This window comes from Chaetodon auriga, chromosome 12 (assembly GCF_051107435.1).
Source record: "Chaetodon auriga isolate fChaAug3 chromosome 12, fChaAug3.hap1, whole genome shotgun sequence".
Taxonomy (NCBI): Eukaryota; Metazoa; Chordata; class Actinopteri; order Chaetodontiformes; family Chaetodontidae; genus Chaetodon; species Chaetodon auriga.
In genome coordinates this window covers 8740362-8792680 of record NC_135085.1, presented here as the reverse complement: position 1 = coordinate 8792680, position 52319 = coordinate 8740362, and the positions used below count along the sequence as shown (strand labels likewise).

The following is a 52319-nucleotide window of genomic DNA, read 5'->3' as shown; positions in this document are numbered from 1 at the left end:
TTTTCTAGCCACTGGTAGAAGTTCTTGATATCAGCTACCTCCTCTATCTGCCGGTGCCACATGCTGTGAAGGGGCTCGTCCTTCCATGATGGTCCTCCTCTTCTGCATTATTGGGCTTCTGTTGCCTGAGGTATTCGCTTAGCAGCTCATCGTCAGGGGGCATCTTCAGGTGAAAACATGCAATTAAAATACATAAAAGTAGAATGTGTGGTGTTTTACATGTTTCATGCAATACCAGGATCAAGGGCAAACCTATACAGTCGTAGTCAGGAGGCCTCCTTCCTCCTCCCTTTGCTGGTGTTCCCTGTGTTTCCCATACCACTCCGTGTCATGTCAGTCTCTCCCTGTGTCTGTCCTTGTGTGTGTATGTGTGTCTGGACTGGGCGTTTCCCTGCATTCTCGGTTCACCTACACCTGCGGTCAGTGCCAATCAGCCACCACAGCTGTAGTGAATCCACAATCAACTACAACAGGATAAAGACCCAGTTCTCCTCACTAGCTGTTGCACTTATCAGCCTGGTAACAAGTCTCGGCTGCTTTGCTAGCTCTTGTGCTCTTTGTTGCTTCAAAGTTCACCTTGTCTGTGTGACTCAAACTATTTCCTCTGTGCCTCAGGATCACCTCCTTGTGTCTCTGACCTGTCACGTCTGCCCAGCTCCAGTCCACGACCCAGAGAACCTGCTGACTCACTTCACCTACCTGCCTGCTCCTTGCCTGGATCAATGTGGATCATCTCCTTTTGAACATTATCCAGATTTTGTGACAATAACTTCCTGTTACCATTCCCTTATTCATTTGTCTGCGTTCTGCATTTGGAGTTCAGCCATTAATCTCAGACTGTTACAAGTGAAATGTGTTAATATCATGTATATAAGATAAGATAGACTTTATCCCAGACTTTATTTATATATAACACAGGAGGCTGTGCCATGTCAACCTCTGAAAATAAATCTGATTTATCTGCTTGAAATTCAGATGCTTTCAGTTAAAAGTGCAGGTGCTAAGGGAATCCCTTGAATATTTAGCTCCTTAAAAACACATAATCAAGAGTTCTGACACAATAAATAAGTATGATTCCTGAAATGACCTGGGACCCTCTTTAGCTGCAAGGCCCCTGACTCATCTAGGGCCTCATTTTAGTGGCATCCCTGCTGTAGGTAGATAGGCCATGTCTAAAAACAGGCTCACCTATATCTGTAAACCTTAACTACTGACCTGGAGACCAACTCTCCTGACGGCCTAGATACCCCAGGACACCGGATCTTTGGCAGGAGATGAAAGGGAGAGGTGTTGGATTGATGTTGATGTTACTGGATACCTCTACACATCCTTTCTCCGTCAGGGAAGGTCACAGGGGTTGATCTTGGGATGAACCACAGCAGTTCAGTCAGTTTTTCTGTCAGTATAACTCATAAGTCATAATAACTGAACGACACATTCAGTTACTCCTCACCAGAAATATTAAGACCATCAGATATTTCGAGGCCTACTTGATCTTTTCCTCATGATTGCGGCTGTATTTCCATCTGAAATGATTATATTCTATTTATGCTACTTAATATTTTGAAAGGATTCAGCTCTGGTTGGATATACTTTCTAAAATAGATTTTTTTCTAGAACAATAGCAAATACCAACTGGGCCAGGACACAGAGTGTTTGGGCCCATTGGTTAGGTCGTTACTGCCACCTAGTGATATTCCAGCTAACTGCAACATGGTGTGCTGACTAGAGCCCTCTCCAGAGGCCTGACCATAATGAAAAGGCCAAATACTCACTAAATCGATGAGATTTTACTGTCACAGTCAAATGGGGGATGGCACACAGAGCTTCACCTGTTATCTCCTTGATGCATATCACATCTCTTTTCAACCTCTTTGCAGAGGGGCCTGAAGAGTGAATTAGATCTGTCCTCTTAGATTATCTCCCGTTAGGCGGATGCTCACATCCAGCGGCAGAGACACACTTGTCATCTGACACAGAGGTTGTCCTGGGAGAGGTTAAGGCACAATGGCAGCGTCCTTTCCGCATGAAAGCCTCCACCAGCCTGGGCCTGCTGTGACAATCTGGGACCGAGCGTCACACTTTTTTTTTTTTTTTGTCCAGTTACAGCAAACCCTTCTGGGCTTTATGCGCTCAACGTGGGCCTAGAATGTCAGTGTCATAAAGGAAGCGGCTTGTCACATCTCTGTTTAATATGCACAAAGCACAGCGCATAAAATGACTGCCACGGCCTGTAACATGTATGAAATGGTAGCCTATGTAATTTACGACAGCTGGTTTCTGCTCCTACTGCAGGGATCTGAAGGAGCGCAGCCGCCTCTTCTGTTGCAGCGATGCGCAGCCGTGCCGCATGACTCACAACGGCTGAAATGGCACGGATGTAAACAGGGGGCGGGCTCAGGTAGGCCTAACCTGTACCTGTCCAGCCAATGGGATGCCGCGCTTCTCTGCTGTCGTCGCCAATCCCGCTCTTTCCATTGGTCCTCCGCCGCGTCGATACGGTGCCGGAGCGAGGCGCAGCTTCGCAATTACACCGCGGAACGGAGGAGAGGGCGAAAAAATGATTAATCTGTCAAAGGCGAATTTGTGTTCGGGATGAGACCGCTCTGACATTCAGCCGACCGGAACGAAGCCCACAGGCGACCACAATTGATGCACAGGAATCTGAGATCGAGCCGATGCACCGCCGTGGCAGGTGGTGCTTGTATAATCGTCCAGGGTCTTGTCACTCGTCTTTGCTGGCTGATCTGCGCGTCGTTTCAGCACTGGACAGCGACCGGGACCATCGGACACTGAAAACACCGAGGGAATCCTGAGGCGGGGTAGGCTCACGACAACTCAGTGCCACAATGTGTGATTATGATATGTTTTCGCTGGACTCCATTTTCTATTCTATATCTGCGCGCAGCGAGCGGTGCTTTGTTTTGCCTTTATTTCAAGATGAGATTGGTGTGATTTGTGGAGACTGGAGCGCACGGGTTTTTCAGTGTTACTCCATGGAGCCTATGGAGCCCGGCTCACCAGATGTCCTTGAAACTATGGGGTTCGTGCGGCTCTCTCTGTGTGTGCGTGCGTGTTTGTGCCAGAGAGGGGGAGAAGAGAGAGAGAGGGGGGTTATGGTGGTAAGCAACTGCGCAATTGTCTGTCCCTGTCTGTTCATATCCCTCCTTTCTGCACCTCTCTCTCTCTCTCTCTCTCTCTCTCTCTCTCTCTCTCTCTCTCTCTCTCCTCTGCTTCCACAGTCGGTCCGACCCTCGCTTGGCTCGGGGCAATGCGCGGCTAGATGACTTCACTACATCAACAAGCACCGCGGTATCCTGGACTAATATAGCAGCGCCACATTCCCCCTCCCTCTCTCTCTCTCTCTCTCTCTCTCTCTCTCTCTCTCTCTCTCTCCATTCGCTGATCCCGAGTCCCTCCGTCTAAAGGCACCATGGGAAACCGTGGCATGGAGGACCTGATCCCGCTGGTCAACAGGCTGCAGGATGCCTTCAGCGCCATCGGTCAGGCCTGCAACCTGGACCTGCCGCAGATCGCGGTGGTCGGCGGCCAGAGCGCTGGAAAAAGCTCCGTGCTGGAGAACTTTGTAGGCAGGTAAAATTGACCACCAGAAATAGGATAATCCCTTCTCCCGTTAACCTTGAGGATGACATAAGAGGCCTATCTCTCTGTGCAGAGCTCAAACCATCTCTCCCCAGTGCTGAGGCACCGCTGTTGCACCTTGTGATGAGCAGAAACATTCACTTGTGCTCTGTGTAGTATATATTTTTAAACACACAACACACTCTTGGCCACTAACAGAGGAGGGAGCAGTATTTGGGTTACAGCAGCACCTGAGGGATTTCAGCCCAATCAGCACCAACTGCAGTCAGACTCGTTCACAGTCCTAGAAATATGCATTGCTTTTTCTCTTTCCAGGCAGCCCTTCACGAGCATTGATATGCTACCGAGTATAAAAGTGACACTGTCATGTTCCTTGCGTCCCAGAGACTGCTAGTAACTGTTTAAGTCTTCATCCTAACTGCACATGCAGCAGTGTCAGCTCCCACTCCTGAAAACACACATGAATATTCATCATCTTGCCCTGGATTTTTGGTCACAACAAATAAATTATGAGCAGCTGCATTTGAATGCATTCAAAAAATAAATAAATTAAGGCTGAGGCCATTCCCCAAGTAAGAGTGGGGTTCTGTTGGCGACTTCAAGTGTTGAAGTTAGAAAATGTATCAGAGCTGAAGTGCATCCACGTCCCGCAACAACTGCCCGATGGCTGCTATGATGTGCTTTAGTCTGCTCCGAGAGCCCTATTTTCTGCTACCATTCTGTGTTACGGCCCTGCATTTCAATGTCAGGATGTTTCATGTCACTCAATGTCAGGATTTGCTGTAACATTAGTACTTGAAATTGATGAATTTATTGTCACATTTCTTTTGCTGTGCTGTGACTGTGCTAGTGGATATAATACCATATGTAACAAATCCAAGGGTCACCTGCACCGATTGTACACATGAAGGTCGCTTTGTTCGTCACTGAGAGCACTGCTCAGCCTGTGGGAGAAGTATATGCTTTCTGTGGCTCTGGAGGGAGATTTCCAGCCTCTGATGCTAACTGATGATGTCATCAGGGTTATTTACTAAGATGTCATCTGGATTGAGTTTGTCTTGAGACTAAATGTTTAACACAAAATGTTTTTAGAAACTGAAATTTCAGACTTTGAAAATGAGAGCAGGAAAGGTCCAATGAATGTTGCTGTTGAGCTGTTTTATGGGAACTGTAGTGTTTTTGGAGCTTCAGCCATGGGGACTAAAAGTCAAAATACCTCTGCTGCTTCAGTTTTGATCACTCCTTTTTCGGTCTCTCTCAAATGTCCTCCAGCTTTGTGGAAGTGCCACATTAAATGACAGCAGCACCTCTTCAGTCACAGTCACATTCCATTAACTAGATTGTCTCCAGTTTGACCAAAGAGTTAATTTCTTGTGCAGTCTCAACATGCACGTGTGCAGTTCCAGATGGATGCATTGATTTTGTCTTGTTCCAGCTTCATTGAGAGTCGTGATGCTGAGTAATGGTCCATCTGTCCAGAACTGGCTCTGCACAGCGCTGAATGGACAAGTAGTGGGCTCTTCTTTTTTTAACTCATCCCACTTGAGGGAGTTCCGAGGGTCGATATGTGTTAATAAGTTTTCTTGGAGCAGACCTTTTGGGGCAGGGGGTTGTCATGATGGCTGTCAGGTTTGTGTCATGCTCATGCTCACGCATGCATGCGTGCACACACAAGTGGACACGCATTCTCACACGCACAAAACGAGTTGGTGTGGAAGCCCTGAGGCAATGGTGAAATCATCGGTTTTAAATGAGAGAGCTCCTTGTCAGCAATGCGGCTCTTCATTTTGACCTGTTGTTTATCAGGTCAGATTGTTCTGTTCTGTTGGAGCACTTTGTCAGAGCAGCAGCAGCAGCAGCTGAAAGCTACAGGAGCTGCTGTGTTTTGAAATGGCCCTTACTCCACTCAGGCTGTATTCAGCTGGCTTATATCATACCAGATGAGTGACACTGAAGGCTATACAGTGGCTGGTATTTCGTTATATAGGGTGCAGTCATAAGAAATGTGCTGTTGAAGAGTTCAAATGGGAAAAGCCTCAAGATGAAGATATCATAATAGCATGCCTACACTCTTTGCTAAATGTTTACACTGGATATGGTTTATATAATGAGTTTTGTCTTTCCTCAGGGACTTTCTGCCCCGTGGATCTGGTATTGTCACCCGTAGACCCCTGGTGCTGCAGCTTATCAGTGCCACTGCAGGTGGGCGCACACACATTTTCACACCCACACATACCACCTCCCCTTTTAAAATGCTATGTGTGTTTTTCCCCTCTCAGATTTGCATTATTTTCCTCTCATACAAATGCAGCTCAGCCACCTCTAATCTCAGTGATGTATTCTCCATTTTCCTCCTCTCAGAGTGGGCTGAATTCCTCCACTGCAAAGGGAAGAAGTTCACAGACTTCGATGAGGTTCGCCAAGAGATCGAGGCAGAGACAGACCGTGTCACGGGGGCCAACAAAGGCATATCTCCCGTCCCCATCAACCTGCGGGTTTACTCCCCTCATGGTGCGACGCCATAACTCAGCTCCCCTCCTTTCACTGTCAAGTAACATCACGCAATAACACTTCTGAAACAAAGTAGATAGTGACGTGCTGTGAGTCATCACACTCTAGCTCTTTGTACTTTTACCTAGCAGAAAATGGTTTTAAAACTGGCTCATTAGAAACAAAGAACATGCTAAATGCTAAATGCTAAGAGAGTGAATGAATTTCTGTACTGTTGAAGAGTTAAAAGGAGGCAGCTAAACAGAATCTTAAAAGGCTTGCTGTTAATATGGCTGAATACAGCCTGTTCAAATAGACCATACTGAAGCTGAAGTATACTGATGCTACATCGATGTCCTTAGATTGTTTACACTGTATAACCAGAGCCTTGAAATGAAGTGAATTTGAATGGATTCATGTATGCAGCTCTCTGCCATGTGATCTGCTGACACATGAGCTCCACTTAAACTGACGGTGTGAATTGTTTGGCATTAGCTCACAGGTATTAGCTTTTATTTTATATATCATATATTTTTTTCTGGTTTAAAAGGATAGCATTTACAGTAAACATCCAAGAACACTGGAATTACATCTTGAAATGCAGACATACAGATGAATAGGTGTAAAGGCCAAAAGTTCTTTCACAAGGACAGTCTCATCATCGTTAAGTTCAGGTTTGAAGTTTTGTGGTGGAGTTGTTGCTCATCGTGAAACACTCAGGAAGCAGATTTTTGCATGATTAAAAATGAGTTCGGTAGGTTTCTAGTGATTGCTATCATAGTATTTCTTGTTTGTTTGTTTGTTTTTTTGCTGTAGAGGGTGATGTTACAGCCTAAAGGAAATAAAGTTCCCCTTTGACTCACAAAATGTCACATAAGTATGTCCAGTTTTTGCCATAATGCATGTCTCTGACTGTGCAGTGCTGAATCTGACTCTCATCGACCTGCCGGGGATCACCAAGGTGCCGGTCGGAGACCAGCCTGCCGACATCGAGCAACAGATCAGGGATATGATCATGCAGTTCATCACCAGAGAGAGCTGCTTGATCCTGGCCGTCACTCCGGCCAACACTGACCTGGCCAACTCTGACGCTCTCAAACTGGCAAAGGACGTCGATCCACAGGGTAAGAAAAGGGCATGAGGCCGTGGAAAGGATACTGAGAGTAAAAGAGGCGGTAGGAGCCATGTAGAAAGAGGAATGGAAGTAAATGAAGCACAGAAAAGGTGGAGTTGTGGTCAGTGAGACAGACCTGAACAACACATCAAATCTCTACCAGCTGCATGCATGGCGTTCAGTGTCTGACCTTGTCCTCTGACCTCTCTGAATGTGGAAACAGAATATCCCCACAGGGACCGATCAGATGACACATCATTATTAGAAGCAAGGGGCTGAGAGGAGCAGAAAATGGAGGATAAGGAGGGCATCAACAGATAAATGAGAAGTAAGGAGGGAAAGGAAGAAGTAAATCTGAAAGAGGCGAGCCTAAGGAAGGAGTGACTCTCAAAGTGGGATAAATAGGAAGGGTAAGAAAGGAGAAAGGAAAGAAATTAATTTAATGCCCAAAGAGTTTGACCTTCAGACAGGAGAGGAGGACACGGGAGAGGAGAGGAGGATAGAATTAGCTCGGAAGAGGAGGACTTGGATGAAATAACCTTGTGGGATGGATGAATGATATCAGACAAGGAGAGTGAGGGTGAAGAGTACAGGAGGGAACAGGGAGGGATGCTAACAACCAAACATGTGTGAAAAGGATGAGGTGACAGAAATGGATTCAAATAAGAATAAAGAAGACGAAACGATAGTCCAAAATCCAAATATATTCAATTCACAATTCTAAAAAACAGAAAAAAAAGCAGAAAATACTCTGCTTAACAAGCTGGTATGCACAAATGCTGGTTTTTGCTTAAAAGAGTGACCCAAATGAATCCTTCCTCACTCTTTCTGACCCCCTTTTCTAGGTCTGAGGACTATTGGAGTGATCACCAAGCTGGACTTGATGGACGAGGGCACAGATGCCCGAGATGTGCTGGAGAACAAGCTGCTGCCTCTGCGGCGAGGTGTGTGTTATGACGTCAGCCACGGTCACTTTGGCTGTTGCACTTGCTCTTTCTCCTGTAATCTTTCTCCTTCCCTGTGTTCTTAAGCACAGTGTCAAATCACTCTGTCCTTGCTCTGCCTTCTTTCACCTCCACTGCTTGTTTTTGTTTATGTTTGTCTTGCTGCCTTCATCTCCTGGGATTGCCATTCATTATTTTTCTCTCCATTTGTGCCCTTGTTCATTCACTCCAAGGTTACATTGGAGTGGTGAATCGCAGTCAGAAGGACATTGATGGGAAGAAAGACATCAAGGCAGCTTTGGACGCCGAGAGGAAGTTCTTCATGTCCCACCCATCCTACCGGCACATGGCTGAAAAAATGGGCACCCCACGTCTGCAGAGAGTGCTCAACGAGGTGATCATAGATTCACTCCTGGTGCTTTCCCACAGTGCACTTTCAATAATGAACACGAGGGCGGACTTTTCTTTTTTTCTCTTCCATTGTACGGCACACCAGTGTGGGTGATGCAAGATTGTCAGTAGGTGGAAAACGCACTCGCTCTTTCTAGTTCAGCTCCTTATGATTTATGATTCCACTCAGGCATGTTGTTATTGACTGTTGCATCGTCTTAGATTACACTGAAATATACAGTCTTGATGGTAAATCACTCCAGCCAGTACAGGCAAAATGCCAGCAACATAATCTATTTATCGATGCTAAATGTGATTGTAATTTGCTTCATTTTTCCGCCTTTGTGTCCCCATAGCAACTGACCAACCACATCCGGGACACTCTGCCAGCTTTCCGCAGTAAGCTGCAGTCCCAGCTGTTGGCTCTGGACAAGGAGGCTGAGGAATACCGGGGATACCGACCGGATGACCCATCCCGCAAAACCAAGCAGCTGTTGCAGTCAGTACCCCCATTTTCTCACAACAAGAGCATTTATGTTCATAAAGCTATGCATCCTGCAAAATATCTTACCTCTGAAGAAATGATTATTCTTCCCTGGCGCCCATTGCTTATCAGCATGTATGCTGGTGGTCAGAAGTCACCGTTGTGCTTGTATTTATTCTGTTCTTTCCATTGTTTCAGGATGGTGCAGCAGTTCTCTGTGGACTTTGAGAAAAGGATTGAGGGCTCAGGGGATCAGGTTGACACCGTGGAGCTGTCTGGTGGAGCAAAAATCAACCGCATCTTTCATGAGCGTTTCCCCTTTGAGCTGGTCAAGGTGATATATTGCATAAACGAAGGTGACACTGCAAAGAAAGAGAGAATGAAAAATGGAAAAAACCTGCTGGGGGTGCAATTATCTGACCTGTTTGAAATGATACAAATGGTGTTTTTCCTTACATCAGGTGTAGTCCCCCAAACAGAACCTCAGAAAATGTTGACCAGATGTGAAAAATCTTTAACTGTTTGGATATTTTCACGTTTTATTTTTTCAACTTTGAATATATGTTGTCTGTAAATTTCCCAACATGAAGATTTCTTGGCTTAAATGAGTCACTTTTAAATACAAATGTTCAATCTCTGCTGGAATCCTTGTATATGTAACTTGTTAATTGTGCAATTTAAACTCCCTCCACATTGCTAAAACTCCCAAATCCCCAGAGTTCATGACCTCAGTGTTCTCAGTGATGCTGTGACACTGAATCATCTGCCTTATTCTGTCGTGTTTAAAGACCGTGACGCTCATCTCCACAATATCCTGAAACTGCCCTGGGAACAACTGAAATAATGACACCCCCAGTAGATTTTTTTCCTCCTCAAGACAATTTAGTCTTGAAGGTTGAATCTTAGGCTAAATGACACTTTTCACAGTTAATTTCCTCCTTTGTTTTCTTTGTTCTCTGTCCCGTTTCCTCATACACTCTGTATATTTTTGCTATCTAATTGTGATTTTCTCTTGAATGATCCCTAAATAGCTTTGCTATTGTCAATGCCTGTTCAAACTCATAGTCCAAATACAGCCTTTGGTACTATTCTCCTGTCTTTCTACAATCTTATAATTATTCTTTGTATGTCTGCCGTGTTCTCTCTCTTCATGCTGCCTGTCATCTTTCACAGTTTAACAGCCCTTCTCACTGTCTCCACTGTCTAAACGTTGTCTCTCTGCTCCCCTTAGATGGAGTGTGATGAGAAGGAGATGCGTCGGGAGATCAGTTATGCCATCAAGAACATCCACGGTATCAGGTAGGAATTTGCCGACCAAACTAAAATGCGTGATTGGAAAAAATAGAAATTCATCTTTCATTTTCTACACCTCCTGCTGTTGTACCGCCTCCATATCAGTTTCCCTCCAAACGGCTCCCAAGTCCTCTAAATGTTTCAGATATAATAACCAGTGACTATCACTCTCATCTCTGCCTGGTAACATTATACGGGTTTAAAAAACATTTTTTCATAACCTGAAGAAAGTCATTTCTATTAATGGTGATGTGGAAAACAGCACAACAAGTAAAAATACAGATGTTTGAATTTGGTTTGCCAGTAGCCTAAAAATACACGCCTTGTGTGCTGTTATGAAGAAGGGAGGAGCATGTTGTCTGTCTTTCTTTCTGTTTTTATGCTCAGTCCAGCCTCTCTGTGTGTTTCTATATCGACTCAGCAGCGGTTAGCCACCATAACCAAAAAAATTGCCACCCAAGCGAAAGAGAAAAAAGAAACGCCACATTTAGCCTGAATTACCTCCAAAAACAATAGCAGGTCCAATATCTGCCATGGCTGTTTTTTTTAATCACATCAATCTACTTATTGATGCTATATGTGATTTTAGGTTGCTTAATTTTACTGGCTTTGTGTCTCCATAGCAACTGACCAACCACACCCTGCCAGGTGTCCAGATAAAAATTTCATCGAAAAAGGGAAATCGCTTTTCATCACAGTTGTATCCTTTTTCTCTTCCTCTCGGTGGGTTTCAGGACCGGACTTTTCACCCCAGACATGGCGTTTGAGGCCATCGTGAAGAAGCAGATCATAAAGCTGAAGGGGCCCTGCGTCAAGTGTGTGGACATGGTCATCCAGGAACTGATTAACACTGTGCGCCAGTGCTCTAACAAGGTAACTCGTGTGGTTTTTGTGTGGGTTTAGAAGTTTGAAAATGATGCTCTATTGTTCCATATCCCTCGTTGTGTGGAAGGAGCGATAAGCTGTGCGGTTCTGTGTTTTCAGCTGGAATGCTTCCCCAGGCTGCGTGAGGAAACTGAGAGAATTGTGACGTCTCATATCCGAGACAGAGAGAGTCGGGCCAAGGACCAGGTAACGCTCGTCAGCTTGTCATTATGGACGTGCATGCTTGTTTTAGAGGGAAGATCTGTGACATGTGTGGACACACAGGCGTGCAAAGCCAAAGTCACTAGTTAGTTTTTCTTCATATGGAAAGATCTATATCCATATCTGTCACTGTAATGCTATGGAATTACAACAAGGTACCATTTATCCAACTAGGTTACTATTAATATACATACTGTATAACATGTAATATATTAAAAGAAAATTTGAAAATTTGTCTGTACAGTAAACATAAAGCTACCACCAGCAGCTGGTTAGCTTAGCACAATGACTGGAAACAGGGTCTCCCCCTTTTAGACAGAGCCAGCTAGCCTGGCTCTGTCTAAAAGCAGCAACATCTACATGTCAATCACCTATAAAACTCATTAATGATCATTTTATATCTTGTTTGTTTAATCTGGAGAAAAAGCAACGTGTGAAAATGATAGATGTGACAGATGGAGAGCTGTTCTCCCCCACTTGCAGTCTTTATGCTAATAAGCTGGCTGCTGGCTGAAGTTACGTATTTAATGTACAGATCGGAGAGTGGTATCAATCCTATCTTATCAATCTTATACCATAATCTATTCATCTAACTCTCTGCAAGAAAGCGAAGTCCATCCCAAAATGCGAAGCTATTGAATGAGTTACACTCATGTAAATGTTTTGTGTTGTTGCAGGTTCTGCTCTTGATAGACGTCCAGCTGTCTTACATCAACACCAACCATGAAGACTTCATTGGCTTTGCTAAGTAAAGACTCAATCTATTAGCTCCATCCATCATGATCAATTATTTATGATTAGACATGTCAGGCTGGTGAAGACAAATGTTTAGAAGACCTCCTCTTCCCTGTGTCATGTTTTCCTCCTTGTCTTCTTCTCTTTCGTCCCGATCGTCCCGTCTTTCCTGCCACCTCCGTGTCGTTGTTTTTCCACCGCAGTGCACAGCAGAGGAGCAGTCAGACTAATAAGAGCCAGAGTTCAGCAGGAAATCAGGTGAGCATTTGTCACGTCTTGTCCGTCATACACAAACAGCACAAGGTCAAGGGAGGGCTGCACACCCACACAACAGCAGGATGGCTGCTGCAGAGAGGATAAAGAGAGAGAGATGCTGAAATGAAAGAGATCTGACCCGAGATGCTCATTCGGTTCAGTCAATCTTCTGCTTTGCACACGTTTTATGTTATGTACATTTTAGCCTTGTGTTTTCCTTTTAGATTTTATTATTATTATTTCCTATGTAAGTCATGCATGCTGTATTATGTTAAGTGGGGCACCAGTTGTGTACAGTGGTTTGTTTGCTTCTTTGGTTTTATGATTTTATGTCAGTAAGAGAATCACATTGGGTTCTATTACTTTCTGCCACCATCATCACTGGTGTTGTTGTTGAGACATCTCCCTTTGTTTGAACCCTTCCTGTGTCATCAAGGTGCCACTTTGCATTTCATCCCCATCCCTTAGTGAGAATCTCAGCTGCCCTCTTATGGGTGTCTGTTGGTGAGTATCGCTCATTGTGGGTTATGGTTTGCAATGTCATTTGTGCCTGCAGTAACACTTCTGCCCATTGTGTGGTGCTCTCCAGCACCGCTGCATAAGAACCTGTCATTTTCTCCTTTTCCACTCTGTCAGGTCAAGAATGGCAAATTGGCTGTGTAAGCTACTGTTGGGCAGAGGCATTTTCTTTAAGTTGCACTAGAAAAGTTGCCATATTCTCAGTGCCACAAGGTTTCTAAATGCCCCACATTCCTTCCTGTTGCAGGCCTCTTCTCCTCCCGCATCAGGCCTGATTGTAAGAGTTTACTATCTAACCGTTTACTCTCTAACACCCCCTCCACCCACCGAGATCCACAGACTGCAAGGGGTTGCCAAATACATAAAAATGAAAAATGTCCTTGGTTTGGCTGTTAAAATATCCTCTCTGAGACTAAAAGTGTTAGAAATATGATTTGTTTTAGTATCCTGCCATGGATCCAGACCCAAAACAGCTCTTTAATTTGAGCCTATGACCGAAAGGCTTTGTGATGATTTGGGTAACCTCCTTAGTGAGTCTTAGGCGGTGCAAGACTGACAGTAATCTAACCTAATAATCACTTGGCACTGTGCCCACAGACTTGTCTATGTAAGGCTGTAGGGTTAATACACCTAACACAGTTAGAACACACACGCTTTACTGTGTGCTTGAAGCACTTAACACAATGGTCACTTAACAAGCTAACGCGGACCTCTGCTTGTGGCATTGTGAACACAGTTCCTTGCATGAGACTGCACTGACACACAGTCACATGCTCGGCTCTGAGTGAGTCACAAAGACACAATGACCTAACCTGACCTGCTCACACATTTCATCGCAGTTCAAGCATCGATGACTTGCAGATTGTTTTGGGCTAGCTTTAGCCACAAAGTGTTGTAAGAACTGGTTGTTTTAGAGGCGAGTGAGTTTTTTTTTTTTGTTTTTAAGTCAAAATTGTTACAGATGATGAGCTCCTGGTTTTTATTTTATTTCTCAGTACAGTTGTTTCTGACTCTCTGACCTTGCCCTCTCCTCAGGTCATTCGCAAAGGCTGGCTGACCATCAACAACATCAGCATCATGAAGGGAGGAGCCAAGGAGTACTGGTTTGTGCTGACTGCTGAGAGCCTCTCCTGGTTCAAAGATGATGAGGTGAGTTAAAACAGCTATTAGCCATATTTTCTATTATGACAATGGATCAAAGGTTGCTCATAATAAAAACCCCACAGAGAATTATCATCTGACTCTGCAGTTCACCTCAGTTTTACGGAGAGTTTTAGTGTCTTTCAGCTTATTGTTTTGTTCAGGTCAGGTTTTTTTTTTTTAGCAAGAAAGCCCTAAAAAACCCACTGCACGCTACCTACTCGGCACTTAACAGCAGATTAGCAGCTTTAGCAAGTATTCAGCAGCTAATGAGACGGATATTTCCTTCAGGAGTTCAAGGGTTTGTGGGGTTTTCCCTTTTCATATTTCATATTTGGGACCTTGATGTTTAGATTGTCTGAATGTTGTGTAGGTGGGCAGGAAAAAAATATTCTGTATGGAGCTGCTCTTTATGTATTTAACTCTCTTTCAATAAGAATATATTGCAAACAGCTCAGACGTGACAGAATGATGTTGTCCACTGTTGGATAAATGACTCGGATCTCTTGGATGATTTTTTTTAAAAAAGCTACATTTTATTATGTTTTAATAACATTATCACTGATAAAAGATCAGAAAGACCAACAATATCACACACACACACACACACAGCGTTTGCACCCGACAGGATGCAGCATTTGGTCCGTCCTGCTGGCTTACTTGCCGGGCTGATGTCTATCTGCCTGTCTGTGCCTGCTGTACAGGTTGGAGGATATTCTGCACAGCAAGTGTAGATAGGCAGACACACTGCAACTCCTTCAGCCAGTTGGTGTTGTTGCTGCATTGTTGTTTGTTTATTGGACCTTGCTTAGTCTCTTGCCAGGATGCATTTCCAAGAGAGATACACAGAGTAGAATTTGTAGTCACATTGATAGAGACAATAGTGTTCTCTCTCGCTGTGGTTGTAAAATAGATTTTGTAAATGTGGTTCCAGTTTAACACAGGTCAACTTAACTTGGCCAGTTTACTATTTGCGAGCGTTTCGAGTTTGTTAAAGAGTGGATCATCATGGAGCGTTTACTGTATGAATTACGTATGTGGCGTGGTTCTGTCATTCACTCCTTCTTTCCATTCATCTTTCCCTTTGTCTCGGAGTTTCCCTTCTTTTCTCTCTTTCTTCTCTCCCCACCTCTTTCCACTGGGAGTTCAGGCATTCGTCTCTTCTTTGCAGATTTGGAACAGTCCCAGTCCCGACCAAATGTTCACTCACAGATACCCAAAATATATGAAAGCATACTCAGCCCTCAGACAGCTCACGGGCCGCACAGCACTGGGCCTACAGATTGTCATTTGATACGTTAGTGTGGTAATATAGGAAATTATAGACTCTGTGGTTTTGCCTTGTATATTTCTGTTTTACACTCCGTGAACTTTCTATAGTCACATAAGCATGTATGTGCACACATGCGGATGCACATACACACATTCACCCCCCCTCCCGCTCTTGGAGTGGTTGGCAGTTACTTTGGAACGGCTTGCATTCTTGGCAGGAAAATCACAAGTTTTTAATCCAAACATGAGCCTCCAATGTTTCAGCAGAGAGAAACCCCTCTATTAAATATCAATACCCCATCCCCCCTCTCTGTTTCTGACCTTACACTTCATAACCAGCTATCGCTTCATGACCCCATACAATGCATAATAATCCATATGCAACAGTGAAAAAGTTGCATACTTTCACCTCAAACCAACAACATAAAAGCTCACCTAAATAGACTAACACTCATTTAACTGAGAGCTCAATGTTAAACAACATGCCTCTACATATATTCTTTGCGCACTGAGGCTTTTTCTTTCTTGCACCATCTGTAAAACACTTTTTCCCAACCAGCTTTTTGCAGTTATTTGACACCACAGCAATCTAGTATACATCAGTGTCTTTTGCCTGAAGTCTTCCAAATCCATTTTGGCCACCCACTGAAATAACTTCACTGGAGGTGTCTGACTGTACTTTCAAACTCCACTTGATTGATTGGCCCTCGTTCCTTTGGCCTGTGTTAGATGCTTTGCAGCCGCACTCGCTCCTCCCCCTTCCAGTGGACCACATCTTCATCAGAGCACCAGGCTAGCAGCCTGCACACTTACTCATTCATGCTATAAATTATGTGAGCTCACTATTTTGCGAGCTTTGGCTTGAAATTGTTTCTCATTCGGGCTCAAAATTCAGAATTCTTTTGTTCACCTTGGTTTTCACAGCAAGTTGTCAAATCTGCAGTTAGTGTTCAAAACTGGTGATGTATGTTTATTCCAAAAAGAAGTGAAAAGGAAGTGGTGAGTGTTAGAATGCACTTAGGACAAAATACAGATGAGTGTAGATCACATACAGATTAAAAATAGCAAAGGGTGAGAAGGAAGGAACAGATGCAAAAAAGAAACAAAAAGACACATCTTGGAAACCTGAAATGCCAATAGAGAGACAGAGAGAGCGACACAGAAAGACAGACTGACAGACGAGGGTCCATGCCCAGTCTAACCAATGTGCAGACTACTGTACACCAGTATGACAATGAACAGGTAGTCTGAACACTGGGTGGACGGAGCCGGAGTTAAGAGCCAGGCCTTGCGTGCTGTTTTCTGCCATTCCAGATGCTCGCGGCTCTGTCGTCTGTGCCCTCCCTTCGCCCCTCTCCGCTTTGGCAGCAAGGATCCCGTCTATTGAAAACCCCCGAAAACTGCGATTGGTCTCATCCGTGTTTGCCGCTGTCTGGTGCACGTCTCTCGGCCTGTTTATTTGTTTTGGTAGACGTCTGAGCTCTGGGTCCCCTCGTGGTCCGTTTTGGTCACGCCGGCCATGAAGAGTATCCAGCCTTGACGTGGCATATTCGCTCAGACGACTGGGACAGACTGGCTGCACGTTCAGGGAGGGGATATTACAAAAAAGAGGGAAAGAGAGAGACGGGGGGGGGGGGGGGGAGTGAGTGAGAAAGGGAGAGGAAGAGAGAGGAAGAGGGAGGGGACCCCTGTGACCATATATGGGCTGTAGTGACCCCTTGGGGAATACAACACAGAAGAGTCTGCAGACTTTTCTTGTCTTCTCTTCTTTCCTCTCACCTCATCCTCTTTAATTCTTACCTGTGACCATCTACCACCACTTTCCGGACCTTCAGACCAGATGTGGGCTTTCTTCTGCAAATCTTTCGCAAATCCACTTTTGTGTTGCTTCTTCTCGGTCTCTCCTCCTCCTTCGCCCGCCGTCTCTTTAACTTCTCCCTCCTTCCCTGGTTCTCTGTGTGCTGCTAAGCACTACCAGATGTTGAGTTTTAACGCCAGGCTGTCATTTAATCTCTCTCCCTCCTTCTTCAAAAAAAAAAAAAAAAAAAAAGAAAAAGAAAAAAAAAATCAGGCAGGAAGTGGGCCCCTCTGGAATGGAAAGAAAAAATATTGAAAAAATATAGAGGGGGAGGGATAAAAGAAAAAAGACAGGGAGTTAAGAAAGATGGAGGGAGTGTAAAAATGAAGAGCAGAGTTGCTTCGGCCTGAGCATCCGTCACAGCCTCTCTTTGAGCGAGTCGCAGCCGTGCCCGAGCTTCTTCCTCAGGAGGTGAACATTGTGTTTGAGCGGCTCGCTCTCTGGACCTCCAGTGCTCACACATATCAGCGTTCTTTACCACAGCCGGAGAGTTTACTCAGCCTTTAGCTACCAGCTCTCCCCGGCAAAACGCACCGTGAAGAACGACTGTGTCTTGACCCACACTGTAATGACTTCCACATGTGCTCTCCGTCTTTCTCTGTTTCTGCTTCCCCCTTCTCCACCCACCCCCCCACCCTACCTCCCACTCTCATTTCTCCCCCATTCCTCCTCCCTCCTGTCACCCCCTTTTAAAAAACCTGATTTCACCTTTCTCTAATGGACATAATCTTGTGGAACTGTTTGCGCCAATTCATTGCACAACGATTCAGAAAATAACAAACGGAGCAAATTGCATGAGTCATAAAGTGCTCATGATCCATACCTTCTGTTTTCCTCATTCACAGGAGAAGGAGAAGAAGTACATGCTCCCCCTGGACAACCTGAAGGTCCGTGATGTGGAGAAGAGTTTCATGTCCAGCAAGCACATATTCTGTATTTTCAATACAGAGTCAAGGTCAGCCATGACAGCTTAAAGTTCTAATTTCTGCTGTTTTTTTATTTGCAGCTGCAAATAAAATGTTTGACAGGCAATCATTTGCTGCAGATGGAGTTAGAGAGTTCAAGGCCTGTGTGCTGCTGCAGCGGCTGAAATATGTTTTGGATTATGTGTTTTGTACAGTACATATGCACGCATGTATGGCTGAGACAAACTGGAATTTCTAAAGATCTAGATGTAGATTTACGGGTCAGTTCATGTAGTTTGTCATTTACATTTTATGTTAAATGCATCTTTCTGCATCTCAGAAGTGTAAAATAACATTTTAGAATAGCAGATATTAAGCAGTCAGATGAAGATGTTAATGATGATCATGATATAAGGAAAACAAGCAGCCCCGACAGGACTGTAACCTATTCATGACACAGTGAATCTGTGTAAAATGTTTTGTATCAGGCCTGAGCTTTAGTCATTGGTGAAGAACGTCTTGTAAAAAGTTTTATGGCCATCCAGTTTCTTCATCCATTTGAAGGACGTCTTGGCTTGAAACCGAAAAAAGGGTTAAACAGCAAAATATCCCACATGGAAGCAGGCACATAACCTAATACTGTCAACACTTCCAGATGCCAGAGTTTATATCTTTTGTTGAACTCCTTTTGCAACAATGGGGAGCATTGTCTTCACAACCATAAAAAGTGAAACATTTTTGGATTATCTAGATCAAAATTGATGTTTATCTCATTAAATACTCTCCTCTGCTTTAATATTATTTACATTGTTTACATATATGATGTAAAATGTGAGCTCTTTTTTTTGACTTCCCTGAATGCATGTTGTCTGGTGTGGTGGTGTTCAGGAATGTGTACAAGGATAATCGTACCCTGGAGTTGGCCTGTGACTCTCAGGATGACGTAGACAGCTGGAAATCGTCTCTCCTACGTGCTGGGGTCTATCCTGAGAAGACCATCACGGTTAGTAAACTGCAGGGCAATAGTTTGCCTTTTTTTAACATTCATTCTTTACAGCAATCCTCTTATTTCAGAAAGGTTTTAAGCATCCTGCACTAAATACAATCCTACAATGCACCAACATTTTTTGTGAACGTTGGCCCCTCTTTCCTTATGCACTTCTTGCATCATCATATTTCTCCTATTTCTCCTTTCTCCATCTGTAGGTGGAGAGTGAGACCACCACCACCTCAGATAATTTCTCCATGGACCCTCAGCTGGAGCGTAAAGTGGAGACCATCCGCAACCTGGTGGATTCCTACATGGCTATTGTCAACAAGTGCATTCGGGACCTCATGCCCAAGACCATCATGCATCTCATGATCAATAATGTAAAAAAAAAAAAAAAAGATTACTCAGATGTTCATTTATATGGACTGTGGAGACAGCTTGACTTTGTTGTCACTGTATTAAAGTAGATATACTACTGCTATATTGATAATAACAGTGATGACCTTAATGTCACGATTCATCCTCCTGCACTACCGTTTCTTGACACTAGGTGAAGGACTTCATCAACGCAGAGCTGCTGGCCCAGCTGTACTCTGCAGGTGACCAGAACGCCCTGATGGACGAGTCCCAGGAACAGGCCCAGAGGAGGGATGAGGTGCTGAGGACCCACCAAGCCCTTAAGGAGGCCCTGGCCATCATTGGTGATATCTCCACCTCCACCATCACTGTCCCCATGCCTCCACCTGTTGACACCTCCTGGATGGGAGGATCCAGTGGTGGTCGCAGGTAAGGTTACTGGAGTTAAACTGATCATGTACATGCAGACTGACAATATTTGAGATTTAAGCCTGATTAGGGACGCTGTGTGAAACGTAATTGAAAACAGTACAAAGACAACATATTTAATGCTTTACCTCATCAGCTGTCGCTACCTGCTCTCTTACATTCCTGAACTGCATTCAATAGTATAATCTTTCCTCTCTCCAGGTCTCCTCCACCCAGCCCAACTGCCCCCAGGAGGATGTCTTCAGGCCAGCGCCCGGCTCCTCGAGGGGCCCCGCCACCACCAAACCGCCCAGGACCTCTGGGGCCCTTCAATAACAGTGCTGACAGCCCTCAAGCTCCCAGCCGCCCCAACCGGGCTCCTCCTAGCATCCCCAGGTAAATGCAGCCTTCACATACATGTTGGGAAAACGCAAAAACACAGAAGAACACAGAGCTAATATTATATGTTAGCGATCTCGCACAGTCAGATGTAATCTCAGTTGTCCCATATCAGTCACTAGATCAAGAGGTAATACTTTTCTTGTCATCAAATGTAATTTACTTTTCTGAAGTCAGCTAACAACAGTTGAGCAGGTGACCCTGATGACATAAAGCAGCAGCACTTGTTCTATTCTAAGTTGTGTAACAATGTGGTTAATATTTAGATAAAAATCAAACATTACGTGTGTTTGTCTGTAGTTTTTAGTAATAGAATGAAATGCTACTGAAAGGCTGCTTGCAGAATTAGATTGCTTGCTCATATGGAGGCACAATTGCATTTCCCGAGACTGATCTCGATGTTGTACACTCAATCCAATTTTTGTTTTTAAATGTAGTTGGACATTTTGGGAAACAGTGCTTATTTATATTAGTTAGATGAGAAGATTGATATCACTTTCTTGCTTGTGTGGCAAATATGAAGCTAGTAGACAATTAGCTTAGCACAAAGACTGGAAACAGGGAGACAGTCTGCCTCTGCCTAAAGATAACAAGAGCACCTCTAAAGCTCAGTAATTAACATTTTGGATTTTGTTTGCTTAGTCTGTAGAAAAACCAAAGTGTAAAACATCACATTTTACGTGGGTGAAATGTAGCAGAGCCAGGCTAGCTGTTTCTCCCCAAGCTAAGACGGGCAGCTGCTGGTGTCAGCTTCATATGTAGCATACAGACACGAGAGTGGTGTCAATCTTCTCAAATAACTACTCATTTTTGTTTTAAATGATTTTTACATGGCTAATTTTGACTGTATGAGACATGCTTGCACCATTTTGTACTATGAACACATTTGTTTTCCTTCAGGTACATTATTACCAACATAGACACACTGAAGAATCTGTTAAGCTTGTGTGAAGACTAATTTCTTCTTTTCTTTTTGTCATCTCTTATGTTCCCTGTTCCCCGTCACTCCTCCTTAAACACACACTCTACTCAAGCCGGCGACCCCCACCATCTCCTACAAGACAAGCCCCACCATAAACACCTGAAGGGGTTCCTCATACCCCTGTTATCTTCCTCCCTCATCCACTCCATCCCCCCTCTCTTAGCCATGGCTCTGCTGTCCTGGTCTCTCCTTAGTGCAGACACAGAAGTCTTTGACCCTTTGACCCTCAATTTCCTGCCAGGTGACGATGTCCATATATCTATGTACAGTATGGTACTTGTCTTGTGGTGTATGTGTATGTGCGCTTGTTGCTCGCCTGTGGTCCAGGTTTGCTTTAGCAGATCCACTACCCAGTATCAGTCCCTGGAACCTCTGACCCCCCCACCCTCACCACACAACCCCCCCATCCCCCACCCCCACCCCCAAGTTCACCACCACCCCCACTTGCTGCTTCTACATGAAAATACGCTCAGCAGTCGTACTGCCCTACTCATTCCAAAATGCAGCATGGCACATAAAGCTGCTTTTATTGCATGGGAGTGTGTGTATGTAGAGTGTGTGTGCGTGTGTTTTGTGTGTATGTATACAGGGGAGGGACTAATTTGCCTATATGTAGGCTGAGTTTGATTTAGTATTGTATTAATTTATTGTATAATGCCCCATTAAGTGTTAATTATCAGCTTAATGTTCTCTTAGGAACAGAAGTTGTATCTTAGTATGTGTGTGTATGTGCGTGTTTGTGTGCGAGTAAACCTGTGTATGTGTGTGTGTAAGAGTGTGTGAGGACACGTGTGCATGTGCTGTCTGTCTGCACGTTTGTTGGCGTTTCAGTTGTATTTGTTTTCATGGTCAAAGCTGTTAATGATGAATCATAAAACCCTCGGGGGTAAATTTAATGTTGGACTTTTGTGAGTTGTTCCTGTGTTGTAGTAGCAGCCATACACACATAGCAAGGCTGAGGAGCACCTTCAGTATTCTCTATATGGAAACAGCCTCAATAATGCATTTAACCCTGTCATAGGTGTCCACCTGTGCTGTATCAGTGGTCAAGTTGTGACCCTTGCAGCCTCAAGCTCTGATCCAGACGCTGACTCGTGAGATGGAACTTGCCACAAAAAAAGAGTAACTCAGTGAAACACAAGTTTTTTTCTTGAATGAACAAAGAACGTGTATTTACATGTTTCCATTTAGCCTTTTTCTCAGGTTTGAAACATGCAACTCCATGCACATCACAAACTAGCAACCTTCCTCTTCTCTCAGCTCTTCTAAGCTCTCTTATTTCCTCTTCTCTCACAACCATTGAAGTCAGTCAGCGTCTGCACCTGAGCTTAAGGTGCTGTTGTCAATGTTCAAGTGCTTCTCTGTCAGTTTGTTATTGTGTATGTGGGCCTAAACTGTGTTCTGATGTATATAGGTAATGATAAGGAGATACTGTACCTGTGGACTATAAAGACCTCATCAAGGATCCTAGCGCTTTAATCGTTCTCTGTGTCTCTACTAAATGCTCTCTTCTCTCTAATTTAGACTGCCTTACCGGCATGAATTACAATTCTGTATTGCCAAAGCTAAATGTAAAAAGAGAATTGGGAAGTTGAAAAAAAAAATCTGCTGAAGACCAACAACGAAATGTTTCCAGTTGTAGTGAGATGGCATTGTTTAGCAGAGGGCATAATGTTAAGCAGGGGAATTGCATCAGTTGTTATTTTCTGTGTCTCTGTATCGCTCCTCAATAAACTTCTTCCTCATAATGTCTCACTTTGTCAACAGAGTCTTTATTGTGTCCGCCACTGGGTTTGGGAGACAGTATATATATGAAGATCTCTCACTGAAGTGCAGCAAATTAATATTTCGTTCACAAATATTAAGCCATGCCTTGCTTGTCTTTGAGTCTCAAGACTGTGTCACTGATGGTATTTTCATTCTGTGGGATTTTCTTGTAGCCAGAAGATGGCGCTAAGACATCATTTTTATAACTGTGAGGCACCGTCATATGCACAACATGACATCCAAATATGTGTCCAGTTCACACAACCGGTTTCCATGACATAAAACTGATGAATACATGACTAGAAAAGGAGCAGAAATTACTTTTATCCCCAAAGTTCAGTTATTATCTGTGTATTTGCTTTCTTGATAACCTGTCGATTTAGTCATTTCAGACTTTTTTTTCCAGCCTGAAAAGCATCCATTAAATAGCAGCATCTTTATCTGCATCTATGTTGAAACTCTCTCAAAATATACTGTGAATGTAAGGTACAACAAGTTTATTATGTATTTATATGAAAGATAAAACAATATTTAGGCCTTGCAACTTAAAAATGCCTATGGCATTCCATAGCTCAATGCAAAAAGGCAGTTGGTGGCAGGCACCTCCACGCTCCCTTATCCCAGGTATCTGGATTTGTGGTCTGCCAGTGCTTGAATCAGGCTGCTTGCCTAACTGTATTCCATTGTCTGCAGTTGGCATTGCTTCATGGGAAGCATGAACTGTGTATGTGGCCTATAAGCTCAAAAACTACTCACTAAACAAAAAACAAAAAAAAAACAAAACAAAAAAAGCAAAACAACAGATGGTGTGTTAAACGATGTGGTGTGTTTGGGTCCCAAATGTCCTAATGTGTCTTCTATTATGGCTGCTCACAGGGCCTGTGGTTGCAGTAGCTGCTCTGGTGTGATTGTGCATGAGACTGTGACGTTGGGGCACAGCCCTGCAATGCTCAAGTAGCAGCATTTAGATCTGTAGAGTCAATCAGAGCGAGTTCAAGTCATGTTTTTGCCGCCTGGCAAATGAGTAGAGCAGAGGTCTCCCTCTAGTGACCATGGCTTAAACATACATTTACTGTCTCTAGGTCAAGGTTGAAGTCTGTACTGCAGGATCCCTGCTCAGAAAAGTGGAAAGTTAACCTCCACTTTCGAAGCTGCTGTGGAACAATTGCTACTTTTATTGCAACAGTCTTTTTTAAAATATAATAAATTATCGCTCCTATCGCTTTATTTTGCACAATTTTGTCATATTACAAATTATTGCATTAAAGTTATATTACTCAGTTCCTCAGCTCCTCTTATCCACTGTGGTTGTACAGCAGGGGTCACTAACAGGCGGACCGCGGTCCGAGTCCGGACCCAGACATCGTCCTATACGGACCCGGACCTATAACCAGTAAATTATTAAGGGATTTCAAATTTTGACGGGACACTTATATTTTAACCGGCGCAACTTTTCTAGTCTTTACGGCACCGGTTTAGCGGCTCAGGAAACGCACAAACCAATTGCATGCGAGTTAAGCCATCCCACGTGATGCTACCCAGCCAGTCGCATCTCTGCATTGCGGACGATAAACATAGCAACTCTGACTGCAGTCAGATGAGGAGTGAGAAGCGAACGGAGAGACGATAGAAAATTAGAAAGTTAGAAAGATAGAAAAAGAAAGAAGCGATACAGGGCGAGAGGCAGCTTTCTCCACGATGAACATAATTAAAACTAAATATCGTTCCAGGCTCACCAATGAGCACCTGCACGTGTGTATGAGGATGGCCTTGACACCATTCCAGCCCAGGTTTAAAATCCTGGCAGGACAAGCTCGAGCTCAGTTCTCTCACTGAACAACAAAAAGTGTGGAGAGTGGGAAAAGAGGGAAAGAAAGAGAAACTGTATAACTGTTCAGCTGTTATTTTCAAATTAGTTGAGACTGTTAAGATGTGAAAGTTAACAAAGAAAAAGGAATATTCAAGCTGTTGCTTCACTTTTACTTTTTCTAAAATTAAACACTTTCTTTTATAATGCACAATTTTTCCAAAAACATTTTATTTTCTCTATTTCATTTTTAAATTCAAATCTGCCTGGTTTAATGTTAAGTGACAATAAATACTGTCGAAATGTTTTTGAATTGTACTTTCTTTATTTGATCAGATGTTGATTACATGCAGATGTTGATACAACTACTAGGCTACTTCAGTATATATATCACACAAATCATAACGTTATGACATTATGATGTTCCGGACCTTTGCTTTAGGAAATTTTCTCTAACTGGACCTCTTTGAATTTTAGTTGAATACCCCTGTTGTACAGTATACGACGCGATGTAATCGTCTTCAAACTGGATTGTATTACAATAGTTTCTTTAAATATTTTTTTGGAGTATTCGTAAGGTTGCATTTAAGTCCATCAGCTGTTGCCGGGACATGGGCTACTATCCACCCACTAAGCACCACATCTCGGTGACTCGTGTATCGGTCATATTTTCAATATTAAGAAAGTATTTTTATGATCGTGAGTCAAATTGGCAAATTCTAAAAACGTTTGAAGGCACAATTGGCCTCTCTTACGAGGACCAAATACCTCTCTCGGAGAAGCTCCACCCGCTCGGGCGATCGGAGGCTACGAAACAAGCGCTCCAAACGCACACTCGGTTTGAACTGCGCAACAGCCTCCGTGGCTTCTCATTGGCCAGTTGAACACTGACATGAAGTGACACTTCGCAGCAGGTTGTGTGTAGATGGCAGCAGCTAGCATCACACTTCAGCCCTGAATCCGCGGACGATAGTCAAGTTTAGCAGGAAACTGTGGGTGAATTTATGTTCTACATAGCTCAAGAGACTGCCAGCTAAAACAACAAAAGGCTATTTGTGAGCACGGCGAGGATGTCTGTTCCGGCAGGAGAGGGATGAAGATGACACCACTGTTATGGCGAGTTGTGTCAGTGTGGCTATGTGTAGCTGTAGTCTGTTGGTAAGTCGATTAAATTTTACCCATTTGAACTTGACTTATTACTTTTATGCCATTGCTATTGACTGACACTGTCTGTGAAAACTAACGAACTGTGTCACAAATAATACCCAAGGTTGAGTTGAGTCAGTTAACGCATTGCATTAGCTAGCTAGCTAGCGCTAACATTTTGCTGTGATGTGGCACCTGGCTGACTTCTGACCTGTCAGTATGAGTAAGCCTCTGCTGCTGACCCTAAGCATTAGCTCGTTAGCTAGGTTTAACCCAGCTACCTGATAAACAAGTTGTGCCCAAGTTAGCAGCTATGTAACACACATAACGTTAATCGATACACCTCCACTTCCTCATGACATTGTAGTGATTTGGCAGAATTACAGAAGTTTAACCAGCCGCCATAACTTTGTGTTTCCTGTAAGGAAACTTGCCTGATAAGCGTATATAATAACCTGTGTGTAAAACCCTTAACTCAAACAACCACAAGATCCCTGCTACACAAATTAATTCGTTGAGTCTATGTCACCGACTCCTGATGGCCACTATCAAAACCACTGTCACAAAACTAACGTGAGCCGACGCTACAGATTCGGTTCATCTGCTCCTGACAGGATTAAAGGTCTTTCACGTCAGTCAAGCCAGTCCTCTTGAAAGCAGGAGGTTGTAGTCTATGTAAATCTGACAGAACACAGTAAAGCCAGCAGAGAGATTATGTGGGATGATCACAAGCTCCAGCCCTGATGTTAGAGAACAGTATCAGAACATCGCCCTGACTACTGTACTTATGATAGACAGGGAGAGGAGGATATGATGTCATGTGGTATTAACGGCTATGTTGGAGATGTTAACCTGACCCACTTTCATCAGCATTGCTCTATCCCTCATTGGAAAATGAAGCTCTGAACGCTAGTATTTTGACCTTTTAAGTTATTTTATCTGTGCATTTCAGTAAAATGGAAAGATGCATCGTTGTAGTTCAGGCTGTGGAGTTTTGTCAGTCAGTAGATGTTATTTGACCTTTGCACAGCACTCAGACATGTCTCAGCAGGAGAAACACAGGTGTAATGAATGACATGATTAACAGGTGTATTACATTAAGATTAATCAGCTCCAGGGCTGTGTTACTGTGCCTGCTTGCTAACTGGAATGGCATGCTGGGACACTTAATGGAGGACCTGAGTTTTTATTAAGTTTATTAATCACGTCTGAGCTTTTCTTGCTCTGGCACAGTTACATGTCTGCTGTGAAGGCTGCATCATGATACTGTGGGCCAAAATATAAATTATTTGCTCTATCTCTAATTCCAATTCTGTTAGTGCCTGAAATCTCAGCCAACATATGGGTGACGCCATATCATTTATCATCATGTGCTAATCTTATCAGAGTGTTATTCAGGGTCAGAATTGTAGTAATCGGTGACACGTCATGTCCTGTGACAGACGAAGAAAAACTCAGGTGACTGTTGTCAGTCAGGGGTGTATCTCAAGAGCAGTGTTGATGAGAGCCGACACGTGCACATGATCTTTGCACATGTGAGAAACGTGTTCATTTCATTTGTTGCATTATGGCCGCTCACTCCTTCATGCTTAACCTGCTCTGCAAAAGCACTGTTTTTAGGTATTCGTTAGCGTCTGCAATCCTGGAAACACTACATCTCTTTTTATCTATTTAATGTTCTTGAATTTTATTATTCAAATTACTCCTGAATACTGAAAAACACAATAGTGTACATATACAACATATTAGGCTCACCCACACAATCAATTATCCATTATACAATGAAGGATAGAGTTGAAAAATTCCTGCATTTTTTTTTCTAAAGTCTTCTGCTTTAACTCCTTGTCTGTAACCACTTAATTATTTAGCAAGTCATGCCCTAACACCGCTCTTGCTCCATTGGGATTTACATTAACAGCAGTCAGCTGGCTTCCAATTAGAAAACAAAAGCTGTGTTGTTCACTAAAGTGTGTGTGACCAGTCTAACATCTCAAGTCAGATCAACAAAGCAGTTGGACCAGCCAGCTCGTTGGTCAAATAAAGCACTTGACCTGGAATCCAGAATAAAAGAGTGTGGCCCTTTGAGGCCGACCAGGACGACCTTTTTCCCCACAGCGGTGTGCCCTTGTTATTGCAATTATTTAAAACCTTGTTACTGTGAGTTAATGTTGTTTTCCTGCCAGGAGTGAGGACAGTCACTGTGACCCTGACCTTCTCTTTCTACTGAAATGTGACAGTGTAAAGAACTGTTTAAAACAAACAAAAAGGGCTTTTATTAATGGATACACAGAAACTTAACTCTAAAAAAAAAACAAAAAAAAACTCTGAAGCAAAACAGATTTCACACATTTCTCATTTATTTTTCAAGGCCCTACAGTCGGGTTGAGCAATATGCAACTTTTTTGAGGTGTGTCTCTTGACAGCATTCCCTGACTCTGCATACAGATAAGATAAATTGCCTACATCGGGGTACAGGCCACTGGGACTTTCTCAGTGCGTCACACTGGGACATTGGCCTGCAGTTTCCTCTATGTATGACTCACTGCAGTCAAACAAAAACTTAAGTATGCTTGATTCAAGAGTTCACGAGTACCCCCTGTACTTATGTCTCCCTTCCAGAAACCAGGACATTTCCACCAGTGCATTAACAAGTGACCCACATTCAGAAAAATTAAATGGTGTTATGACACTGATTGTCTTTCCCTTTGTCTCACAGGTACTCTAGTTGCTATGTTGGTTGCACAGAGTTGGACCAAGAGGCCCAGAGGCCCGTGTCCTCACAGGACGTCAGTTCGGAGGAAGAGTCAGGGGAAAAGACTGATCATCACAAGGTAGCATCAACTGTATACAACAATACTACAACACACCCCATTATCCAGAGGCTTCACAGGTTGCTGTATTAAACCACTCATGTGACCATACCCTTCATTATGTCTTTTTAGATTAATCGCACAAGAAACACAGCACGCAGCAGTTGCACAACGTTGTCTGATAGAGCTGCAACTAACGATTATTTTCACTGTTGATTAATCTGTCAATTATTTTCTTGAATAATCAATTAGTTGTTTGGTCAATGAAATGTCAGAAAATAGGGAAAACTGTCCATCAGTGTTTCCCAAAGCCCAAGATGACGTCCTCAAATGTCTTGTCTCGTTTTCAACCCAAATTTGTTCAGTATACTGTCATAAAGGGGGAAAGAAACCAGGAAATATTCACATTTAAGGAGCTGGAATCAGGGAGTTTTGACCTTTTTTTGGTCTGTCTGCCTGTCTGTCTGTCTGTCTGTCTAGGTTGAGGAAAGCTGGGTGTTACCATCCCAGTCCCAATCTGAAAATGAGCAGTTGATAGAGGAGGATCGACAAAAAGTGGACTCGACAACACCAGAGACGGACAAAAAACAATATTCAGAGGTGCATTAAAGTTGTCGCATTTATGTAAATTAAAACTTAGATTTGTCACATCCCCAAAACAAACTTAATACTGCAGATGGATTATGTGTTGTGATGTTTGCATAATGCATAATAATTTCAAAGACATGTTTATGCGAAGATTTCTGAAGGTTTTTACATTTGTTTTCATCCAGCAGCACAACAGTTTCAGACCTGGATAAGCAGACATATGCAGCGTACCATCCTGTTCTTTTTATTGATCATACCTTTTGTACATTTGAAGTTTTAAGTGTTTGATGCATCGCTCCAGCTCTGGCTAATGGACCAGCCGTTTTTACATTTCCCTTGACAGCTCAAACATCTCTCTCTCTTTATCCATCAGGCCTTAGAAGTGGAGGAGCCTGCTGTGGAGGTAGAGTTGGAGGCAGAAAAAGGAACTTCACAACCTGAGCCAGAACCTGAGCAGAGCTCAGAGAGTCAACATCCTGCAACCGACATCACTCAAGACCAGGACTCAGCCTCCCAGCTGCCTTCCCCTGACCCTCTCACTGATTCTGCTGCTGAGCTTAAAGACACTCCCAACATCCCCAACATTGAAGACAACATCCCTGATAGGCAAGATATTATTAATATTATTACCTCCAGGCTTTTTTTTTTTCTTTTTTTCACACTCAGCTGTTCAGTTGCTCTTCTGCATCCCATTATTCTGCTGTTACAGAAAATGTGCTGAGTTCCTTTAAATTATTTGTTTTTTGTTTGATGTCTTCCTGGAAAGCAAATGGCTGCAAAAATATAATCACATAAATTGTTTCATTTCAGTGTTTCAGATGACGCGTCTGATGCGGCTGCACCTGAGCTCACTGATGTTGACCTGCCTCCAGCTGAATGTGAAGAAGATGACAGCAACCCGTATGACGGTGATAGGTGGGAACAGTTCATCTTTTGCCCTACTTAGTAAACCAAGTGCCCCATGAAATCCCCGTGAAATGTGTTTTGCAATTATATCCCTTCTTGCATCTGCAGATGTGGTTGCACTTCTGAGAGTTTGTTGAAGTCATGAGCTCTTGCTAGCGTGTTGTCTCTCCCTCTCTCTCTCTCTCTCTCTCTCTCTCTCTCTCTCTCTCTCTCTCTCTCTCTCTCTCTCTCTCCCTCCCCCTCTCTCTGGTTAATACTATAGTTCAATTTAAGATACCAGTCTGATCCTGACAACAGTGCTTTTTTGTTCCCACAGCAGTCCTCCAATAGTTCTGGAGAACACTTCCAATGTTCACACCCCAGGAACTAAAACCCACACCGACCCTCCTCTGAGCTCTCCGGCAGGTCACGACGCGCAGCATCCGGAGACCAACACGTCACACACTCTGACAGAGCAAGTAAGGAGCTCGGATACTGAGTGAATTATATTCCTCTCTCTACTAAAGGAGATGTCCCAGCTCTCATTTTCTCATTATCTTTGACAGGATCTGAGATCCCCTGTTCCCACAGACACAGATTCCAGTGTGAGCAGCAAAGACCCCGAGGACATCCCCACTTTTGATGAGTGGAAGCGTAAGGTGATGGAGGTGGAGAAAGAAAAGAGTAAGATTACAAGTTCCTTTTGCTTGTGAAGTTATGTTAAGCTTGATGATCCTGAATGTAACACAGTCCGGTATATGTATGAAACGGTCTTGATTTGAAGACTCCCCCATAATTCTCTGTTATCTTCCTCCTCTCAATAGCTCAGTCTACTCACACTGCTACCAATGGGGCTCCTCATGTGGTGAAGAAGGTCCAGAAGAACTTCAATAACTACGCTTCAGTGGAGTGTGGAGCCAAGATCCTTGGTGCTAACCCAGAGGCAAAGGTACTTTAAGCATGATAATACATCCTACAGAGGAATCTGTCGCATGTTGACATAATGACACACACAAGCACTCATTGATTTGTGAATATGTTCTGTACAGAGCACTTCGGCCATATTGAAGGAGAACATGGACTTGTACATGCTAAACCCCTGCAGTAACAAAATCTGGTATGAAGCGTGCATGCCCCCTGTGGTTTGTCTCCACAGATTCAGCATTTCAGTTCATCTCCACCTGAAGCTGTTTTTTGAAGTTTTGTTTCTCGTTGTCACTCAGGTTCATCATTGAGCTCTGTGAGCCCATCCAGGTGAAGCAGTTGGACATCGCTAACTTTGAGCTCTTCTCTTCGACTCCCAAAGACTTTCTCGTCTCCATCAGTGATAGGTATGTACTGCAGCTACCACACGTGTTTTCTATGAAGGAAATATCTATATCTTCGGTAAAGCTGCGTATCGAAAACAGTATCTAATGGTATTTTACTAAAGGTAATATTTTATAATATATATTAGAAAAATATATATAATTTTCTCAGATAACTAAGGGCATTGTAATTTTCAGTGAGTTTAAACTGTAATCCAGAGACATCCATATCATTGAACTGACTGTCATTAGCCTTGATGACTGACATTCAAATCTGTGTGTGTAGATATCCAACAAACAAGTGGCTGAAGCTGGGAACCTTTCACGCCCGGGATGAACGCACTGTCCAGAGCTTCCCATTAGACGAACAACTTTATGCTAAATATGTGAAGGTGAGCACAGTATTTTTTTTTTTCATGTCTAATTACCATCACATCTGTCTCTATCCTATGCTTAAGTAGTGCAGAGGCTGTAATCTCTTAATGCAGGTGAGCATTTAACTGGTAAACTGTTTCTGCACACTTCCTCTGAATGTCTTCTAATGGAAGTTTTGGCTTTTCCTTCCTTTTCCTTACGGTAACAAGGGATATTGCCTGTAGAATGATAAGCTGTACTATAAGAGGTCACGTAAGAGTTGAAATGTAAAATTTGACGAGGCCAGGTTGGACAGTGTTTTACACTCTGCATTTGGACGCGGCTGAGTCACTGAAATGATTGCATAGCGGTTCTTCTGCATCTGAAGTGACTCGAATTAAAACCGAGATGCAGCTTTGGTCCTGTTTTGAATGCATGTGTGCATCTCTTTAATTTTGTTTCTCTTTTTTCTGTCTCTTGCTTCAGATGTTCACCAAGTACATAAAGGTTAGCCTGCTTTTCTTGTAGAGGTCTGTGTTTGAGTGAGCTGAGTAATAAACATGGAGGGCGCATGTGTTCTGTGTCTCTCTCTTGTTTTAAGTGGTGTGATCAAATCAGATCTAACTTGCTCTGCCCGTTGCTAACCTATTTAAAACCTCAATCAATGCTCTGTGAATACATGTCACACATAATGAACATTTGATGCCCACAAGTTGTCATTCCAACAATCCAGTATGTCAAATGATTTCACTCTGTGTAACCTATCCTGAGACATTCTGTCAGATTTACTCACATTGTCGATCAGTCTCTTTACATTTCATTTCAAGCGATTGCATCAATCTTACAACAAAACTAAATCACAGCTTTGCAGTTTGTAAGTAACTCAACCACGGTTCAGAGCGTTGATTTGATTTGTGTGGGGAATAATACAGCACTCATTTCCATTTTAATATCTGAATCATTTTTGCCTTTTTCAGGTGGAGCTGGTGTCTCACTTTGGTTCTGAACATTTCTGTCCTCTCAGTCTCATAAGGTATGGAATATTCAGCCAATGTCTGATACTCTTTCTGTACCATATGACAGTGAGATGCATTATCATGGAACAAACATGTAAGTCAAATAAAAATGTAGCTGTTTCCATCATGTGTCATGTTCTTATCGTGCCTTTTATAGTTTTGTGGTTTATGTCTTTTTTATGCATTTTTGTATTTGATAACAACACTGATTAAACCAGTTGGCTAAAATGTTTTCCAGATGATAGCTTGTTGCACACTGCATGAGCTTTAGGTGGAGTCAAGTGATATCATGCAGTATTTGGCATGAGGTCATGGGCAGCTCACCCTTAGCCTGTACCTCACTATTAAGCCTTTGGTTGGGACACTGTGACCTCATGCATGGCACATGGAGGGATCCAGGAGTGGGGTCACAAGGGCATTGGCCCCACCTGAAATCTGAAGTTCCCCCTGTTCGCTTCAGGACACTTCACTGGGATTAGGGGATGTGTACTCGTCCTCTCCAATATATAACATTGTTCTTGCCCACCATTCACCTTTTAAAACATAATTCTGTGTGTGTGTGTGTGTGTGTGTGTGTGTGTGTGTGTGTGTGTTTTAGGCTATCTGTGGAGCTCGCTGCCCCCTGCAGGCTGTCACAGACTGTTACATGAGCCTGGTTCTAGAATGATTTTGATGTTGTTTTTTTTCCCAGGGTGTTTGGCACGAGTATGGTGGAGGAGTACGAGGAGATCGCCGATCCCTCAGAAAGATCAGATGATCAGGATGATGACTTGGGTAAGAACGGAAAAGAACAAATGTAATAATACAGTTTGAATTTTTCTCCACATGTGATAAATTGAGGCATTGTAGCAAGAAGATACACTCAGAGCAGGCTGTTTGGTACAGTTTGTATCATGTGTGAGGACAATGTAACAAAGTAGTCACATTGAAATTAATTTCATTTGTGTGTTCAGGCATTATTTTTTTACGTTAATGTGGTTTTGCAGTCACATTCATCACTGTTTTGTTGCTACCTACAGATTATCCTCCTGGATATGCAGCTGGTGAGGTCAAATTATCCAAGAATCTGATTGGATCAGCCAAAGGTAATTAAAGCCAGCATGGACCTCTGCTCTATAAAGACGACCACAGTGATCCCAACGCTGGATTACTATATTAACTTGTTACTCTGGTGTTTACGTTTTCTCTTCAGATGTCATTTTGAACATGGTAAATAATATCGCCGTAAATGTTCTTGGAGGAGGCCCAGAGATGCAAGGTATGACCAACACAGTCAGCGCTGACATCCAGTTTTGTCCCACAGCCTCAAGTTCTCATAGGATCAAGTGATGAAGTACTGATGCTTTAGAATCAAAAGGTCAAAGGTCAACTTGACTTGCAACAACGCTGAGCTGGTAATTCTGGTTAGAAGGACAGTAACTGTTTTACTTTCCCAAGTTTTCAGTTATTGACAATGTTGTTGATGACTTTTAGAATTATAATTTATGATTTCATTCTTAATGTAGTTTTTCTTAATTTACATTTTGTAGGCAACCTTTCATCACAGGAAGTAAACATGACTGAGCCGTCACCCCAACTTGAAACCACCACTCCAGCTACCACTACAGACCTCCCTGCAGCGTGAGTACATTGTCGTATATTTCAGAATTATAAAGTGACCTTCAATCAACCTTGACTCCATCAGTGTTGAATGAAAAAAAAAAAAAAAAAAGAACTGGCATTGTGTCATATCATAATGTGACCTAGCGTCATAAATGCTTTGTGACCTCTCTGAAGTCTACATGAAAACCTGTGTAAAACATCTTGTATTGTGTTTCATTAAGTATAATTAGACATCTTTTTATTTTTCCTAGAATCTCATATACATTGAACAAGTCTGTGTATTATGTAGAGTGGAATATCTGTGCAACTGGTTTAATAACAAGTACATCATGCTTCCTCAAGTCTGGTATCTTTAATTAGTGTCTTATGTTTGGAAATCTGCTTTTCCATTAACCAGTGCGTTGTGAAATAATGGATGAAGTGATATTTTGTAGGTCAACTTAAAGGTCTTTTTTGTCATGGCTGTTGTGTATTGGGCCCGTTCTTTACTATATTTAAAATGTACTGTATTGTTCTTCTTTCTCTCTAGTCTCGACGCTGAAGAGGAAGTGATTTTATCAGACCCTGATGATCCTGCAACTGCAGCCCCATCTTCAGAGACCCCTGTGGAAGAGACACCTAACGCTGAGACAAGCGAACAAGAGCTCCCCCTAGTGGAGGAAAAAAATGTTATTCCTTTAGTGAAAGTTGAGGAAGAACATGTCAGCTCTACAATCATCCTTTTGGATAAGGAGGAGGAATCGGATGAAGAAGAAGAGAAAAGGGATAATCATGAGCAAAAACAAGAAATCCAGAACTACTGTTCACTACTTCCTTCACTCTCTTCCTCCTGCTCCTGCGCAGCGTCCCTCCAGGAATATCTCCATCGGCAGTGCTCAGCCCTGCTGTCCAAAAAAAGGAAATGCCAAACTATGGGCAAAAAGCAAACGATTCCTCCCGTCCAAACACCCGTTTGGCCCCAACCCCCGTCCCCCACTGCCTGCCCTGAACCTCAGCAGCACCACAGTGAGGTACATCAGCCCCATGAAAAAGAACAAGCTTCTGAACAGCAGCCAGAGAGCGGCGCCAGACCGTCAGAAACACCACAGCCTCCAGGGAACACAGCAGAGTCTCATAAAGAGTCCATGTCAGAACCTCCTCTGCTGGAGCCCAGTCAAACCGCGAACCTCCCCAAACCCAGTGCCACTGACTCATCCTCTGCCAATCCTACCCCTATTGTGGAGACACCGCAGCTGTCTTCTGAGGAGCCAGCGAAGGAGCTAACGCCAGAAAAGAGCCAGGATGTGCTGGATAAAGAGAAGCACATTGAGCCCTCAGCCTCTCTCAGTAGCTCCAACTATGTACAACCCAGTGTTGGTGCTACAGTGGAGGATGTGTCAGTGGAGCCAACAGAAGACAAAGCTGATATTGATGTTTCTCAACCAGAGATAAACATCCCCATACAAACCCCGGATAAGGCAGATGAATCTCAAATTCTCCATCCCACCACCTCCCCTCATTTGGAACATCACCCCGACCCACCTGCTGTACCTGAAAGTGGTACCGCCTCCACTGAAGTAGCCCATCCTGCCCCAGATATCGTCACTGAACTCGAGCCCTCTGGTGGACCCCCGGTCATCACAGAGACTAAACTGGAGGATTTTGCAGAAGACATTGCCGCATCGTCCTCCTCCCCCTCAGCTCCTTCTTCCTCGCCTACCTCACCGTCCCTCTCAGACATCTATGCAGATCCCCCCAATGGCACGGAGCAAAACGGGAACCCGGTGCACGGCTCCAGCCAGAAAGAGTCCGTGTTCATGAGACTCAACAACCGCATCAAGGCCCTGGAGATGAACATGTCACTCAGCGGGCGCTACCTGGAGCAGCTCAGCCAGAGGTGAGAAACAGGACACACACACCACAGAGAAACAGAGCAGAAGTTAAGTTAGTGGTTAAGACGACCTCGTCTTCTCCGTTTTGATTCAAGGTATCGAAAGCAGATGGAGGAGATGCAGAAGGCTTTCAACAAAACCATCATTAAACTCCAGAACACCTCAAGAATAGCAGAGGAGCAGGTGAGCTAGGAAAGAGCACAAAAATGGCATGTGCTTTTTTTTGTCTGACCAGCTTTGAGGTAATGTTGCTTGGCACATTATACCTGACGATTTTGATTCTTAATGCCTTTACATACCATTTCAACGATGTGAACATGGCTGTCATTGCTTAATTTGTTGTCCTCTCTCTCCCATAGGACCAGCGTCAGACTGAGTCCATTCAGTTGCTGCAGGGCCAGCTGGAGAATGTGACTCAGCTGGTTCTCAACCTGTCTGTCAGAGTCAGCCAGCTGCAGACTGAGGTAAATACAGTGCTGCAGACACAAAGCCTTCATCTGTGATCAGGAGGGCTTTTCAGTCTGATATTAATCTGTGTACATTTAGTCTTCTTCCCAGTCAGCAGGACGTACTGTTACTCTTTCACACCAAATCCCGATGCATTGTTTGTGAAACATCTTATGTATTGGTACTTTACTGATTCAACTTCTGAAGTACACGTCCGGATGTGTACTTGTGTGATTGTTGCAGTTATCGTCCCATTTTCTTCACTGTATGTTTCTGTCTCTCACGTCGTCACATCAGACAGTGCTGCTGTGTTGCCAATGATAAAGTCAATGGTCTATCTCCCAGGTGTCAGACAGGCAGAACTACCTGCTGCTGTCTCTGGTGTTGTGCCTGAGTCTGGGCCTGCTGCTGTGTGTCAACCACTGCCGCATCACCACTATTCCTCCAACCACAGAACCAGAGCCACCCATGGCTAAGAGCTACACCTACTGCTGTCCCGAAAGGTAGATGCACAGTTTAATATTGAAAAAAATATATCATCATAAAAACTACTATGTTCAAATGCTGTCTTGAAAAGAAGAAGTAGAATAAAAATGAAAGGCTAAGATGCATCTTCACACCCATGATGGCAAAGAAAAAGCTTTAGTGCAGAGGGTCCATGTGAGTAAGCTCTGAGTGACATCTCCAAATGGGCTATTACAGCTTATGGGCGGAGGCTACAGCCTTGAATGGCTGCTGCTCATTAAGCCGTTTTATTGATACAATTATTCATCAAGAGCATCGCAGCTGGAATCTTAAGTGATCACGCAGCCGTGACTCATGTCTTAATAAAGGTGCTACATGCCGCTTTTTCCTTCAACCATTACCGTTTGCTTAATAGGAGGTTTTCTGCCTGCGATGAGACGGGCCTGAAGAGGAGTGCATCCTATCCACTCATACACTCTGAGTCACTGCAGTTAGCCACCACTGAGGGTAAGCATAAGTGCCATCAGGGTAATAATACTAATGTGTTTCAAGTTTTTCCTCGAATACGTTGAATAGAAGCTGCTCAGTGCAGGATTGTAACATTCCTTATATGTAGAAATTAACTTCCTTCTTTGGCTCACAGGCCCAGAAATGCTGCACGCAGAGGACATGCAGAGTCTTAGTGCAGCTAACAGAAAGGTGTGTGAAGACAACTTTAATCCAGTGCAGCATATTGGGGTAAAATAAGTGTTCAAATACTGGTTGGAACTGATGAACAGTAGTTAACAGTTGCTCCCTCTCTCTAACCTTGTCCCACACAGAGGAGACGCCGTAAGATGAAACCCATGGAGAAGGTGGAGACTCTGAAACCTTCTTTCCATGCTGCTCCAGAACTGTCTAATGGAGGTGTTGTTTGTAACGGTGCGCCTGTCACCACAAACCCTACACCGCTTACAAAAAGGTTACTTCAACCTCTCTTTAGAGACTCGCCGTCAGAGGGCAGCTCGGAGGGGTCCTCTCATTCAGACGACCCCTCCTTCTGTGGCATCACCACAGCTTGCACCCGAATCTGTGACGGGCACCCTCCACCCAAGACCCGGGCGGAGAAACGGGCTTTAAGACGCAGGCGTCCTAAGTCCAGTTGCGCTGTCGTGGACTTGCTTCAGGCCCCGAGGAGGGACAAGAGCGAACCACTGCCCATCTCTACCATACATGACATCATGAACAGGAAAACGGAGCAAAGCTCTGGGACCTTTGGGGTGAACGTTGCCCTCTCAGGTCCTGTTTGACATTTGACATCTCCACTTCATCTCACTGACTACTTGACTCTTTCCAAAAGAGGATGGACATTCATTCTGTAGCCACTGGCAGCTTTGAGCTTCGGCATGGGACAATCTCTTCACTCTTACTGAGTTTTCTTTTCTGTTCATGTTCCCTGTTCTGTCCTTTTCAGATGTTTATACTGTAGTATTTGCTATACTTCAGAACAAAGAATTGTCTTCCCAGCTTTCCATTAAAGCTTTTCTCTTTTGTTTGATGATACTGACTTTGTATTCACCCCACATGTTTTATCGTACTGAGCCTGCAAACAAGAAATTCCTCTTTTTAAAATGTCTTATTTTCTGTCAGTACCTTTTTATTTTAGAAGAATTCAGTTCTGACCTCCAGGGAAACCTGCTATCAGGATGTTGCCTCACATTTTAGTGACTGAAAAATTATTCTCAATGTAAAGCACAAAGACTTGTCAAAGTATGTGGAAATCTTTAGATTGAAAGTGGAAAACCAGACACACAAGGGAAGCTGTATCACACTATTGTTAGTTATTGATCGAGTGAAGCTGAAAGAGAAGAAAGATGGCGCACAACATGAAAGGACTTCAGGGAAAACTTGTTTTAGTGATACGTTACACAACAACTAGGGCTGGACCAAGATGAAATGCAAGGTCCAGTCAAACTGATGCTTTGGATACTTCTCAGAAAAGAGGTTAATCCATCATCAGCTGCACTTCAAGTCCAGTCACGCAGGTGTTGATGGAACAAAAAAAAACAACGTGAATGTGAAGCGTTCTGCGTGGCGTCTGAGCGTCATTGCAACATCATCAACTCCACTCTTCTCTCCGTTATCTCTGTTAAAATGTTAAGTCAGAGTGAGCTGCTTAACATTTTCTGGACTCAAACTTCGGTCATTAAATATCTTAGACCTGGTCAAAACGTGGTGTTAAGTTTAAAGTAGTGCAACAGATTTTAGACAAAAAATCAGTGATGACTGTGTAGCAGTGTATGAAAGATGTGAGCCAGTGGTTCCAGATGGAAAAACAGGAAACAGCTGTAACAAGCATGTAGAGATTGAAATAATAGTAATAATGGTCACATGAAACTGCATCGCTCAGTAATCTGGTGCATGATTGGTTGTTGTGTGTACAATAATTTTACACTTAAAATTTAACTTTTCCACTTTGTCTACAGCGATGAAGCTTAAGTCTAATTCCAAATGATGCTTCAAGAGCCATCAAGGGAAACTGGATTCGAGCTCAGATCTTGCAAGTATCCACTTCACTGAAGTATCTCGAGTAGGCCAGTGAGCCCCTCCTCCCAGCCTCACGAGTGTTTTTCAGTAACTGACCCTGAGCCCTGAGCGCTGGAGGAGAATAATATCTCCCTCTCACTGCCAGAGAATTTCCTCTGTGAGATAACACAGTGTCACTGAAAGGTAACGGCAGCAGTTCAGGATTGTTGCTGACTCATGTTAATCACATAGTATCTGTCTAATGTTTGGTGCTTGTGCCGTTTGTGGGTCACTGAGCACCAGATGCAGGACTTACAGGAGTGCGAGTGCTGCAGTTCATTACAGTAAAGGGTATGGTGTTTCATACAAATATGAAAGACTACAAGGTCAAATATGGTGGAAAAAGACGAGCAGTATGGCTAAAATTCTGATTTTTCCCTTTTTTCTTTTTTTTTTTTAGAATTGGTTCATGTTGCAAATCCTCTCAACCTTTAACAAGGTCAACATTCAGAGTCCATTGAAGCTGTACACATAGTTGAATTGTGAGTACACACACACACACAAACACCTGCAGACCCTGGTTCTGTTTCCCACATCTGCTGGAATAGAAGTCTGAACCACAGTGCCCTCTCTTATGTAAGTGTCTTGTTGCTTTGTCCAGCAGGGGGCAGTGTAATCTTTGGATAAACCTTCATTGTATGATTTCTTTTGATCTACCATCACCATCATTTTCCATGTGATGAGTCATTACACAGGATGGAAGTAAATTAGTTCAAGGGCTAATACTGCGCTCCACTATGCCAACTCATTTGCTTTTGCCACCATGGAGCCACTGAAACTGCTGTCCTTATTATCCCGGCTGTGTTCTGTTATTAAAATGCGCTCATTCGACTCTGAAACAAGGACTAATCAGACCAAATGTGCTCGCTGATTTGCAGCGTTACATTTGAAGTGTCTGACTGAAAACGTGTGTGACGGCAGCATCTTTTGATGTGCAGCATCAACCGACGGCATGTCCTGTAAGGCTCCAGCTGTGTTTTTCAAGTCGAAAAAAATGGATTAATTCCATGACTTTTACACACTGTGTCTCGCTCTCTGTGGTCAGGCACGGTCAGAGCAGTGCTGGATGTGAGAAATTAGGTTAAAACCTCTTTATTTATCTGACCCGGTTGGATAGCAGGAGCCTTTCAGAGATAAGCGTGCCTGATGCTCTTTTTTCCCCTTCATTTTGTTGACAGAATTCCTGGGTTTCTCTTTGCCCTGCCTCGTTCCAAAGATTATCTGTAAATGCAGGGCTGCAATCCTCTTTTCCCGGGCACTCTGTTTTTATCCAGGGTCTGTCACAGACTGAGTGTTTTCAGTGTGCTGCTGTATCTGTATGTTTTCCTTTTGGTATACAGGTGTTACCATACTTACATTAGCATGCTCACTCCTGACAAAGTCCTGTCAAAAACTGGAGAAGTGACATCTTAACTCTTGGGAGAAGTGATTTACTAACCCTTTACATACTGATTTTAGGGGAACTTGTCATAAGAAGCACTACTTAACCTGTAAACAGTGGAGTGATGTGACTTCAGACAGAAAGCGAAGCAAAATTCACTTAAACTCAACAGCCGGACTATCTGCAGTCTGTTCATTTGGACCGACTGTACAGACGTTAGCTGTGAGCCAGCTAGCAGTCGACTGTGTGTGCCTACAGTACGAATGCTTTGCTCAGCCTCTGACTGATCTCAAAACTCACCAGGAACTCCAGCTCACTCTATTATTTCTGTCGCTCTCCTATTTCCTCTTCATCTCCACACATTGATGATCTAACACTAAATTCATAAAGCCCCGGGATAAGCTCAAATTTTTTTCTTAAGTTAAAACATTTTCAGCTGGCTCCAGCACATCTTCTCTTGAATGTTTCAACATCCTGGGCTGATTCTCCTCTCTTCACTCCTACTCACGTTTTCTGATGACTTCATATGCAGTTGCACAGCTTCTAAAATTTGCCTCTTGTTCCGTCTTGAGAAACTAATCCCTGGTGGTATCATCAGGGTAATACAGGTTTGGGTTTAGAAACAAATAAAATGAGATAAAAGAGAACCTGCGATGCACACTGGGACCATAAGGGCATTGGAGAGATGAGGCCATTTACCAGGCAGGAAGGGTCAAACAGAGTTACGCTGTTGGGTGCATTATGGGTAATGTTTTTGAAGCTTGGCCCATTCAAGGGACTAAAATTAGGGTTACTTGGCATCTGGTTCTTTGATTTTGAGCATTTTTTTTTTTAAGTCTCTTGTGAGTCCCTCAGCTCTATGAAAGTGCAGTAGTGTATTGTTGGAGGATCCCTGAAATCAGTAGTAATGATCAGTTATTAGTTAGTCATGCCAGCACTTGAGGGGATGTCATGAGTCTGTGAGTCCACCACTTTGGTCCAGACTGAAACCTCTCAACAATTATTGAATGGATTGCCATGAAATTCTGTACATACACCAATGGTACTGTGATGATGTTGAGCAGATATAAACAATACACATGCTAAGTATCTTAGCATTTTCATGGTGAACATGAAGCCATGCTGGAGTTAGCATGTAATTCAAAGCACCACTGTGCCGAATTATTTCCTCGCAGACCTGCTAGCATGACTGTTTACTCTTAACGCTGTTTTTAAGTCACCCCTCGAGAGCTTTTCTGTAGAGCTGAACAATCTGGCACTCACAGCATGTTTCTTTGTAAAATTAATGCTGTTTCAGGTGTCGTAAGACTGAACTGGTTACCATCAAGAGGACAAGGTTAGGTTTAGGTTAACATCATGATCAGGGTTAGAGTTAGGTGAGCAGTGGTGGTTGTATGGTTGTATGCTGTAAAATCTCCAAAAGTCATGGAAACATGACTGTGTGTGTGTGTGTGTGTGCGGGAGTGTGTGTAGGTAGGTAAAGCTTTTCGAGTGCCAGCTCTCGTTGGGCCTGAATGCTCGTCTGTCCTTTAAAAGGGCAAAAACTCTAACCCTCACTCTCTTTTCCCATCTATCTCGTTTCCTCATTACTTCACTTTCTCTTCACATATCTCTTTACGGTTCGACTCACACCTTTAGATGTACTGTATATTTTTTCCCCCTGTGCTCTTACCCTCCTTTCGCTCTCCTCTTTTCTTCTCACCACGCAGACTTCTCTCTCTCTCTCTCTCTCTCTCTCTCTCTCTCTCTCTCTCTCTCTCTCTCTCTCTCTCTCTCGTTGGTGTGGGAGGGGGTCTGTTAGTGAGGAGTGGAGGATCCCGTCAGTGTGAGCGTATGCGATTGGAGGAGAATAATCCTCTGGGTGCTTTGCTTTCTTAGATTTTTGTGAGAGGGGAGTAGAAGGGGTTCTTTGATGTTCTGCGGATACCATTTGAGACCGCAGCATTAAATGCGGCTTTACAATTCCTGTCATATATCCTCCCATCCCCTCCCTCCGCCGGCTTCATGAGTGTTATTGCTCATTTCCTTCTTTTTCTTTAAATTGCACCACTCATTATATTCCTGCGACCCAATTTCCTGCACTTCCGCTCAGTGTTGGACATCACAATAAACACTCTTGTAGTTGTGATTTAGGAGCAGTTAAATCTTCTTCATGGTTGAGCTACAATGGCATTCTGACAGGGCCGTTTAGCAGGGTGCTTAGCGAGAGGCCGATAAGACGTTGGCAGCCACTTGGAATCAATTCGGCCATGCCTTACCCTCGGTAAGCCCACAGTCGCAGAAGTCCCATTCCCATGCGCTTGTGATTAAGCCCGGTGCGTAGGGCTGAAGGAGACATTCAAAAAGCTGCAGCAGACATGCCACATTTGATAAGCCTTTGGTTGGAGATGTATGTATATGAATAACAGTCTCCTCCAGGGAAGCTTCTGCTTAATGTTTCATGGACTTATTTCCTCTGTGCCTCTCTGTCATCTGAGATTTGCTGCTGTCTGATGCGACACACAGAAACATGAGGTGTTCCCTGTGATCATGGCTTCTCTCACACAGAAGCCCGAGGTGTGTGAGGAGTAATAATGGATATACTTTCACATACACACTCACATATCCTGCGTTCGTGTGGCACGGGTGCGGACGTGGACGTAACATATTGAGCACACATTCACTGGGTCACAGCGTGTTCTCACGCAAAGCTCACATGGATGAGACACAGCTGAGGCACACAAACACACACAGATGAGATGTGACATGTTGACTAAATACAGGATAGGATGCACACCATTCAGCCTGGAGTAAAGAATGATCATGCATGACGTGCACTTTCACAGAAGCATGTAGCCTAACCTTTCCCCTGCTGACGAATGAGTCACAACGCAGATGCCAAAGGTGACCTTACTCAGTCTATGTTTGAGACTGGAGCCAAAACCAAAGTCTTTAGCACCACCTCTCCAGACTTTTGCAAACATCTCTGTTTATTATTTGTTACTTTTACTAATTTGTTTAATTTTTTTAGAAAGATTGAGGAGAATTGTACCTATTGAGGCGCACAAACTTCAACCTTGACACATCTTGACTGCAGCATTTAACACACATCTTGTGCCAATGTGTTAACTCATTATATAACACGCGGTATAGAATTGAATATTAATGTTAATGGATTTTGTCATTCATGAATTAATAGTGGACTCCTAATCTATACTAAGATATGGCTCTACTTAGCATGAGAGGACACAAAATGATACATAATGGTAATGTAATCATGAAAAAACATGGTGCGATGGTGTCACACCATCCAGATTTAATGGGAAATCATTTGGCTGTAAATTCAGTGTGTTTTTAATGCAGCTTCATTTACGATCTAGCTGTTCTTGCTTACTTTTTCTGTTTCTCTTGCCTTTAAAATCACTGTTTTATAATTGCAAAGCTCTCTGAGGAAATAAACACAAATGCAACTTACATATTGATATACCCGATGAATATGATTGGCCATACATGATGATGTATCGTATATACGATGGACAGTAATGATTACATAGAGGATTACAGCCAGTAAAACTCCACTGATCTGAGGTCAACTAGTTTTGTGTCTTACTGAGTGGTTAGATTAGCGGTTAGCTGCTGCCAAAAGAGGAGAAATGTGCCTCCCAGTAATTCTGAAGTTGTCTTATTCACAAGTTCTTAGCTGTTTTGTTAACATTAGCCACAAGTACGCTCAGGCCTACATTCAGGAGTCACCTAGTTTTATTTGGTGGGGGCGAACAGTTTGGAGGGCTGTTCACACACCCTCCCATGCTTTCTGCAGCTGGGGCAGTCGCTGGCACCCGCTGCCTTCATCCCCCTAAGCGCAGATTAGGGGGGGCGAAGGCGGACATGACTTCTAGAGAGCTGTGTGCAGTCACTGAGGGTAAGCTAGCTGCTGCTGGATGGTCAGTAAATCCCTCTAAATTGTAGAGCTGCCGAATACAAAAGATGTGACGTATGGGTGTGGAGGATTTGGACTTGTCTGAGGACACCCTGACAGAGCTGGGCTGAGTAATCAAAGTAAAGCGCCCGGTAATATAACATGTTACCTGTACTGCTGATTAGTGATTAGTTTTCCAATGAGTAATGTGTATGAGTAATTGATTATAGTTTTCATGTAAGTTGTCCAGCACTGGTTACAAGTGACAGAAACTAAACTGAACTGAACCGAAAGGGAGAGAAAAAACCTTTTTCAAATTTAACCTGGAATAGTGTGGACACCCAGTGACCCTGATGCTCACCTTTGATGGAGAGGCCTCCAAAGCAGCTCCCAGTGTATGCAGGACTGGATTTCTGCCATCTAGCTGCTGATTAAACTTTGGAAAGATTGAGAAGCGAGTGTACAGATACACAGATATGAAAGAAGTCATCTATAGCTGCAGGTTTGTCAATAAAGTGACTATCATTACCCACAACATAGTCCTGGTTTCAGAGCTCAGGAACCACAGGAACTTTGAGTGTGCCGAGAAGATGAAATGCACGCAGAGAGGACAAAATAATGGAAACACCACCATTATACAATATAATATATAAGAGCCGTGCAGTAAACGCCATTTTACTGAACATTATCAGGTGATTCTGAACTGAATCAACTCAATGACCATTTTCGACACTGCATGGTTGCCAAGTATACTGAATTCAGCAGAAATATTCCACACAGACCACATCTGCACTGTCTCATGTGCTTCTGTGATGCGCTAATTAGTCTTTAAATTAATAGGAGTTGCTCCTGTAACGGCATCTGTAATTGTGATTTACTGTGCTTGGAACAAACGCCATAAAGGTAATGTGAACAGGGGAGAAACCACAAGAATGACATATACTGTGTGTCAAGACTGGAAAAGAACACCAGTGAGGAGAACGTGTGTGATTGTTCACCTCCTGTAGATCTACATGGACCGCCTGTCATCACTATGTCCCACACTCAGATATATAAACTATACACTGAAAATGTGGAGCTCCCTCCACAAAAAGCCTCCGTGTATCATGAATGCCATTCAGTCTCAATCTCAGGCTTCATTCTACACGTGTGGGAAACTAAATCAGCTGTGAGTCAGAGGGGAAAAATCCCCACAACAACACGTTCAAGAGGTAACATTACATAGTAGTTTTCCCCCTAATGCAGTGTAGACGATTATCGCCATGGTTACACATGATGTGTATGTGTGTGGGGGGGTCGTTCAGATGAAGATGCGATGATTATGGTGATGATGATGGTGCTGGTTGTCATAGTTTGTCTCCAGGGCTTCTGCTTTCACATCACGCCCACCATCCTCCGCTCGTGACCTCTGTCACCTCCCCCTGGGCGACACTTGCCAGGTGAGAAAAGCACACAACAGGAATTAGAAGGGCCAGGTCGACTGTACGTGTGCTCCCCCGAGCAAGGTCGTGTTTGGCTGATAAGTCTGTCCTCTTCGCTCATTTTATAAATAAAAGGCAGGTTATTTTCTTCCAACTTAAGTAGGGACGGGGGATGCACAAGCTGACACATAACAAGCAGGATGGAGTCGCTCTAAATGACGTTTTACTGTCTCATCACATTGAGTTAACTTCAACGTCGAACCAGCAGCAAGAAGAATCTGTGTTTTCAGGAACTCAAACTGAATTCCATTAATTTTTAACATTTTTTCTCCACTGTCCGAACAAAGTGGCTAACACTACTCCAGCCAATCAGCAACAGGTGGCACTCATGCACAGGACAGGGGGGAGGGAAGGGAGGGGCAGTGAGAGGGATGCTAAAATGTGGCGTGCTGAGTCTATCTCCGTCATGATGAGCGAGTAGATATATAAAAATATGGCGCAGCCTTAAATTTTGAACCAATGTGTCGCCATCTAACATCAATCTGGACAAAACCTGTGGCTGCCCGCGTATGTTCACAGCCAGAGATGATTTATTGTGATGCTAACTGTTAATAAACAAGAAAACTTGCCCTGGAAGTCACCTTGGAACACTGCTGCACATCCCTGCTGGCAGCCTCCTATGTCAGTGGAACATCTCCAAGACTTTTCTTGCAGTGGCTCATCACCACTTTGGCTCTCTACTTTTCTTTGAAGGGAGAGATGTTGATGTTCACACACCAGAAGTGAACTTTTCAAGATCACAAAATCATCCCACGTGAATCCTTTTTCTCTCTAAGGGTTACAAAGGAGAGAGAACTGCATTAAGGAGCAGCAACCTGACTAAAAATACCTTCGTTGATATGTATCTAGAGTGAAACAGAGCCCCACAGTGCTCTCTGAGACCATCTTAATTAAACCTCCCTCTTTAGTTTTGGGCTATGCAGAAAGATGTTGTTCTCAGCTTCATATCCACTTGTCTTGTGTTGGATCATGTTGATGCCATGTCGGCCCCCGGCTCGTACTAAGTGTAATGAAGGGTGATTATTCGGTTTGAGGCTACAAGAAGGTGGTAGAGGAGAGTACATCCCTGAAGGTTTTTCTAATGGGTAAATACAGACACGTGTATTCTTTAGTTATGCAATTACACAGCAAGTTTCTTTTATTCCCCTGGTATAAGACAAGACACATCTTCTATCATTGCTTCTCTTTTTATGTTGATTTGATTTTCATGTTACCCAGAATTTCGAAGTCCAGACTGATATAGCTGATAAAAACTATGATGACAAATGTTTGATTGCCATAAATTTCATTCCTCAGTGGATGAATCCTGCTGACTTTGATGATCTTCTGTCTTCTCCTGTGGGGTTACCATAAGGATGACATTTCCATCATCAGGATGAAATTTTAACAGTCCAGAACTGTAGGTAATATTAACTGTATTGCAAGTAAAGTTTAACACAGGCAACATTTCATGCTAAGCCTTGACATAATTTAGGTCTTTGTGGGCATGTTAGCATGATTATATTAGCATTTAGCTCAAAGCCCCGGAGTGCTTAATGCTGCGTCCATGTCATATTGGAGTTAGAGTAATTAAAGTCATATTGACCACAGAGAAACATCTGAAACCATATGATTTAGCCAACTGGGCACTTAGTACTGAAGTGGCTGAAAACCAAGCAAATATGAATGCCTCACAGCGGCCAAAGACCATCGATCAGTGTAATTAAACACAGCTTTAATGCACATGACCAACTCTGTTATCATACAACCAATCTTCCCCAACTCCAGTCTCATGCAGTCTTGTTCCACAAAGTCAGTGCTCTGAGCTCACATGAGTCCAAATCCATTCCATCTGATAAACCTTGACGTGGTCTCTGGAGCCTCGTGAACCACATGGTCTCCTCTTTGTGCATGTGATTGTATATGTACATTTGTGGTGTGTGTGTGTGTGTGTCTGAAGTCGCATATGTGCATGTATTCACCTCCACAGAGACCTTCAGTCTGCTGGGCCAAGTGCTCTGCTATTTTTTGTCCACCAATCAGGACTGGGGTAGCAAGACATGTGTGCTAAAGTTTACATGTGAACTGTGCTTGAAGACAATGCAGTGAACTGTCTCAAAAACGTCCTCCTGCCAAAATGATTAATTCAGCCTTTGGGTCCAAATCCATTAAAACGCTGTGTTAATCTTCTGGTGTGGGGGCCAATCAGAAATAGGCCCATGACTTATTTTGAATTTCAAATCTTTAACTATGACTAACTCTTGCATGCTGACTGAGTGATCAGTGGTGTTGTAAGTGTCCTTACATGATGCTGTGTCCCTGGGTGGGCTATTAGAAAACAATAGGCCATTTCATATATTGAGAAAAGCTTGTTTTACTGCCGTCTGCGGCCGTTCAAAGACCCTGTGTGGAAGGAAAGAGAAACACAAGACTCACGAGCATAGCTGCGATGCATCATCAGTAGTTTTGACTGCACAGCCATCAGCAGAAATGGGTTGCTCCACACCGAAGCGGCTACTGTACTAGCGTTAGGATTGCTTTCTGACATACCCCATAAGCAATTTAATTCCTCCAGAGTTACTTTGTGCTACAGTCCTATCCACTTGAGAGCCTCGACATCATTAATCCATTAAACTTTAAATTCCAGAGGATTTTTAGCCCTCCTGCTCCCAGATTAGCAGTTCAGTGCGTTTCTGTGTCAGTTCACTGGGTTGAAATTAATTTCTCGACTAATTTTGTAATTGCACGCCAAAGCTTTTTTATCTGTGTGGAGGATAAGCTGCATCACACTGCCGCCATACTGCAGGCAGGTTGGTTGTTTGGGAAAACTGTGGTTAAGTTCACTCGGCAACGCAGGTTTATTATTACACTTTCAGCATCAATGCTGTACTAGTCTGCTCATAACACCTCACGCACGGGCAAATAAGTGACTGACCGATCAAAGCCGGACGAAAATAGGCATTTTCTATTCAATCTGTGAAATCCAGATTGCAGAATATTGCACGCTGTGACCTGTCACAGCGAGAAAGCCCGCGTCAGGATGTAGACGCTGAAACATGATAATTTGCACAAGCTTTTAACCACTTTCTCTGAATGCCTGTTCTAACTGTGAGTACTGTATTATACAGGATGGCTGCTCGGGATAAGTGCTTGATTCACTGCTACAGCCTGCTTTGCCCATTATGGATAAGCTCCTCTGACACACTGATGCAGAGGCTTCTCCTTTCATATGCTGTCATATGTGTGTATGTGAGTGTGTGCGTAAACTCGCTGTGAACATGCTCTTAGTTCTGTGGGTGGTGTGGGCTGTAATGAGGGAGGGGGGGGGGGGGGGCTGATGTGGGCACATGTGCGATGATGAGTGACTCTCAATCCTTCTCTCTCTCCCCCAACTCCTCATCTACAGCGTGAGTCACTGTGTCTCCCTCGGCGCCCGCCACTCTCCAAAGAGGATGTAGACACACACACACACACACACACACACACACACACACCAATGACAGTTTTGTGCTGGCACGGGACGGCTGGACACTGTCCCCGCTGATCACCCACCACGTCTGACATCTCTGCCTCTCAGCATGACTCGAGTTCACAGGGGTCGGGGCCATCACACGGGCACACCGCCCCAAAATCTGGGTGTCTCCTCAGCCGTGGATCCACCGGCTTTCATCCTCTGAAAGACATGACAGCGTTTGAAATGCACATCGCCGCTGTTGTGACACTGACTAGAATTACACTAAATTACCAGTTTGTAGTGAGGTGTAATAACAGCATTGCTAGTCATTGTTCCCATGACGCCGGCTGCGCTGCTTCACTCATATGAGACCCATCTGCCGGCAGAGATGTGCAGTTCTGTCTTACAAGGCGTGCGTGAACATGAGGTGCGCCCTGTTATCATGTCTCACTCACACACACACACACACACACACACATAAGCGTGCTTGCCTGAGGTGTGATAGTCGTGATAATGGTGTGTCTTGCAAACCCAGTCATCACGTGTCACTTCTGACAGTCAATGCTCGCCTCCTCTACTCGCATACTTGCACCCACCATCACAAATACGTGATTGTTGTCACAAAGGTATGAACAACAGAAAGGAGAAGGCTGACAGGTTGTGATGAGGAGTCGTGTTGTCTTCTCATGCAAGACATAGAACTCAGAGGCACATGCTCCTTGGATATTTAGGAGTATCTTGAACATATTGAAGCCACACTGTGAAGTGTGTGCGTCCCTTCTTAGCCTCTTTCCTCGGATATCTTTCGAGCGCATATCTTTCACACAAACAGACACAAAGTTATCATCTGTTGATAATGCACATGGCATGATCTCAGGTCTTGGGACGACTTTCTAAGCTGCCATTTGTGGAGCCAGTGCCTGGCGTTGTGCAGTTGGTTAGAACAGTGTTTTCTCTGCCATCATCCCTCGTCATCCCTAATCCTGTGACTGCAGCTGTGCACACAATGGGTAATCCCATCATGACTCAATTGTGTGTGGAAATAAAGACACACGTTGGCTATGGAGAGGAGAGTTATTTGTTAGAGCTCAAAGGGAACAGGGGCTGTTGTTGTGCGTTCACTGGGGATGGGTGAATAGTATTAAATGTTCACCTGCCAATACGTCTCTGCTTGGATGGGGTCCATCGTGGCTCCTGCTGCTGCTAGCAGAGTAGGGAAGGGTTTTACACCGTGAAGCGAACGTGTCACTCTTTTCAAAGAATTGGAATTTTTGGAAAATACAGACTAATGTGCATAGTGTAAGGCTAACAATACACCTCACATGGCAACCACAGGCTTTGCTCGGGGTGAGAGAGCCTTTTATCCGGTCTAGCCTTTTGCAAAATGTGTTATTGAAGAGACAGACAAAAGTGAATTAGAATATTTTTGCTAGCAGGTTATTTGCTCAGGGAAAAAAAGAAGTCCAAACTGGAGCCGGTAATTGCAATACTGTATCCGACAATTTCACAGAGGGATTTCCTGTTTACAGAGGGCTGCCACGCACAGCTTGAAAGCTCAGCGCAACCACAGGCTGTCTGTGTTGATGCCTGTTTGTGGTGTACGGAGCCACTGACCATGCTTGTATGTGTCAGCCTGCCGTGGCCTCTATTTCTGCTCCTGCTTCACTGCATTCTGTGCACTGGCTCAGATAATGAACAGTCCAACCCAAGGGGGACGATTAGCTTCTTAATGTGTCTGATCTGATAGACGTTTGCTCTGGTGAGTGGAAATCCTGTGGAGGAGTGAGCCCTGCCACGCTAAGGCCGTCGCAGCCTATGAGGCTGGCACCGTGACACAGAAAGGATCAAACCTAAAACACAAGCCTTCTGTCTGACACTGTGTCTCTTGGCTGTACAAGGAACATGAACCCCGCTATGCATTTGGGATTTGCTGTCTGAAGATTTCTGCAGAGTGCACCCCCACAGATTCCCACTGCACTTAACACTCGAAGGCGGCAATTGCCTCAAGGAGTTGAAGCCTGTACCTTTGTCTGAAACCCCCTTGACACACCAATCAGGCAAAGAGGCAGGGCAGACGCTTGGAATTTTAATCAAAAAGAGAATATTGAATTTGTAGAACTTGAAAATGTGCCTCTCAAACAAAATGCTCCCAACCCTCTTTGATATGGAAAGCTACCACTCCTCCCTCCCTCCCTCCCTCCTTCATGAATTAAATTATTTTCCCTGTCTGTACAGTTGAATAGCCCAGGGCACTCTGACCCTCATTACATG

At 43.7% G+C, this 52319-nt stretch overlaps 2 protein-coding genes across 3 annotated transcripts; both read left to right on the top strand.

The window, feature by feature from the left end:
* The first annotated feature begins 2479 nt into the window (after positions 1-2479).
* On the top strand, positions 2480-22977 carry dnm3b (dynamin 3b). Its single transcript, XM_076745608.1, has 21 exons — positions 2480-2822; positions 3243-3594; positions 5732-5805; positions 5965-6114; positions 7014-7217; positions 8053-8151; positions 8385-8545; positions 8898-9040; positions 9224-9359; positions 10257-10324; positions 11053-11191; positions 11303-11389; positions 12082-12152; positions 12343-12397; positions 13949-14062; positions 18029-18138; positions 18977-19091; positions 19295-19459; positions 19630-19865; positions 20067-20240; positions 21278-22977. Exons 2-21 carry the CDS (start codon positions 3434-3436, stop codon positions 21318-21320), a joined length of 2505 nt encoding a protein of 834 aa, XP_076601723.1. The 5' UTR covers positions 2480-2822; positions 3243-3433; the 3' UTR covers positions 21321-22977.
* Positions 22978-25681: 2704 nt separating this feature from the next.
* On the top strand, positions 25682-38828 carry LOC143329513 (SUN domain-containing ossification factor). 2 transcript variants are annotated; one of them, XM_076745433.1, is made up of 24 exons: positions 25699-25957; positions 28662-28776; positions 29236-29355; positions 29717-29949; positions 30154-30258; positions 30566-30707; positions 30795-30912; positions 31053-31177; positions 31278-31345; positions 31452-31559; positions 31822-31927; positions 32376-32396; positions 32867-32922; positions 33597-33679; positions 33925-33990; positions 34098-34163; positions 34435-34525; positions 35037-36383; positions 36474-36561; positions 36738-36842; positions 37171-37328; positions 37706-37797; positions 37934-37989; positions 38112-38828. In XM_076745433.1, the coding sequence occupies exons 1-24, from the start codon at positions 25893-25895 to the stop codon at positions 38577-38579; spliced, it is 4002 nt and encodes a 1333-aa protein (XP_076601548.1). In that variant the 5' UTR covers positions 25699-25892; the 3' UTR covers positions 38580-38828. The 2 variants fall into 2 exon arrangements, with proteins under 2 accessions (XP_076601549.1, XP_076601548.1); XM_076745434.1 differs by lacking the exon at positions 32376-32396 and having other exon boundaries at positions 25682-25957; positions 31822-31936.
* Positions 38829-52319: the final 13491 nt, after the last annotated feature.

Excerpts from the sequence above, each read along its gene's own strand:
- LOC143329513 (XM_076745433.1), top strand. The coding sequence starts at position 25,893 with ATGAAGATGACACCACTGTTATGGCGAGTTGTGTCAGTGTGGCTATGT. Across the intron at positions 36,562-36,737 it reads CAAGAATAGCAGAGGAGCAG|GACCAGCGTCAGACTGAGTC; the intron begins GTGAGCTAGGAA and ends TCTCTCCCATAG. Across the intron at positions 37,329-37,705 it reads ACCTACTGCTGTCCCGAAAG|GAGGTTTTCTGCCTGCGATG; the intron begins GTAGATGCACAG and ends TTTGCTTAATAG.
- dnm3b (XM_076745608.1), top strand. The coding sequence starts at position 3,434 with ATGGGAAACCGTGGCATGGAGGACCTGATCCCGCTGGTCAACAGGCTG. Across the intron at positions 19,460-19,629 it reads TGCATCTCATGATCAATAAT|GTGAAGGACTTCATCAACGC; the intron begins GTAAAAAAAAAA and ends TCTTGACACTAG. Across the intron at positions 20,241-21,277 it reads GCTCCTCCTAGCATCCCCAG|CCGGCGACCCCCACCATCTC; the intron begins GTAAATGCAGCC and ends ACTCTACTCAAG.